Here is a 60,948-nt window from a genome sequence, read left to right as displayed (position 1 = left end):
CCAGCATGGTTTCAACTTTAAATACACCACGTCACTAAAATGCAGGTTGTCGTTTGAACAGTTTGCAGAGAGAGGAGCTTGAGGACGTCTTTTTTTGTGTGCAAGTCCTGGCCCAAAATAATTTTATTGTATTTTATTTAGTGCATATATATACCGCCCCATACAAAAAAAAGTCCCCGGACGGGTCCAAAATCCCAATACATTTCCCCACCAAAGCCAGCCCGCCCGCCTGCATGCAACTGTCCCCGGCTCCACCTACCTGAATCGCGGCCGAGTGCGCCTGCGCAGAACAACACCGGCTTGGGCCTCGCCCCTTCTCGTCCCTGGGGCGCGCTTGACGCTGAGTGCGCGTGCGCGGCTCCCGTGGGCCGCGCCCCCGCACCTCCCCGAGCGGGGATTGGCTGCCGCGGCATGGACGTACGGCAGCTGGCGCGCCGATGTCGTAAAGCGCAGGCGGGAAACCGAGGGACGGAAGAAGGAAGAAGGTCGCGGCCGGCGCGGGGTCCGCGCAGGTGAGGTGGCTGCCCCCGCGCGGCCCCATCTCCCTCCACGCCCCGCCCCGCCCCGCCCCCGTGCCTGGGAAGGGGGGGCGTTGCCTCGGCATGCAAATGAGTCCCCAGGGGCGGGGCCACGGCGTGCCCCTGCGACTATAGGGCAGTGTCAGGCGCTGAGCCAATGGGAGGGAGCCTTGCCTACCTATTGGCAGTGAAGGTGGCCTACCTTGCAGGGTGGTTGTGCAAAGATGGTCCAAAGCACTTCTGCAAATTATGGCAGAATGGTGATTATTCCAGGTTTAGTATTCTGGGTCATTTTTAGCATCTCTGTTGCTTGGCTCTGAATATTTTTTTCTTCCTCTTTACCCCCAGCTCGTCAGGATCTGCTGTGAGCTTTGGGGTCCACTGACTGCTCTCCATGCAGTCGTGTCTGTCTTGAGTAGTGCAGTAGGTTTGCCTCTGGGACCAAAATTCTCTGGGTAATAATTCCTTATTTAAAATATGTTTATATACGAACACCAGCAATATTTATATACCACTTTTTAATGAAAGTTACAAAAGCAGTTTACTTCAGTATAAATAAAGAAATAATATGGTTCTCTGTTCTCAAAGAGCTCACAATCTAGAAAAGAAGCATAAGATAGACCCCAGCAACAGCCACTGGAGGGATGCTGTGCTGAGGATGGATAGGGCCAGTTGCTCTCCTGCTCAATAATGGATTCACTTTAAAGGGTTCTCTTTTAAAAGTACCTCTTTGTGCAATTAGTATGGGATTTATATTAATATATTATTTTATAATATAATATAATATTATGAATTAATAAATATTAACTAGCTTGGTCCTAAAGGGGCTTATAGTATAAGAAGAAACATCAATAATAGTTATTGCCTGGAAGGGATGCTGTTCTGGGGTTGGATAGGGGCAATTGCTTTCCCTCTGGGGAATATAAGGGATCCCCCCGCTTTGAAGGGTGCTGCTTTGCCCAGTTAGCAGAGATAACAGGGAGCCCCTTTTTAGAACAAGGAATCAATCTAAAAAAAAAGCAGAAGGGAGACCCAGCAACAGCTGCTGGAAGGGGTGTTGTGCTGGGCTGGATGGGGGTAGTTGTTCTCCCCTGCTAAATATAAGGGGAGCACCAGTTGAAAAGGTGCCTCTTGGCCCAGTTAGCAGGAGTGATTCCCAGACTGTGTTCTAGAAGAGGGTCTGAAGATGGCTCCTTGTCCTTGTGGAACTTGCAGTGTGAAATGGAAGTTGCACAAGGCGATATGTAAGAGAGCCACCACTTGAAAAGGTGGTCTGATCTAAAGTTCAAATTATTCTAAAGCTCAGTGTTCAAGGGTGGCTGAAGAAAGTTCCATCCACCAATTTGGTGCAATATTATATGTGGTAAAAGGTTTTTGACAAAATTTATTTGGATCAGGAGAATTTAGAAGCCAGGCAATGGACTTAGTGGCCAGGCAAAAGACTTACTGGACTTGGTGACCGACATTTCAGGTGCAGGGGTGGGGAGGGGGTAAATGGGGTTTCTCTTTATTCTCTTTACAGGTAACATCCTTAGAACAGAAATAGGGCTGTCTGGGACACAGAATGATTGATCAAATAGCTCTGAATGTCTTAGTGTAGGCACCATGGTTAAATTCCTTGGCGCCATGGCTCCCTTGCACCTGGGCATTGTTAGGTCTACTGTTCTCTGTAACAGGGATTTCCAGATGTTGACTTCAACTCCCAGCATCCCCAGCTACAGTGCCCTTTGGAAGGTGGTTATGGGAGTTATAGTCAACAACATCTTGGAATCCCTGTTAGAGGGAACACTGGTCAGGTCCTGGTAAAAAGGAGAAAGCAAGAGTTAGCTAGCCACCTAATGGTGCAGTGGGGAAATGACTTGATTAGGAAGCCAAAGGCTGCTGGTTTGAATCCCTGCTGGTATGAAACAGCTACATTGGGCATCAGCAGTGATATAGGAAGGTGCTGAAAGGCATCATCTCATACTGCGTGGGAGGGGGCAATGGTAAACTCTTCCTGTATTCTACCAAAGACAACCACAGGGCTCTGTGGGTGCCAGGAGTCGACACAGACTCGACGGCACACTTTACCTTTACCTAAGAGTCAGCTGGTTTGGAAGCTGCTACGTTTTGCTTGTTAAAGGGTCTGCTGTAACCTAGCATCACCCATATTTGTTTTCTAGTGCTGGAGTTACCATTCAGCCCTGACTCGTTCTTCTCTATTGCCCTCTTTTAAAAATGTATTTATGTATGGCACGGAACCAAAGGCCGAGAGCTGGTCTTGCAGTAGCAAGCATGAATGCCCCCTTTGCCTTGGTTTGCATTTGGCTGGTCGACTACATGTGAGCACGGTCTGCTGTAAGGTATTCCCCTTAAGGGATGGGGCTACGGCCTCAGTGGTAGAGCGTCTGCTTGCATGCAGAAGGTCCCAGGTTCAATCCTTGGCAGGATCTCCAGAAAGGGCTGGGAAAGACTCCTGCCTGAAACTTTGGAGAAGCTGCTGCCAGTCAGTGTAGACAGTCCTGCGCTAGATGGATCAATGATCTGACTCCGTATAAGGCAGCTTCCTGTGTTCCAGTGCAGTGTCTTCTGCCATGAAAACCTTACAGAAACTGTTGCTGACTTTTAACATTCAGATATTCCATTTAAGCAAAAGTCATTTTTCATCTGCTTTCTCAGTGAAGAAATAAATATTTTAAATACAATGTTATTGTTCATAATTTATTGCTCTGCATTTTATTAGCATTTAAGAGGCATATGATGTGCCCAGAGGTGCACCTAGGTATTTTTGGAGCCTGGACCTAAAGGCCTTTGGAGCCCCCGCTGCAAGTCAAGCATCATTTTTTAACATGTAGGTTCTTGAGGGCACAAACCACAACACCCATGACAGCCTAAAGAGGATTTGGGGCCCCCCAGGGGGTGTGGAGGCCCTGGACTTTGATCCTAAAGTAAAAGCACCTCTGGATGTGCCAGTTTTGCTTTTCAGTGTTATTAAGTTCTAGTTACTTCCTTGGCAAAGAGGCACCTTTTAACGTGGTGATTCTTTTTATTTAGCAGGGGGAGAGTAGCTGGCCCTATCCACCTCCAGCCCAACATCCCTTCAGTGACTGTTGCTGGGGTCTGTCTTGTGTTTCTTTTTAGATAGTGAGCCCTTTGGGGACAGGGAGCCATCTTTATTTATTTATTATTTCTCTGTGTAAACCGCCCTGAGCCATTTTTTGGAAGGGCGGTACAGAAATCGAATAAATAAATAAATAAATAAAATAGCAGTACGCAATGGTATGATCAGATAATCTGTCTACCGTGTTTGAAGATTCCTGCAAAGATCTTGCATGATGAAGGGGATGCATGTATTTTTCAGCAGCAGCCCTGGGGCTCTGGAGAGACTTGAAGGGCCCTTGTCAAGATGTTCCTCCGGCTGTTGTCGGATGTCCAGTGGCAAAGAGCCAGCCCAGGATGGAGGAGCCTCTCCGGCGCCCGCCACAGCAGTACCAGCGGAGCAGAGCCTCACCTGACCCCCCTGCCAGCACAAGCCCAGGTGGTCATCTGCGGGGGTGGAATAATGGGCACGTCAGTGGCCTATCACCTCTCCAAGCTAGGATGGAATGACATCGTCTTACTGGAGCAGGGCAGGTAAAGGTGATACTGTCTCTCCCCTGCCCACCCTGCTCAAGCGAAATCTCTGGTTTTTGGCAGTGCAGTGCTCTCTTGGCACTGTGGAACTGTACAAAAATGCCTTGGAAGACGGCTTGAAGCAAAGGCAGAATGTCCACACAGCTGCTCACTACCTAACAGTAGGATCCAAGCTAAGAATAGATCTCCATGTTCAGAAAAGGCCTTTGTGGTAGATCTCTTCAGGAATCGTACCACTTCTTACTACTCGGGGTGTTGCTCTCTAGCCTAGTATTTTAGTTTCTCTGATCACCACCACCATGTTGCCTCTGGGTTCCCCATTCCATGGCTTACCTCTTCCCAGTCTTCAGCTTCTGCCAGAAAGTGGCCAGTGGGGATTGTGGGAGTTGTAGTCCCACATCTGCAGGAATTGTGCAGCCTGCCTCTCATCCCTGCCGATTTGGCACCCAGAGCTCTGCCTAGGACAGCTGTTCTTTTCAGATTAATTTACTCGGAGCCACGGGGGCGCCCAACGAGACACAACTGCCGCTGGTTGCTGCTCTCTTTCCCATTTTGCCCTTTCCCCTTGTTAACAAGAATGGCGCTGCCTGTAGGTTGCCCGTTCATCAGGTAGAGCTCTGCAGGCTGAGTCCACAAATGGCCGGTCTTCCGGCAGCACAGCTCTCTTAAACCCTGGGGCGGGATGGGTGAAAGAGGAGCAACCAGAGCTGCTGGGAAACAGAATGGAAAAGGAAATTGTTTTCTTATGGGTTTGCTTCACAGTCATTGTTGGCTATGAGTCTTGATCAAGCTAGCCTGGCGCTCTCCCAAAGAATTTGTGACGTAGCGTGGCAATCCGATAGAAGTTTTATATCCAGGAGGTTAATGTCAGGGAGCCAACTATTGAATATGAAACCTGCTGGTGCAGTGGGGAAATAACTTGCCTAGGGAGCAAGGGGTTGCTGGTTCAAATCCCCGCTGGTATGTTTCCCGGACTATGCGAAACATCTGTATTGGCCAGCAGCGATATAGGAAGATGCTAAAAGGCATCATCTCATATTGACGACAATGGCCAACCCCTCCTGTATTCTACCAAAGAAAACCACATGGCTCTGTGGTCGCCAGGGGTCACACCGACTCGAGGGCACAACTTTACTTACTTTAATTACTTTGATAATCTTACAGTAGCAAAACACTGCAGAGCCTTCACACTTGCACACTGTGATGTTTTACCTTCTGCTATGTTTGAAGGCAAGATCAAAAAAGTCCCTTATTCGTAGCGGTTGTGTCCTTGCAAGGCAGGTACTATTGAGTCACTACCGCATGTGCTACTGTACTGTCGTTTCTACAGGGACACTCGCTATGAACTCATAGTGAGCTCATTTGCTAGGGTAAACCTAGCAAATTACCTTGGCTGCCTGGATGAATCCTGTGTTAGCTCTCTTTTATCTGATCGTGATGAGAAAATTACTTATGCAGTTGCTAAGTTCTGTCTTATTGCCGTTAGAATTCGAAGTAAGAGTGTATCTATATAGCGGGACTTCCTAAGGTCTACAGATTAGCAGGGTTAGCTATTGTTACTGTTTGAGCTGTATGTATATATTTCTCTGGTCAGCGAACATAAATAAACTAAACTGAACTGAGCTGTTGGGAGCCAGAGACAGCTGTGCCTCACCCCCCCCACCCCGGTCTTGTTAGGATGACCCGCTTTTGCTTGGAACATGCTGGAGTGATTTTGCCTCTGTAGGTGACAGAGGAGGAAGGGGGTGGGGTCCAGATTCTTGTTCCAAGCAAGCAATTGTATATCTTGAAAGTATCCCCAGTGATTGCCTGCCCATTGTTACTTTTCAAGCCCCTAAGGAAGGACACGGAGCAACCGTAACTCTTTGTGTCTGGAGCGATCACATGCTCAAAAGGTTCTTGATTCTAAAGAGAAGTGGTGACTCCTGCACAAAAGCATTTCTGGTTCCTCGCAGAACAGCTTGGTTGTCAGCGGAGGACACGGATAATCCGTGGGTTTCCCAAGTTAGTCTTTAGGACTCCCGAGAATGCCTTTACGTTTCTCTCACCGAAGGTGTGGAATTCAAGGACAAGTGCTTGCCCTTGGTGTTGCCCTTGCTGCTTTGATATTCCTCGATGGCCGGCCAGGCGCCGTCCACCTTGTGCCTCTCTGCTTCCCCTTGCAGTGTCTGGCAAGTTGGGCAGAGCTGGCCTCTTGTCAGCACACGGCTAAAAATATTCCTTGCAGCAGAACAGCTTAGTAGTGCTCTGAGCTGTGGGGAGCCGGTCAGGGTGGAGAGCTGGCCTTGCAGGAGCGAGCATGAATGGCCCCTGTTGCTAAGCAGGGGTTGTCTTGGTTTGCATTTGGATGGGTGGCTGCATGTGAGTGCTGTAAGATATTCCCCTTGGGGGGGATGAAGCTGTGGCTCAGCAGAAGAGCATGCAGAAGGCCCAAGGTTCATTCCCTGGCAACAACTCCAGGTAGGGCTGGGAGAGACTCCTGCCTGAAACCATGAAAGGCCACTGCCAGTCAGTGCAGACAATACTGAGCTAGACAGACTAATGGTCTGACTCCGTATAAGGCAGCCCCCTGTGTTCCTAAGTCATCTTGCTTTCATAGTCATTGAAAGTGGATGTCACTATGTGATCAATCTGGTCCATCTAGCTCAGTATTGTCTGCCAGTCAGTGTAGGCAGTACTGAGCTAGATGGACCAAGGGTCTGACTACAAGGGGCCATAGCTCAGTGGTGGAGCATCTGCTTACATGCAGAAGGCCCCAGGTTTGCTGCAGGCAGAAGTTTCACAAACCAGATGCAGCAGAGGCCACGCCAGTAAAAGGCAGCTTCATGTCTATGTTCAAGGATCACTCCACACAGGCTTCCTTTGTCTTGAACTCACCAAACTCCAGAGGAGAATTCAAGCTTCCTGCCCTCCTGGCTTTCCAGGACCTACAGAGTCATGTTCCTGCAGCCATCCTTCCTGGCCACATGTCCTTCTCTCACAAAGAACTGCCTTCTTCCTCCCAACAGCTCTCTAGGTCCCACTCACCTGGTGTGCTGATTGGTTGAGCCCTGGAGTACACCAGCCTGTCAGTCAGGACAGGGTTCGCTTCTGATTAACTCTTTAGCGGGAGGGATGGCTGATCACTACAGGCATCTTATACATTTCATGTTTTTCTCAGCCATATGAACTGTGATAAAAGCAGATGTTCTTCCACTGGGCCGTGACCCATCCTCACACTGAGGTGGTTCCCAAGGGCCTTTCTGGGTTTTCCTCTTCCAGGCTGGCTGCTGGCTCCACCAGGTTTTGTGCAGGGATGGTAAGCACGGCGCGGCACCTCTCCATTGAGCTGAAGATGGCAGACTACTCAAACAAGCTGTATCAGCAACTTGAGCAAGAGACGGGGATCAAAACTGGTAAGGGGGGGGCGGGCAGTGCTTCAGTGTTCCCTCTAACAGGGATTCCCAGATGTTGTTGACTACAACTCCCAGAATTCCCAAGCAACAGTCATTGCAGCTGGGGGTTCTGGGAGTTGTAGTCAACAACATCTGGGAATCCCTGTTAGAGGGAATACTGCAGTGCTTGCAGATCGGGTGCTTGCAGGGATCTTTGTTGCTTGAAGCAGTTTGCAGGCCTGAATTGTGCAGATTTGCTTCTCAGTTCAGTACCACCCGGTCAGCAGCAGGCAGCCTCAGCCAACTGCAGAATAATCATCCATGGCATTTAGCTGCGTACGAAGTTAGTGGCAGCAGCCCGACCGAGTGAACAGTGTTGATTGGCTCACTCAAACCGGATCCATCCCTTAGAGCCAGGGTTCCCAGCATCCCGAGTCACAGAGGGAGAATTGCTGGTCTTGCAGTAGCCAGCATGGACTGTCCCCTTTGCTAAGCAGGGTCTGCTCTGGATTGCTTTTGGATGGGAGACTGCATGTGAGCACTGCAAGATACTCCCCTCAGGATGGGGCTGTAGCTCAGTGGAAGAGCCTTTGCCTGCTTGAATGCAGAAGGTCCCTGGTTCAATCCCTGGAAGCATCTCCAAGACAGAGCTGGGAGCAGGGTGGATTTGATTTAAATCAAATTGATTTAAATCACTGGGCAGTAAGACTAGATTCAAGTCATGGTTTTTTACATAAAGGCTCATTCTTGTTGGTATAATCTTAATATTTACAACCAGATGAAGGTTTCATTTGTGGTGTTCTTCTAGATAGAAAAATTGCCCAAAATAATCTTACAGAAATCTTTGGAAGAGCATGACATTGTGAATGGATTAATGGAATTCGTTTACCAAAAAATTTAAACATTGCATATATACAGCTTCATGCTACATAATTAAAAACTAATCCTTATTTCATGATGAATAACCTTTGGACTATAATGTATCTTCAATAGAAAACTATATGTGGATAGATTTTTCCCTCAAACAGCATTTTATTTAAAAATCCGATTTAAATTTAAAAAATCCTATTTAAATTTAAAAAAGATTTTTTTCTTTTAAAAAAAACACCATTGATTTTTATCCACCCTGGCTGGGAGTGACTCCTGGGTAGGTCCCAGCTTGCAGAATGGGTTCTCTCTAGAAGGTTCAGAAGGTTTGTCTTGGTTTGCATTTGGATGGATGGCTTCATAAGAGTGCTGCCTGCTCTAAGATATGCCCCTTAGCGATGGGGCGATAGCTCAATAGAAGAGTATCAGATCTGCAGGCAGACGCTCCCAGGTCCAATCCCTGGGAAAATCTCCAGATAATCTTCAGGCCAGGAGCAACTCCTGCCTGCAACCTTGGAGAAGCCGCTGCCAGTCAATGTAGGCAATACTGAGCTAGATGGACCAAGGGCCTGACCCGGTAGAAGGCAGCTTCCTATGTTCCTAATGGCTGGAGGCTCAGGTATCATGCAGTAGCTCTTTGCACTTCCCCATAAGTAGCAAAACCCGAATAAATTCTGCAGAATGAGTGCAATCTTGCGGAACTGCCCAGAAGGTTCAGAAACACATAATATTGATGGTTTCTAGCCCTTGGAAATGCAGCCCTTTTGGAACTCTCTCCAGCCCTAACGGATGCCGGATCTCATTCCAGGTTATGCGAGGACCGGCTCTATCTCGCTCGCTCAGACGCAAGACCGGCTGATCTCCCTCAAGCGCATCGCCTCGCGGCTCAAGTATGTGGAGGGTGAGGCGCGTAATGCATGTGCCGGCTTTTCCGGAGCAGCTGCTGACTAGCCTCCGCTGTGTGTGTTCGGTGACAGGGTCATGGGGATCCCCTGCGAGCTCATCCCTCCAAAGAGGGTGGAGCAGCTTCACCCGATGATCAACATTCACGACCTGGTGGGGGCCATGTACGTGCCGGAAGACGCTGTGGTTTCCTCTGCTGACGTGACCCTCGCTCTGGCCACAGCTGCCTCCCGGAACGGTACGTCCCTGGAACGGTCTCCTGGCGCGTCTTTGTCAGCTGCGCTGCTGGAGGGTTGGCCAAACGGAGGGGCCTGGACTGCCTTTTCCCTGCTAAGCACTCAGTGCAGGAGCTCCTAGTTGCTCCCATTTTACGGCTTAGTATATTTATTTATCAATTAGTCCCCTGCTAACTGATCAAAGAGGCACCTTTTTTTAGTGCTGAGCAAGGAGGCACCTTTTCAAAGTGGTGATTCTCTTGACTGAGCAGGGGAAGAGCACCTGGCCCTCTCCATCCCCAGCACAGCATCCCTCCAGTGGCTGTGGCTGGGGTCTGCCTTGAGTTTCTTTTTTAGATTGTGAGCCCTTTGGGGACAGGGGACCTTCTTATTTATGTATCGTTTATTTTTCTATGTAAACATCTTTGAGAACTTTTTGAAAAGCAGTATATAAATATTCGTCACATTGGTATCTGTCATATTTGAAAATTCTCAGTTCTGCCTGTGGGCATTGTCACTGACGCTCTGCTAATCTGTCCTCTTCTGCATGGCGTCACTTAGGCCAGGGAAGGCAGGGCCCAAGAGAGGTACGACATGCAGTGGACGGACCTTGCCAGCAGCTTCTCTTTGGGGAGGGTGCCAGGAGGCCCAGGGTTCTCCACTGACCTCCGCTGCCCCTTCTACTCTGCCCAGGTGTCCAGATCCACGAGCGAACAAGCGTTATCCATGTCGTGGGCCAGAAGGGCTGCGTGGCCGGCGTGGAGACCGACAGAGGACCCATCGAGTGCCAGTATTTCGTTAACTGTGCTGGGCAGGTCAGGTGCTGATCACCTGGTGTCTCTGCTGTTGTGAAGGGGTGTGTTGGCTCTCGCTGAGCATGGTTCTGGGAGTGCCTTGGAAAAATCTGCAGCTGGCAGCAGCCGCTCACGCTGCTAGTTATTTTTTTATTTATGGCCAATGACCAAACAAAACCCCCTCACGCTGTCCTGTTCAAACACAAGGCGGCCCATCTAGTCCAGCATCAGTAGGTACGGGCATGCCCTCGCTCCTGATGTTGCTCCCCTGCAACCAGTATTGCAGGGGAGCAACAGCAGGAGCGAGGGCATGCGCGTACCTACTGGGGGAAACAAGATGCTGGACTAGATGGGCCGCCTTGTGTTTGAACAGGACAGCGTGAGGATCTGCTCCATCTTGCCTCTGGGGCTGGAGGTGGCCTGTCGCCATCAGACTCGTAGCCATGGATAGACTTGCCCTCCATGAATTGTCTAAGCCCCTTTCGAAGCTACCCAAGCTCGTGGCCATCCACTAATCCTGTCCTCCCCTTCTGCAGCATCTCTGGCTTATTGTCCTTTTATTCTGAGCAACGTTCAGGGCCCCTTACATAGCTTGTTCAGATCGCCTGAGAGCAGCGCTGCGTCTGAGCTTTGTAGTGTGTGCCGCGGGGGTGCAGCTGGCCTGCCCACAGGCTGCTGAGGTAGGTGCTAAATTGCGCCCCCCCCCCCGGTGTTTTTCAGTGGGCTTACGAGCTGGGCCTTTCCAACGAGGAGCCGGTCAGCATCCCGCTGCACGCCTGTGAACACTTCTACCTCCTGACACGGCCCTTGAAGACGCCGCTGGACAGCAGCACACCAAGTGAGGGCCCTTCCTCCGCTTGCCTCTCCGCTTCAGTATGAGGCAGCTTCCTATGTCTCTGTCTGCAGAGGATTCTGGGTGGTTGTGGGAGCAGCAGAGGCAGCGGGAGAATCCCGGCTGGCTTGTGCCTGTTGGGATGCCCAGTCCTCTGAGCGGAAGGCCTCATTTGGCCTCTCCCCGGCCAGCAGCCCTCTTCCTCCCTGTCCCCTGCCCCCTTGGAAGAGAGGCCAGCTGCACCTCCCCAAAGGGACTTGGGGCGGTGCTTCTCAGCGCTGGGCCTGCAGGGAGCCTCTGCCCAGGTTCAAGCGATGGTTCTTCCCTGCCACTCTCCAGTTATCGTGGACCCTGATGGACGGATCTACATCCGCAGCTGGCAGGGGGGCATCCTGTCAGGGGGCTTTGAGAAGAACCCCAAGCCTATCTTCACCGAGGGCCGGAACCAGCTGGAGATACAGAACCTGCAGGAGGATTGGGACCACTTTGGTATGCTGGGGGGCTGAGGGGGCGGGGCTGCAAAGGTGGATGCCCTGGGTTCTCGGTGCTCCCTTCTTGGGGGAAACATCTGCCCGTTGACTTCAGCAGCCCATTTGAGGGAGGCCTTGGAGTGGCTCAGGGTGGGTGACTGCAGGGCTTCTTTTCTCCTTTCTGCCCGTGCTTAAGTTGGTTCATAGAAAAATCCCTTTTCGCTGACACCCTCCACCCACTGTGGGCAGTGCTGTGGCATTGCACGTGGCCCCGATGTTCTTGCTGGGCCTTGCAGTGTGAGGGGAAGTGCTGAGCCAAAAAGCTGTACAGGCTGCAGAGTGAAAGGCAAGCTGGCTGCAGCCACTGTGAGGCCGGGCAAGAAGGGACTGAGAGCCCTGCACTCGGGAAGGCAGTCCATACCACCATATACTGGGCAGGAGATGAGTCCTAGCCAGTTTCAGGAGCTGGGCGTGCTCCAGTGTTGCAACTGTGTGTTAGACATAAACAAGAGGAGAGCTGGTCTTGAGGTTGCAAGCATGACTTGTCCCCTTAGCTTAGCAGGGTCTGTCCTGGTTGCATTTGAATGGGAGACTAGAAGTGTGAGCACTGTGAGATATTCCCCTCAGGGGATGGAGCCGCTCTGGGAGGAGCAGAAGATCCCAAGTTCCCTCCCTGGCATCATCTCCAAGATAGGGCTGAGAGAGACTCATGCCTGCTACCTTGGAGAAGCCGCTGCCAGTCTGTGAAGACAATACTGAGTGAGATGGACCAAGGGTCTGACTCAGTATATGGCCGCTTCCTCTGTTCCTAACTGGTTAGGACTCTTCTCCTACGTGGCTTATGGTCATGGCAGCCGCCCTAGTATGTTGCCCCTCCACACAAAAAGATGAAAGGCCTCCTCTCAAGGGCTGCTTGAAATTAAATTGCTCTGTCTCGTCTTGTGGGGCCGGCGGGGAACAGAGCCGCTTCTGAGTGCCCTGCTGCGGAGGATGCCGGGAATGGAGGCCCTGGAGATCGTGCAGCTGGTGAATTGCCCAGAATCCTTCACTCCAGACATGCGATGCATCATGGGAGAGTCGCCTGCTGTGCAGGGCTACTTCGTCCTGGCTGGAATGAACTCGGCCGGCACATCCTTTGGCGGGGGAGCAGGCAAGTAAGTGGCCCGCCTCCCTCTGTCTGCCTGGGGAGAGGGGGAGCGCCATGGGGCACTGGACATCCTCTGTAGCGGAGGCTGGCGCTACACGTACCACCACCAGCACCACACAAGGGCCAGAGCGCTTTCTGTCTGTTTCAGCTGATATGCCAGCTGCGCCCGTTGCTTGAGATAAACAACCTCAGAACAGTAGTGCTTATGCTGGTACCCTCCAGACTCTACTGCAATGGGCTCCATGCAGGGATGAAATACAAGCAACAGAAAACAAAACCCTGTTTGGATCTGACAATATCAAGACATCAAGAAAGAATCCAAATACTATGTGCTAATGTTTAATAATAATAATAATAATAATAATAATAATAAATAAAATAAGCAGCTTTACTGGGAACAGCCTATATTCTGCAACGATATCTATAACAATTGACAATAAAATTCTGGCATCCCAGGTCCTTGGGAAGTACTCGATGTCTGGATAAAACAAACCAGTCAATAACACCTGTCTGACTGTGTAAACAAGAAATAATAATAATAATAATTGTTATAGATTCGTCACAGAATATAGGCTGTTCCCAGTAAAGCTGCTTTTTGTAATTGGCTGATGGTGATTTCTGTGGCCCCTATGGTGTTGAGCTGCTCTTCAAGGTCTTTTGGGACTGCACCCAGGGCACCAGTTACCACTGGGATTGACAATAACAATTATAATTACTATAACAATTGACAATAAAATTCAGCCATCCCATGTCCTTGGGAAGGACTCGATGTCTGGATAAAACAAACCAGCCAATAACACCTGTCTGACTGTGTAAACATGAAATAATAATAATAATTAATTAATAATAATGCACTGGAACATCTGAAAAAAATACAAGCTACCTCCAGCCAAACATTGGTGGGACCATAAAATTGAAAAAGTGGTAGAAAATGAAGATGCAAAAATATTATGGGACTTCTGACTACAAACAGACAAACATCTGACACAATACACCAGATATCACTGTAGTCGAGAAGAAAGAAAAACAAGTTAAAATAATTGACATAGCAATACCAGGGGATAGCAGAATAGAAGAAAAAGAAATAGAAAAAATCACAAAATACAAAGATCTACAAATTGAAATTGAAAAGCTGTGGCAGAAAAAGACCAAAATAATCCCAGTAGTAATTGGCGCCTTGGGTGCAATTCCAAAAGACCTTGAAGAGCACCTCAACACCATCGGGGCCACAGAAATCACCATCAGCCAGTTACAAAAAGCAACTTTACTGGGGAACAGCCTATATTTTGTGATGATATCTATAATAATAACAACAATATTGATAATAAAATTCCTTGGGAAGGACGTGATTTCTGGATAAAACAAACCAGTCAATAGCACCTGTCTTACTGTGTAAACAAATAATAATAATAAATAAATAAACTGTATGGTTAAGAACTATCTGGACTATATTAAATATAATGAATACAAATCAGTACAATATATCTAGGTACCACACTAAAGTTGATGGGAAATCATACTTTTAATTAAAATAATCTCTGTGTGTCCAATTGAAAGGATAAAAATCCAGTAATTCATTTCCAAAGTCATGTCATCGATGAGTCGGAGAAGCATTCACAAATGCTCCCAGGTAGTTGCAATGTCATGTTTTGAATGAAAGATAAAATGTCAGGTCATCGTTTTGCCTGTATCTGATCAACCTCGTGATGTGGCCAAACGCGTTTCGCCTGGACGAAGCTTTTATCAGTGGCAATTTCTACTGGTAGTCTCCAGTCCCAGCATGGGGATTGGCCTGGCCCTGGTTTCTCCCTTCAGCGAGAAGGGAGTGGCAGTTCCATCCCCACCTTGGGTCAGGATGCAGCTCTCCCGTCGGCTTGCCCCTCTAACCGCCAGGCCCTGCTGGTCCCTCTCCACACAGGTACCTGGCTGAGTGGATGGTGAACGGCTACCCCTCCGACAACGTCTGGCCACTGGACCTGAAGCGCTTTGGCACTTTGCAGAGCAGCCGCACTTTCCTCCGCCATCGCGTCATGGAAGTGATGCGTAAGTCAAACCTACCTGCCGCATCAAGAGGGCCTGTCTCAGCCTCTCCTGCCTTTGTGGACTTGGGCAGGTGGTGATGAAGATGAGATTCCACCGCCGAAAAAACCTGAACGGTGGCACCCCCTCCGCAGGGATGTACCTTGGTGACTTTTAGCAAGGCTTTTAAGAAACAGTGCATCGGCAGGGCTGATCTCTCCCCCGCCCTCTCCCCTTGCTGTCTCACTGATTGTGCACTTTTGGTAAGAATGTACTTGCGTTTATTATTTTCTTCTTTTGGTATTTTGAGCCACGTTTGTTAGCCACCTTGTACATTCCTTAGAACTGAAAGATGAGATGCATTGTGAATAAAAAGACAGCTCTGGCGGGGCTTAGTATAAGGCAGCCTATGTTCCTCCTGCTAAACCGGGACACCTACATTCCAGGGCCGCAATCGTGTGTGGGTCCTCCTGGTTGGGCTAGAGAGGCAATGGCTTTGTGTTCCTTCCAGCACTGTGACTCTGTGGTTTTGTGTGACCCTTCCAGCCCTGATCTATGACTTGAAAGTCCCCCGCTGGGATTTCCAGACTGGCCGGCAGCTGCGCACGTCACCTCTCTATGACCGGCTGGATGCCCAAGGAGCGCGGTGGATGGAGAAACACGGCTTTGAGAGGGCAAAGTTCTTTGTGCCGCCTGGGAAAGGTAGGAGCACTTTTTATTCCTTGGGATGCTGAGGGCCCAGCGCCCAGGCCGTGCTTGCTAAGCCTCGTGCCTCTTCCGCTTTAGATCTGCTGGCCCTAGACCAGAGCAAGACCTTCTACAAACCAGACTGGTTTGACATCGTGGGGGCAGAGGTCAAGTGCTGCAAGGAGGCGGTGTGTGTCATCGACATGTCCTCCTTCACCAAGTTCGAAATCAGCGTAAGTGTGTGGCTCGGGGAAAGCGACCAATGCGCTCTGCTTAGCACCTCTAAGCTTGTGACCTGTCCGACTCCCAGAGTTCGTTGGATAACATATCTGAGTTGCCTTTTCTAAAAAAAAGAATAGCCGTTTACACAAGTAAGCAAAACAAAAGCACTTACCCAAAAGGGATGTTGTAGGAAAGGGAGAAAAGAGGAGCTGGACTGGGGTTAGCAACCTTGGCTCCCCATTTATTGAGGCTGGGGATGATGGGATTTGTAATTCAACATCAGCTGGAGAGCCCAGGTTTGCCCATCCCTGAGCTAGATTATGCAAGGAGTCCCACAGTTTACCTGATTGATTAAGTGTTGTCAAGTCGGTGCTGACTCTTAGCAACCACATAGATTACACAGCTGCCCTGCCCTGCCCACAAAGTTGTTTATAGCAGGACTCTCAAACCTGGTCCTCAGATGTTGATGGACTACAGCTCTCATATTCCACAGCTGCAGGGCCAAAGGTTGGGGATGGTGGTTGCTGCGCTCCAGTGCTGTCTGGGACTCTAGTTTGAGAACCCCTGCTTTAGCCATTGTATGAGCAGATCAGGTGAGGGCCGTTGCTCAGTGATGAAGCACCTGCTTTTTGCATGCCGAAGATCCTGTGCCCACTACCCTGTCTTGTAGCCGTGAGACTCATAAGCAGACCACCCAAGGTATGAATACGATGATGACTTATATTTATATGCAACAAACATTCCCAAAGTGGTTTACATAGCTATAAATAAATAAGATGGCTCCCTGTCCCCAAAGGCCTTACAGTCTAAAAAAGAGACAGAAAATAGACACCAGCAACAGCTGCTGGGGGGATGCTGTGCTGGGGATGGAGAGGGCCGGTTGCTCCCCCCCTGCTCAATAGAGAGAATCACCACTTCAAAAAAGGCACCTCTTTGCTCAGTTAGAAGGGGATGAATGAGTAACCGCCTTGGGCTTGTTTTTAATAAAAGGTGGTATATAAATTTAACAATTTTTTTTAAAAAGGCAGGTCACATGATGGTTTATTGGGTAGGACAAGTGTCCTACTCAGCTCCGAGAGCTGCACACCCTCCCAGTTTTTGATCGTGTGCTAGCAACAACCTTGAGGGGAGGAGTCGGGAGCCGTCGGCTGCTAGAGAGGAACTGGGTGGGGTGGCTTTTCCTCCTGCCTCGTTAAAAAGTTGGGTGTGAAAGCTGGGTAGGACAGCACCATCCTGCTCAGTTCCTCTCTCCCGGACACGATCACCCCTGCTACCTAGGCTTCTTTTCGCACAGCTCCTGAAGCTGGTAATTGTCCTTCTCAGTTAACTCTGGCTTTGCATTTCTTTCCTCCTGCCTTGAATCTGCTGCCCATTTCATTGGGGGACCCCAACAATCTAGAACTCCAAGAGAGGGAGAAAAGCACTGTTCCCTCTAAGAGGGATTCCCAGATGTTGTTGACAACTCCTCCCAGAATCCCCAGCTGCAGTGGCTTTTGTTTGGGGATTATGGGAGATGTCGTCAACAACATCTAGAAATCCCTCTTAGCAGGAACGCTGGAGAAAAGATTTCCTGCATATTTTTTTCAAGACTCCATCTGTCTCTTGGGCGACACTTCTCCTCCTCCCACACCCATGACTTGAGTTACCTGTCCCATTGAGAGCTGGAATCTCTTCTAGGGGATGTTGGAGCCTGCTGTGCCTCTCTCCCTCTCCCTCCCGCCTCCCCCTTTCCCCACCTCTGCAGTCCACGGGGGACCAGGCCCTGCAGGTCCTGCAGTATCTCTTCTCCAATGACCTGGATGTACCAGTTGGACACATCGTGCACACGGGGATGCTCAATCACAGCGGGGGCTACGAGAACGACTGCAGCGTGGTCCGCATCAACAAACGCAGGTAGGATCATGCAGCTTGGGCCCCTTGCTTGCTTGCACGCACGCTGGCTTACTTGGCGCTGCCTCCTTGCTCTGGGTCCTTTCACACTGCACTCCCCACACTGTGCAGGGCCTGGTCCGGCCATGTGCCTGGAAGCAGAGATGGCACGGATCGCTCTGCAAAGATGGGCGAGGGTGTGATGTCTGGTGGGGGGGAGTTCCTTTGCTCATTACATAAGAGAGGGCCTCCCAGTCTGGGGTCCCCAGATGTTGGACTACAACTCCCATCATCCGCAGCCACAATTGCCAATGCTGGGCAGGGAGGAGTTTCTTTGCTCGATGGGAGTTTTAGTTTGGCAACATCTGGGGAACCAAGATTGTGAATCCTTGCCATGCCTTGCATTGTGTGAAGAAGTTGTTTCCTTTGTCCACCCTGAATCTACTCCTGTTCCTTTTCACGAGATTCAGCAGGTGGCAAGCTGTTCTCCAGGGACCTGACCTCCCTGCTTCCCTCCTTGTGTTGCTGCCCTTTGTCCCAGAGGACAGTTTTTCCTTTCCACACCAACAGGAGTATTCTTCCCTTGTCAGAGATCAGCTGCAGTCCAGATTGGGACCCTGGGGAGGGGAGGGGGCGGGGGCAAGAGTTCAAGTCCCTCACCTCTCATGTTGCGGTCCCAGACCAGACTGTACTGCCCACCCCACATCTCCCTGCCTGCTATTTGCATTTGCAAAGCCAAGTATACAGGCCCAGTCTTGGACCAGGCGTGCTGCCTAGTTTGGTCATGTGCCCCTTCTGGAAACTCATCTGGAAATTGATCTGTGGGATTCTCTGCCGCGGGATGTGGTGATGGCCACTAGCTTGAATGGCTTGAAAAGGGGCTTAGACAAATTCATGGAGGAGGACAGGTTTATCAGTGGCTGCTAGTCTGGTGGCTATAGTCCATCTCCAATCTCAGAGGCAAGATGCCTCTCAATACCAGTTGCAGGGGAGTCACAGCAGGAGAGAGGGCAGGCACACACCTCTTGCCTGTGGGCTCCCCAGCAGCATCTGGCGGGCCACTGTGGGAAACAGGGTGCGGGACTAGCTGGGCCTCCGTGGGCCTGATCCGGCAGGGCTGTTCTTGTGCAAACAGCTGTGGCCGGCTCTGCTGCCCCTTCCCTGTGCTTAACAGCTTTGGTGTCGTTTGTCTTGCAGCTTCTTCATGATTTCTCCCACAGACCAGCAGATCCATTGCTGGGCCTGGCTGAAGAAGCACATGCCTGAAGATAGCAACCTGCTCTTGGAGGACGTCACCTGGAAGTATACAGGTATGCCGGGGTGGGGTGGGGCGGCAGCCGGACTGGCACAGCCGGAGCAACTTGGAGTCGCACCGAGGAACCCGCTAAACATGACTAGTGGTTGCTGGTTCGAATCCCTGCTGATCTCTTTCCCAGACTATGGGAAGCACTTATATTGGGCAGCAGCGATATAGGAAGATGCTGAAAGGCATCCTCTCAAACTACACGGGAGGAGGCAATGAGAAACTCCTCCTGTATTCTACCCAAGACAACCACAGGGCTCTGTGGGCGCCAGCCGTCGACACCGACTCAGTGGCACATCTTTACTTTGTTTCCCGTACTGCCGCACCTGAAAGCTCTTCCCAGAAGCGCTGCCCAGCACCCGCTGCGGCAGAGGATCGGCTCCACAGCCGGCCTCCGCACATGCATGGAGGCCATTGGTGGCCACACCAGTGGCCTCTGCCAGCCGAGTGGCGTTGCTGATCCTCCACCAGCTGCTGCTGCTGGGGAAAGCTTTCAGGTGTGGCGCTTTGGGAGGTAAGCACCTACTAATTTATACCTAAAGGTGCCTCCCAGTGCCCGCACCAGCCACCACTGGGTCCAGGGTTAGGGCAACAATGGACACCTGGTTGTCCTCTCTCCGTGGAGTGATCTTTGGAGAACGTTCCTGCCAATCTTCATTTCCATTCCTCTGATAACACTGACAACACTTTATAGTGGTCCTTGTGTTTCGAAACCCTTTAAAAGCATTGAAGGCATCCTTGCAAATGTGGCCATTGCAGGCCCAATGGTCAGGACAATCAAGGCACAAGAGAGCCCTGGATGATATAGGTCTTTCAGTGCTCTCTCCTCTTTCCCATCTCCAGGGGTGCAGACCTTATCAAACATCACAGGGTGCATGCATTCATCCCCACCCAGGTGGTATCCGCTACCCCAGCTGGCTTATGCACTTTTTTTTTACAGCCCTGAGGTGGAGCTGTGAGAGAGGTCAAAAGAAATCTGGGTGGGGGGAGCAGCTGATGGTGTGGGCCCTCCCTTTGACTGCTGCCGGCCACTTAGAGGTCACAAATGTTCTGCTTTTCTCTGCTCAGCTCTCAATCTGATTGGCCCACGTGCCGTGGATGTCCTCTCAGAGCTGTCCTATGCACCAATGACCCCAGAGCATTTCCCCTCTCTCTTTTGCAAGGTACGTTGCTTTTTGGATTCTTTATTTATTTTTTAACAATGGCAGGGAGGAGAGAGAGAGAGGCCATGCGTAGGACAGAGGGGCATGCACTGGGATACCTGTGGTCGTGTGCATGCGTCGCCTTGGAGTGGGATTTGTTCAGTGGTCTTCAAAATGTGTTCTGCGGAAACCTGGGGGCTCCTCCCTGGGAAGTTCAGTAATAGCAGACCAACTCTCCTGAAAGACTGCTGAGCTTAGGCTGCAGGATACAGGTTTCTGCAGCAAGAAGTTTCTGGAGCAAACATGTCAGGGCCCCTTAATGCACAAAGTGATGTGGAAAAGGTTGCCTGAGGCTAGGAGGTGTTGAAGACTGTTGTGCTCTCAGGCAGGGCTTCCTACCTGTGGGTCCAGGGGTGAAGCAATCATTGAGCAAGGAGGCACAAATGTCCCTGGGCCCCTGAAGGAGGAGGGCCCACCAGCTGGGTGACAGCTCACTCTTGGCTCTCTCCGCTCCCATCTCCCTGACTCACTGGCAAGCTGGTGGCTCACGATCGCAGGACTCCTCTTGGCTTCGTAAAAGACAAGTCTTCTCCAGGAGATTTCTCAAAAAAAACCCCTCTGAGCCAGGGGAATGCACATGTGCAAGTGCGTCTGTTCCGAATGTGTGCATGGGGAGTGTGTGATATTATTTGCATAGTTGTGAGAGGAAGGACATGCCAACAATGCTTTGGTTTTTACCAGGTCCTTACACTTCTTCTACACGGTGTAGGCGGAGGGGGGGAGGTGGAAGAGTGGGGAGACAGGGGCCCATCTTCACCTTTGTCCCAGGGCCCACTCCAACCTTGCTACTCCCCTGCTTGGGCCACCAGATGTTGGACTACAACTCCCATCATCCCCAGCTGGTGATGATGGGAGTTGTAGTCCAACAGTATCTGGGTATTCAAGGATGGGAAGCTATGTTTTTGAATGTTCGGAGTGCTTCATATACATTATTAAGGATGTGCACAAAATGTAATCCGGACTGCCGGATCGCAGCACGTCCCTTTAACGGAGGGACTACACATCCCCTGTCACATGGTGGAGAGCAGGGGCCTGCTCCTCAACTGCTCGCCTCCACGCTATCATCATCTGCTGCTGGCACTTAATGATAGCTGAGCGGGGCACTGCGATTAAGGAAGTGGTGGCGAGTGGTGGAGGAACAGGTAGGGACTTGCTCTCCTCCATCTGAAAGGGGATGTGTAATCCCTTCATTAAAGGGATGTGCTGCGATTTGGTGTCCAGATTGTGTTTTGTGCACATCCCAATGCATTATTTCAGCAAGACCAGAAAGATCATCGTTATTATTCCCATGTATTGCAGGTCGGAAGGCCAAAGGGCAATTCTAAAGGTAACGGAATCAGACATGTTACCGCTTTTTCAATGAGTGTTGAAAATTTTTCAAGCAGATTTTAAAATTGATACTATAGATACCCACTGGCAAGAGGACATCTCCTAAGGCCATCTTTTTACAAAACCCCTAAATATTATAGATGGTGCCTGAAATGTTCAAAATACATTGGTAACAAAATCCGAATCTTTGGGCATAGTTGCTGGTTCTGTTTCTGATGTGTTTTGGACATTTCAGACAATATCTATAGTATTTAAGGGTTTTGTAAAAAGATGGCCTTATAGTGGGAGATGTTCCCTTGCTAGTACAGTGGGTGTACGTACTGTCAACTTGAAGATTTGCTCACGGCTGCAGTCATGGAAAAAGTGGTAACATGCCTGATTCCGTTGCCCTTGGAATTGCCCCAAGGCCAAGAGATGGTGGCTTGCCTGAGGCCACTTTGTGTGTCGAGGCTCTGTCTCTTGGCCTCCACACCACACTGCCTCGCTTGTCTTCCCCAGTTGCTGCCTTCCTCCTCCTTTGAAATGTGAAGCTTTCCCAAGCCCGCGCGAGAAGGTACATTTCTGTAAGGTCGAAAACCTACACTGGGGTCTCAGTGCCCACGAGCCAGTGAGGCTTTGCCTCCAATCGCACCCCTCCCTCCCCAATTATAGCAGGGTGGCGGAGTTGGTCGTAAATTGGCTGGCCGCAAGGCAATTGAAAGGGGGGGCTTGTGTGCCCTGCAGAAATATGAGCACTCTGGAATGTCTTGAGCGATTCTGGCGTGTGCAGAATACTTGTGAGCTTGTTTATTTTTATTCTTACGGATGTACCGTCTGCATTTCTGACCGCTCTCCAAACTACACAGCCCTTTTGTCCACAGACAGAGGATCTTGTGTCCATCCTCTGGTGCCTGTGAAGGGCGGGGGGGGGGCGCACTTGGTCAAAGGAGCCTTTCCAGATGGGGCAGCCCTCTGCTGAGCACCCCCCGCCCACCCAAAGCAGCTTTTCACCCAGCAAGCCAGGGAGCCTTCCGAGAGAAACCTCCATCTCGCCTCTTGGCCAGTAGATGTTAATGGTCTGCTGATGGGACCTCTCTCCAGTCACCTGAGTGTGAGGAGGAGGAGGAGGAGGGGAATTTCCTCTGCTTAGACATTCCAGAGGAGTAGTGGTGTTACTGCATTCCAGCAACAATGGCTACAACCCAGTTCGGACATTGTGCTGTACGAGTGTGTTTGTGTGAATGACTCGACCTGTGTTCATTTGAAAGGTGAACCTGGATTTGGGCCCTTCAAATGCATGGTTCAGACAGGAAGCGTGCTTCTGTACCTGTGTTCAACATAACATGCGAATGATTGAGCACTGGAGGGCTCCTTGAAGGGAATCTTAATTCTTTTGAGCCCCTGCACCATCTTGGGAGGTGGGCACGGAGTGCTGGGAAGCGTAGCCCTTCCCGGGGCTTTCCTCCTAGAGCACTCCGTCTCTCTTAAAGGGCCCAGCACTGAGAAACACGCAGTACTCTCAGCACAGTGGGAAATGGCTCTCGTATTTAAGGGTGTCTTTATTTTTTTTCCCCCCCAAATTGGCCTCCACTTGAAAAATAGTGAAGATCATTGGCCTAGTCCCAGCGAAGTTGAGACATCCTGTACCTACAGCTGGCTCTTTCTCCCCTCTTCCACTGAAATGCTGCCTATTCCATGGCAGAACTGCTTTTAGGAGTGAGTCCAGCTCTTTCTGCTGGGCAGCTGCTCACCTTTGCCGCGTTGGGCAGAGTGCGTGATTGCTCTCTCTCTCTCTCTCTCTCTCTCGTCTCTGGGTTTTGTTCATGGGAGGAGAGCTGGTCTTGTGGTAGCAAGCATGACTTGTCCCCATAGCTAAGCAGGGTCTGCCCTGGTTGCATTTGAATGGGAGACCAGAGGTGTGAGCACTGGAAGATATTCCCCCCTTAGGGGATGAAGCCGCTCTGGGAAGAGCAGAAGATTCCAAGTTCCCTCCCTGGCAGCATCTCCAAGATACGGCTGAGAGAGACTCCTGCCTGCAACCTTGGAGAAGCCGCTGCCAGTCTGTGAAGAGAATACTGAGCTAGATGGACCAATGGTCTGACAAAGTATATGGCAGTTTCCTATGTTCCTATGTTCTGGGTCAACCTGAACCCTCTCCGTTTGGTCCCTGTTTCTGCAGGAAATGAGCGTGGGCTATGCCAACGGCATCCGTGTCATGAGCATGACACACACCGGAGAGCCAGGATTCATGCTCTACATCCCAATTGAGGTGAGAGGCTCCTCTGGCCTTGGGCGAGCTCCCTAGTTTGTGGGACCTTTGGGCCCATTGCCACTGGGGAGACCCAGGCCCTGTTTTTCCAGAGGGTGGTCTAACCAGCCTGAACCAGTCTTGGGAACTTCTGCCCTAAACTGTGAAACTGTGCCACCCTTTCCAGTATATTGTATTTACCCACATCCAAGATAAGGTCCCCCCGCCCCTGCATTCCTTCCTGTTAAATATAGGGGGATTGTCTTGAATTCAGAGTCCTCTTCCTTTGGGGTAAATACAGGTATAAGCTGTATTTAATCTCTGCCCGTTAAGGCATCGCCTTAGATTCAGCGTCTCCTTCTATTCGGGTAAATATGGTAGCCGATTTAGAGTCGCATTGGCAGCTACTTTAATGGGTCTGGATAATTCTGCTGCCTGCAGGGTTGTGCCATTGGCTGTATCGGCTGCCAGGTCTCAGTGCCAGGGAGTTGCGGAGAAATTGCCGCCTTGGGCCACCTGGTGGCGCCCATGATGTCTTTTGTCTCTCCCTCCGCAGTACGCCCTGCACGTGTACAACGAGGTGATGAGCGTGGGGCAGAAGTACGGCATCCGGAACTCGGGCTACTACGCTCTCCGCAGCCTGCGCATTGAGAAGTTTTTTGCCTTCTGGGGCCAGGACTTGGATGCGTTCACCACCCCTCTGGAATGTGGGCGCGAGTTCCGGGTTAAGCTGGAGAAGGTGCACGCAAGCAGGGGCGACGGGTTGCTGGAGCCGGGCTTGGGCGCGGGTGGGAGCCGCCGAAACAGAAGCTCTCTGTGCTCCGGAGCGGGGCTTTCTGAGCTTGGGGGCGGGCCTTACACCAGTGAGCGGGAGTGGCCCCCTTTGCTAAGCAGGGCCTGCCTTGGCTTGCATTTGGATGGGAGACGACATGTGGCCGCTGTAAGAGATTCCCCCGAGGGGATGGAGCATCTGCTTTGCTTGCAGGCAGAAGGTCCCGGGTTCCCTCCCTGGCAGCATCCTCCAGGAAGGGCTGGGTGAGGCTCCTGCCTGCAACCTTGGAGAAGCCGCTGCCAGTCTGGGTAGACTATACTGAGCTGGATGGACCCAGGGTCCGACTCAGTACTAGGCAGCTTCCGGTGTCCCTATGTCGAGGAGAGCTGGTCTTGGGGTAGCAAGCGTGAATTGTCCCCTTTGCTAAGCAGGGTCTGCCTTGGTTTGCAGTCGGTTGGGAGGCTACATGATGTGAGCGCTGTAAGATCTTCCCCTGAGGGCAGGGTTGGGCAAGCTTGGCCCTTCAGCTGTGGTTGAACTACAACCCCCATCATCCCCAGCCACGGGGGATGATCCCCAGCCACGGGGGATGATGGGAGTTGTTGTTCGACAACAGCTGGGGGACGCAAGTTTGCCCGCCTCTGCCTTATGGGACGGCACCGTAGCTCAGTAGTGGAGCAGCTGCTTACGTACAGGAGGTCCCAGGTCAGTCCCTGGCAGCTGGGAAATGCAGGGCTGGGCATGTCTGTCTGGAATCTCAGCGAGGTGCTGCCAGTCAGCGCAGACGGCCCTGCACGAGACGGACCATGGCCTGACTCGGTAAAAGGCAGCAGCTCCCTGTGTCCCTATGTCAGCCCTTCCAAAGCAGCGCCTCCTCTGGTTCTCTCTCTCAAAAGCCCCCTGTTGACTGCCCCTGCTGAGCGCCCCCCTCTCTCTCCCCCCCGCCCCCTCCCCAGGGCACCGACTTCATTGGGCGGGAGGCCCTGATGCGCCAGAAGCAGGAGGGGGTGTCCAAGCGCTTCACCATGTTCATCCTGGAAGACCACGACACGGACCTGGACCTCTGGCCCTGGTGGGGGGAGCCCATCTATCGCAACGGCCACTACGTGGGCAAGACCACCAGCAGCGCCTACAGCTACACCCTGGAGCGGCACGTCTGCCTGGGCTTCGTCCAGAACCCGCACCCGGACACGGGCGAGGAGCAGCTGGTGACGCCCGACTTTGTCAACCAGGGCGAGTACGAGATCGACATCGCCGGGCAGCTCTTCCAGGCCAAGGCCAAGCTCTACCCCTTCAGCTCCCTCCTCATGCCCCCCCGCCGGCGCAAAGACGCCATGGAGTTCAGCGGCTTCCAGGGGAAGTAACGCCACCCGGCCGGCAGGAGCGATGCCCAACCTCTGCTGCTGCTGCTGCTACAGAAGGACTCTGTGTAGCCTTTGGGGTCTGTTACATTTTGTACATCCTAGACCAGGAGTGGGTGGCCTTGGCTTTGCAGCTGGTGCCGGACTGCGTTGTCGGTCAGCAACAGCGGGAGAGCCAAGGTTGCCTCTCCCGTTCTAGATCTCCTCTCTCTCTCTCTCTCTTTCTTTTTCTTCCCCCTGATATACACACTCCTGTCGCTGCGGTCCCAGCCACTCAGCTCCAGGCCAAAGGGCTCTGTGGGGTGGAGAAGTGAGCGCTTGCTCTCCTGAACACGAGCGCTCTCTGTAACAAGGATCCCCAGAGGTGGCTGGCTACAACCCAGCCAAAGGCTGTTGCAGCTGGGGATGATGGGAGTTGTAGTCAGCCGCGCCTGCGAATCCCGGTTGCAGAGAATACTGCTGAACCCGCCCTAAGAGCGCAGGATGCAGCCTTGCAGGACCTCCTGGGTCTGCTTTCCCTCTCCTTTTCGATAGCACTTCGCACCCCCTGCTCTTGCCAGCGGTGCAGGAGCAGGGACACCTCCCCTCCTCTCCGCCTGCAGCGCTCCTCTCTCGGTGCGCTCTGTTGCTGGAGGGGGCCCCGGAGGCCGGCTGCTCCAGAGCTGTCCCTCCACAAGGCAGACTTGAGCCGGTCTGAACATGCGGAGTCGCTCAGGGGGTTCTCGATGGGGTTGGACAGCAGCTCCCATCATGCTCAGCCACAGTGGGTTGCAGCTGGCGATGATGCTCCTTGCAGTCCAACAGTGGCTGGGTCCTCAAGAGCGAGGATCCCTGGTGGAAGGGTGCTGAAAGAGAACTGTCTGGTGGTGGTGTGGGGGCCTCTTTCTTCTGCCGTGTCTCCTCCTCCGTGTCTGTGAATTGCACTGCCCAGACAACGGCCTCTGGACTTGCTGCACGCAGGATTCCCCCTCCACCACTTACTCTTTCCGCTCTCTGGGTTTGTTGGTTTCTTTCTTTGTTTTGCTCTGTGTGTGTTCCATCTTGGGCTGCCCGTGCAATGTGTGAGATTCTCACCGAAGCACTGCAGGAGCCAAACAGCCTCGCCCTGTGTGTGTCCAGCGGCTTGGTGTCTGGGACCGAGCCCCTGCTCCTTTTAGCAAAGACCTATCCCTGGCTCCTCTTCCTCCGTCGTCCCCCTCCACGTCGTGTGCGTGAGGTGGCTCTGTAACTCATCTCTTCTGCCCATCTGGGAAGCTTGTAGACCCAGAGTGGCTGAGCATCATCCCCAGGAGGGGTTCTCAGATCTGGGTCCTTAGCTGATGTTGGACTACAACTCCCATCACCCTCAGGCCATTGTGGCTGAGGATGATGGGAGTTGTAGTCTAACAAGCACTGGGGGCCCAGGTTTCAGAAGTCCTGCCATGCAATGTTTTTGTTGCAGCTGCTTTTTCTGGTAGAGAGTGTCAGTAACTCCAGCCTGCTTCCACTCCTCGGTTGGCAAGAAGGCCGGAGAGGTCTGACTGTAAACTCCCCCTTGACTGGACTTATGTGCAGGGGGAAGAGGCTTTGTCCCCACCAGAAAGGGTCTGCCTTGCCCTGGCAAAATAGAGGCAGAATCCAGCCTTGCTTGTGCTAGTTGCTGGAAGGCTGTGGCTTGACACCTGCCAGGCATAACCTCCCCACAAAGGCAGCGGCACTGTCTGTGAAACCCCCGGGGCTCGTTCACATTACCCTAAAGAGGGTCGGAGGAGCCCCCAGCCAGGGCAGGAGAGCTGTGCCCGCTCTTGACCGCCAGTCGTCCATTTGCAAAGATCTGGGGAGGAGGGGAGCATGACCGCGAGGAGCTGGCCTCCCACAGCCTGTCCCTTGCGTTTTACCGAGGTGGACAAAAGGTGGTCCTGCCCAGCTCCCACGTGATCACTCCTTCCCCTCCTCCAGCCTTGAGCACACGACTGCCACTCGCAAACACACAGCCGCCACTTGGGAGCATGCACGCAGCTCTCCAGCCCTGTCTGGGCACTCCTCTGACCCTCTGCAGGGCTGTGTGGACAAGCCTACGGACCTCTGCCCTAGCAAGGACGTTGGCCCCGCTGGAGCAAAGACCGGGCCTCTCCTCCGTTTCCCCCCTTCTCTGCCTTCTGAAACCTTCCATTTAGGCCCTGGCAGAGGCTGGGCAGATGGCACGTTCATTTCCTTCGCCATCCCCAGGAGTTTCAAAGAGACGCTGCTTCTCACGCTTTTGCCTCCAGTCAGACAGGCGGTCTGGGTTTTTCTCTTTCAAAAACCTGCAAAAGCCTGTTGGACCAGAGGCAGCGGTGCAATAGAAGAAATGTGTGTTTGCCCCACGGAAAGGGAATCTTCTGCCAAATCACTCCCAGCTCTCCGGGGCCATGTATGATTCCATCTGTTAGCAAACTAGAAATGGCCTAATTCGGAGTCCACCTAGAAATGCACTTTTGCAGGCCAGAGTTGAGGTCGGTCACAAAGCTCAGACCCTTGCTTTTACGTGGAGCCCGTCTTGTGGGATCTGGGGTCTGCTGGCTGCCTTCCTTTCCCCCAGCCCCCTTCCAGTACAGCTCTCCTGTTCTGGCGGATTCTCTTTCTCCCTCCTGCTTTTCCAAACAAGCTTGGGGGCGGGGGGATGCCACAACGCGCCAGGCTTCCCTCCTCGCCCCCCCGGAGGCACTCCTTGAGGATTCTCGGATGCACTTTAGTCATGTTTTGTTCATTCTGACCTTTAACGCCGCCCTCCTTGATCAGCCGTTCCTTCCAGGAACAAACTCCTAAGCTGGTGGAGGGTGTTTGTATTACTATTATGATTCATATCCTTATCATTATTGTTTTTAAACGGAAAGCTCTTGCCCGCGTCGCTTCTGTGGAACAGGCTCTAGAGATGCAGCGCTGGGCAAACGTCTCCTCCCCTTTGGAGTGCCTTACGCTCATGAATGTGACCCGACAGACCTGGCTCCTTCCCACCCCACCCCACCCCACCTTCTTGACTCCCTGCTCGCCTGCCGTAGCAGTGCGCCGTGGCCAGGGATCGGGATACTTCTCACCCTCCCTGACTCATTTGGGATGTGGACGCCGTTCGCAGCTCTCGCCTGCCTCTCTGCAGAGGGCGCTTCTCTTTGGCCGACAGAAAGAGGACCTTGTCACAGCCACTGGCCACTTTTCTGGCAGAAGCCAATCCTGAGAACTCTCAGTCCAAAGCGCACACGGCGGCCACCTGTGTCTCATCCTGTTTGCCAACCAGGGAGCTGCATCTTCACCATGCAGCATTTCAGCCGATATTTCCTGTTCCGGGTTGAATTTTCAACGCTGCCTGGTTTGTATCTCAATAAAGAGTTGTTTTACCTACTCCTGCCATGGAGTCTGTGGGCTGTTTCCTAGGAATGTCTGGGACCTTGAGCTTGACTCCCTGGCTTCTTGCTCAGGCAGCTGCATCCACTCTCCAGAGAGAGAGAGAGAGAGAAGACCTATTTGCGTGTTAAGTTCAACACTCAACACAAGTATACAGTGTACACAGGTCCAGTTATTCACACATGCTGAACACACATACAGCAGTCCCATGTCCTCTCAGTACCTGCATATGCCAGGGGCCTGTCCCTGGGTTTACTTTCAAAATGAATGCCCAGTCATCTACTCAGAAAAGCATGCCTGAGTGTACAGACTCCAGAGACAGACTGCTGTCACTGTGAAGAGCATCGGCGGGGTGTGAATGAGAGTGAGGGGGCAGAAGTTCCACCGTGCTTTGGGATAACTGCACTCGCGTACAGCTTAAAAAATAATCTTTTTTTACCTGGATCCAAATCTAGGTTTTTTCCTAAGTTCTTTGATGTTAGAAATGGGGGGCGAGGTGTCCTCTTAAATTCAGAGTGCTGGTAATCTCCGAATGGGGCTAATGTCTGAATCGGGCTTCTGTGTCCAGTGTTCATAGGTATAGATCTGTGTACAGGTACAGTTAGATAGCACATTGCATGCAGATCTGGAAGTAGCATTCCTGCCGGTATCCTGCATTTCAGGGGAACCTCTACACAGTGTGCCCTGCACATGCCCGTGGGAGCCGGATTGCAGGCTCGCTTTTAACATGAATGCGGTTACATTCACCACACCCAAAAATGTACATGTGTACAGACACAACGCAATGTCTGAATAGGGCGATAGAGTTCTGAAGTGAGCCTGTACTTTTGCTCCTTCCACGGAACAACCTCTGACCCCCAACTCTGGCTTTTTGGAGGGGGAGGGCAGTGTTAGCTAGCATGGAGAGCCTGGAAAGTTTAGTGATCTAGTAGTCCGGTAGGCTACTAGCGTAGTCTACTTGCGTAGGGGCAGCACTTTGCATGCCGTGAAGCGCTTGTGCCCGCTGGCCAGGCAATTGTGTGTGACACTTTTCGAGTCTGGAAAAGAAACCCATCGTATGGGCTGTGACGTCTCCAGGGAGCAAAAGGGAAATGGGCAGTGACTGTGGGGGCCGCTGCTGAAGGACATAAGAGCAGCCCTGCTGGATGAGGCCCCCATCCAGCCCAGCATCCTGGATCCATTTCCCACAGTGGCCCACCACCAGATGCCTCTGAGAAGCTCACAGCCAAGCGGGGAGGGCAGGCCCCCCCATCCTGTTGTGGCTGCTGCTCCCCGGCAACTGGGATTCAGAGGCATCAGGCGAGAAGCCATTGACACAGACCTGTCCTCCAGGTCTACCCTTTGGACTGTTTGCAGGTTAGAAACACCACCAACACCACCACACCTCTGCCATGCCTAGTTGAAAGTCACGTTTTAATGACTGGCATCAGCTTAGCAAAGTGGCTCTTTTTAACAATACGTTGCCCTTTCAGTTTTCCTTGTATCAAGCCAGAACACGCAAACCTCTTTGTAAAGCAGTCGGGGCAAGTGTCTTTGGCAAACCCAGCAATTGTGCAACTAGGAGCCTGAGGGGGGTCCCTCCCTGCTGGTGGTGGTGCCTGGAACAAGGGGACAGAATAACCTGATCCCATGTCTCTGCCTGCTTAGTGAGGATTCCAGCTCCTGAAGGCTTGGAACATCACCTAGGAAGCTGCTTCCTACCGAGTCAGACCCTGGGTCCATCTAGCTCAGGATTGTCTGCCCAGACTGGCAGTGGCTACTCCAAGGTTGCAGGCGGGAGTCCCTCCCAGCCCTTCCTGGAGCTGCCACCAGGGAGGGAACCCGGGACCTTCTGCATGCAAAGCAGATGCTCTGCCACTGTTTTTAAAAATGTATTTAGGGAAGGACTAAACCCCTTTTTAGTAGTTGGAAGGAACTAGCTTTGTCATGTTTGAAAGCTCAGGACGAGACCTGCATCTTATACAGCAGGGATGGATCGCCTGAGGCTCACCAGTTGTGTTGGACTACAACTCCCATCATCCCTGATGCATGCAGCAGGGGGTGATGGGAGTTATAGTCCAACAACCGCTGGGGAGCCTCATGTTGGCCATCCCTGTTACAAAGCACCCAGGCCCCTCTCTGGAATTCAAGGGGTTCCTGCTCATGTCTCTCTTTTCTGGCATCACAAAGATTAATGTGCTTTCCCCCCCTTTCAGCTCGTCGACTCTGGCATTCATCTTTTGCTTGGGGGCAGTGCAACGAAAGAGGGGAGTTTTCTGGCGCTGCCATGCTCTCAGCTTCCTTAGTATCTGAGGCACAGGATTTAATACTGGAGGGGTACTTCACTCAGCTCTTAAAAATGAAAGAGACACATTTTCTCTTGGGCTAAGGACTGGTCTTGCAATGGCATCAACGCCCAGTTAATACTGCCTCCTGGAACCCCACCTCTGTGAACAGCACTAATATATATGGATCGGCTTTCTGCTGAGTCAGACCCTTGGTCAATCTAGCTCAGTATTTCCTACTCTGGCGGGCAGCAGCCCTGCTGGATTTCCCTGAGGGTCCTTCCCCATCCTTACCTGGAGATGCTGCCAGAGTCTGAACCCGAGATTTCTCTACATGCAAAGTGTGTGCTCTATCATGAGCTACAGCCCCAGCCTCAAATACTACAAACATATGAAGCTGCTTCTGCTGGCCTTGGTCCATTGAGCTCAGTGTTGTCTGCACTGACTGGCAGCAGCTCTCCAGAAATTTAGGCAGGGGTCTCTCCCAGCCCTGCCTAAAGATGCTGCCAGGGAGAAAACTTGGGACCTTCTGCATGCAAAGCAGAATCTCGGCGGCTGACTACTGGCCCAGTCTCGATCCTCTCCATTCATGGTTCAAAGACGGGCCATCCATTCCCTTTGGGGTAGCAGTGATGCTTCTAGGCTTCCCCCACTTCTGTCAGCCGCGGGCTGGGCTGCCACAGGGTCCCCTAGTGTGCCCTCCTTCCAAGACGATGGCGATTGGAAGCGGGGGGGGGGTCCGTACTACGTGGGTTCTTCTGGCATAGGGTGAATGCAGCCGATGGGGTGGCTTCAATGCTCCAAGGCACGCTTTGGGGGTCCCTTTTGGTCGGTGTGCCTCGGAGCACCATCTGGGGGGCACCTGCCCAGACCCACAGCCAGGAGGAGTGGGGGCCGTCAGGTCCGCGGGCGACCGTTCCTCCAGGTGCTCTGCTGGGCCTCAGAATTCATACTGGGACACAAAGAGGGTGACCTTGAAGATGTGCTTCCCCAGCAGGACCTTCTGCGCAAATTCGCTCATCTCCAGCTCCGCCTCGAGCGTGGCGGGCCCCATGGCCGGCCGGGTGAGCACCAGCTCCCCGGTGTGCCGGTCCGAGCGCTGCACCACCAGCTTCCCCTGGGCGTTGCCCCCCAAGATGGCAAAGCGCAAGCTGTCACCCACAAAGCGGCTGGTGGACATCTGGAAGAGGACGCGAGGCACCGAGCGGTTGGACGGCAGCGGCAGGAAGTGGAAGGAGACGGAGTTGGCGGCTCGCTGGCAGGCCCGGCTGTCCATGGGGCACGGGCTGCGCTCACACTGGCTGCAAGGGGGCGAGAAGGAAGCGCCGGTCAGGGCTGGCCCAGAACAGCGCCTGGATTCGTGTCAGGACAAGCTGCATGCGGAGTCAAGCAATCGAGCTTCTTACAGAGTCCAGCGATGCTTTCTGCAACCAGCCGCGGCAAAGTTGCGGCTTGAACCTGGGGCCTTCAGAATGCATCGGGACACAGGGAAGATGCCTCCATCAGAGCCAGACGCTTGGGCCATCGAGCTCAGTACTGTCTACGCTGGTTGGCACTGGCTCAAATCTGGCGGTGGATGCTGCCAGGGAGCAAACTCGGGGCCGTCGGCATGCAAGTCCCACAGTGAGCGAATGCCAGGACATCCTAGAATGAATGGCAAGGAATGCCCAGTGAAATGCACGGGTCCCTTCCTAATGGCCATGGCATGCATTGGATTGCTGAATGGCCAGTGGGCATTTGGAAATTCTATGCCTTCCTAAGGCTGTTGGGAAAGCATCAGGGCATTTCCGTGGGCATTCCCTGTCATTCATTTCAGGGGGCATTCCCTCAAGTCAGATGCACGGTGTCAGTCAGGAACATAGGAAGCTGCCCTATCCGGAGTCATACCAGAATGGCTTACACGACAGTCACACCAACAAAGGCTGGAGGCAGAATATCTGCCCCCCCCTCCGCCCTCGAAAGACACCAAACATGCACAGACAGGGATAGAAACATAAGAACACAGGAAGCTGCCTTCTACCGAGTCAGTCCACTGATCCATCTAGCTCAGTATTGCCTACCCAGACTGGCAGCAGCTTCTTCAAGGCTGCAGGCAGGAGTCTCGCTCTCAGCCCTGTCTTGGAGATGCTGCCAGGGAGGGAACCTGGGACCTTCATGGGAACTTGGAACATGCAGGTGCTCTTCCCAGAGCGGCCCCATCCCCTCAGGGGAATCTCTTGCAGTGCTCATGCACACATCATCTCCCATGCAACTGCAAACCAGGCTGGGCCCTGCTTAGCAAGGGGGACAATGGGTGCTTGCTTGCTGCCGCCACAAGACCAGCTCCGCCCTGCCGGGTGTGGAGGGGCAGCTGGCCAGAGCCGCCTTTATAGGGCACCTCCTAAAGCCAAAGAAGATGCAGCAGCTGCTGGCACTTACAAGGGGGACGTCTTGACGTAGCTGGTGTTCAGCTGGGCTTCGGGGCACTCGGGCCGCACGCAGCGGAAGCCGCCAAAGACGTTGATGCAGGTCTGTCCGCGGCTGCAGTTGTGTTGGTTCTCGGCACACTCATTCACATCTTGCCAAGAGAAGGAGGAGCTCCTTGCATTCTGAGCTGATCTCCAACCAGGCCCCACCAAATCCAGCAAATCCAGCAAATCCCCAACAGGCACTACAGTCCCTGCCCTGCCCTGGAAATTTGGCAGACTGCAACTTATAGCTGGGCTATTGTCTCCGATTCTGTATTTTGGACAGTTGGGAGGCAATTATTATTTTTTAATGTCCACATTAATGAGAAACAGTGCCTGGAAATGAGTGCCCCGACCGTTGGGTGGTATGGAAGTATACAGACTGCACTGAGATTTAGCACCCCGGACAGTTGCAGCTTGTATTATATGTGTGATCTGTCTTTAGTTCTCTCCTGAGTGCCCCCCCCTGCTGCTTTTCCCCTGACTTAATTTGTTTAAAGGAGGGGTTTTAACAAGCGTGCCCCTTCTGTTGCAAACCTTCAGCTCAGGAATCCCATAGAGATTTTTAACCTGTGTATGGATCTGCACACACACATTTGAAATTTTAACAGGTAAGAGACAGGCTATTCCAGTTACATGGTGCAGCAGGGAAGTAACTTGCCTAGGGAGCAAGAGATTGCTGGTTCCAATCCCCGCTGGGCAGCAGCGATATAGGAAGATGCTGAAAGGCATCATCTCATACTGCGTGGGAGAAGGCAATGGCCAACCCCTCCTGTATTCTACCAAGGACAACCACAGGGCTCTGTGGGCGCCAGGAGTTGACACCGACCTGATGGCACACTTGACCTTTAAGCTACTCATGAATACGCCAGTTGAAATTTATGCAACCAGTTTACTTCCAATGGGAGTACATAGGGCTAATTTTCTGAAGGCTGTCAATCAAGCTGAGGGGAGGGTTACACTGAGCTTCAGCACACAACCAGCCAATCAGGAACAGAGGAGGAGGGTCTTCACCTCCCTCCCTCCCCTTCTGCAGTGGACACACCGCTGAGGATGCATTGGCTTCAAGCTGGTGATCCTCAGTTGGGGAACAACTAATGTGGCTGCAGCGTGGAGGGGCGGGAGGGCTCTGAGTACCCCCGGGAGATCCCCAGGTACCCCTAGGGCTACTAGTAGGTGCTGTTGGGAACCCCCAGCTTAATGCAGCTGGTGGAGTTGGGTCACTGCCTGCAAAAGCTCTGCTCTGTAATTTGTGGCTTGGGAGCAGCTGCAGGAGGACGCTTGATCTTGGTGAAGGCCCAAGAGCCCATGGGAGGAGCCCCAGCCACAGGCCCTTCTCACTCCAGAAACACCCCCCCGCCCCCCGCCACTGCATGCATGAGCTGAAGCAACACTAGTGTGGGAAGATGACCAATTGCACTGACGAGACCGGTGGTAGGCGGGTCCTCAGTTCACAGTCCCCTCTCTCTGTTGCTGGGTTTTTGTTTCTGTTTTGGGGTTTGTGTGTTTCGCCCCATTGTCCTGAATGCTATTTGCCCAAAGGCTTAAAAAAAATAAAAATCTGTTATTTGCCTCCAAAGCATAAACCAAATCTTTAGTTGTTGGTCTCTGCTGCGTCCTGAGCCTCTAGGAGGCCTAGTTCAGCCAGCCCCGTGAGCGAGCCTGGAGTTGCCCCAGCCGGTCTGCTGTCCGACTCGCGTCCCTTCCACCCCCATCCACAGGCACTCACCGCTGCAGGTGTTCTTGTCTGCCTCCAGCAGGTAGCCCCCCGGGCAGGTGCATCGATAGGACCCCGGCAGGTTCACACACTCGTGGGTGCAGATGCGAGAGTGGCGGCTGGCCGGGAAGAGCTGGCACTCGTCCACATCTGGAGCAAGGCGAGAGGTGAGCAGGCAACAGCTTGCAAAGCCGAGAAAGACCGCCAGCCCCTGCTCAGCTCTTGGGGGGACTGGGGCTCAGGCTGAGGGGGATGCACAGGTCCCTCCTCCAAAAAATGGGTGACATCCCCGAGTGACTTGGGGAGGGGGCCGTAGCTCAGTGGAAGAGCGTCTGCTTGGCATGCAGGAGGCCCCAGGTTCAATCCCTGGCAGCGTCTCTAGGTAGGGCTGGGAGTGACTCCTGTCTGAAACTTTGGAGAAGCCGCTGCCAGTCAGGGTTGACAATACTGAGCTAGCTGGACCAAGGGTCTGACTCAGGATAAGGCAGCTTCCTGGGTTCCCAGGCAATCCTGGACAGACAGACAGAACGAATGTCTCATTTGGGGACAGGGTTGTAGCTCAGTGGTAGAATATCTGCTTTGCATGTCTTTCCCAGCCCAGCCTGGAGATTCTGCCAGGGAGTGAACCTGGGACCTTCTGCGTCCAGGCAAGCAGATCCTCCACCACTGAGTTGGGCAGGGCACTGGAAAAAGAGGGCCTCGAGGGATGGGAGATGGCGAGGGAGGCGCAAGCAAGACCACCACCTCTCAGGAAGGAGGGCCATGCTGCTCCTGCTCCTCCCCCCTCCTACCTTGGCAGACGCCTCCTGCTCGCATCTGGAAGCCGGCGTCACAGCTGCACCGGCGTGTTCCCAGGGGGTCTTCGGCACAGCGGGCCTGGCGGCTGAAGGACGAGTTGCTGCTGAGCGTCACCCAATCTGTGGCCAAGAGGCAGCAGTCAGTTCCCCGGAGAGTCAATCACAGAGAGGAATCATGGGTGGGGGCTTTTGGATTTGGCCTCCTAACAGAGGCCTCTTGCAAACCTACACATTCACAGAACCCAGGTACGTCGTGTGTGTGATGTCACGTGCAAAAGGGCCATGCCCAGGCTCCAGAAATCCCCAAGAGAGCTCTCCCAATCTCAATTCCAGGCAGTGTTTGCTGCCTGGCAGCGTTTATTTTCCTTCCTCTCCCTCCAGAGATACATGTATCCAGGCAGCAAACACTGCCTGGAAATGAGATTGGGAGGACTGAGGCTGGTGATCGGCCATGCCCGATTTTGCATGTGATGTCATGTGCAACAGGGGTTCCGGCGGCCCTTTTCCTTGGCGGCCCAGGTTCTTTGAACCCCGTCGCTCAATGTTGGCTCCACCCCTGATGCAGGAGCTCTTCCCCTGAGCTGTGGCCCCATCCCTTAAGGGCACTCACGGCACTCACATGTAGTCTCCCATGCAAATGCAAGCCACACTTAGTGGTTGGGACCCTGCTTAGCAAAGGGGGTGATATATGCTTCCTGCCCCAAGACCAGCCATGCAAAAGCAGCCCAGTTCTGCCCGTGAGGAGCTCTGCAGGCAGCCCAGCTGACGGGCAGAGGGAGGGGACGGAAGTCACACATACAGGCGGGGCAGCCAGCCACAAGCCCCTCTCTTACGCCAGCCTCCCCCTTTGCCGCCCCCGCCTGGTACTTACAGGAATACAGGGGAACCTGGCAGGTGCTGCCTGTCCAGCCAGTCGGGCACAAGCAGCTGTAGCGGTGGGTGCCGTCCACACAGGTCCCGCCATTGGCACAGGGGTTACTGGCACAATCATTGATGTCTACATGGAGGGGAGGAGAAGGGGTGGAATCTCACAAAGCCAGTTTCTATGGCATGGGGCAAAGGCGGCGGTGGCGGGGGGGGGGGGGGCTCCCTCAAAACCGGGCTCCTGGCTTAGGAGAGGGTAGAAAGATGCCCCGTTTCTGTTGTCTGTTGCTACTTATAACTATATATAAATATAAACAGCCCAAAGTATACAATCCACTTACAACAACCAATATCAGCTTCATGGCACAGCGGGGAAATGACTTGCTTAGCAAGCCAGAGGTCGCCGGTTCGAATCCCCACTGGTCTGTTTCCCAGACTATGGGAAATGCCTGTATCGGGCAGCAGCAATCTAGGAAGATGCTGAAAGGCATCGTCTCATACTGCGTGGGAGGAGGCAATGGTAAACCCCTCCTGTATTCTACCAAAGACATCCACAGGGCTCTGTGGGCGCCAGGAGTCGACACAGACTTGATGGCACACTTTGCCACCCCCCGCCCCCCAGTTCTTTGATGATAGAAATCAGGGGGTCATCTTAAATTCAGAGTAGGCTTCTATTTGGGTAAATATGGTATAACCTTGCTAACATGTCCTGAAGGGGCGTGTTTCCTTTGATTCTGACATTGTAGAAACAGAGGCTCCCAGAAGCCTCTGTTGTGGCTGTGGATGATGGGAGTTGTAATCCAACAACACCCAGGGACCCACAGTTGAGAAACCCTGGAATATGGGATTGGCGGCATTTGGCCCCATCCCTGGCTCTGCCTCCCTGGCTGTGGCTGCACAAGGCCAGGTGGAAGCCGATATTTATTTCTTTTATTTAGTATAGTGCGTTTATATACCGCCCCATACAAAAAAGACCCTGGGCGGTTCACAATATAAAACCATCAAAACATTAACACAATTTAAACAATTTAAAATACAACAAAAACTCAAAAACCGAAAGCTTTAAAACTAGAAAGAAAACAGGCCTGACTAAACAGGTATGTTTTTAGGTCCTTCTTAAAAACATCCAGAGAAGGGGAAACTCTGACAGGGGTTAGAGTGAAGGGGGGTGGGGGAACGGTGCCTATTCTTAGCACACCGTGACCCTCCCCACATCCACCCCCCTCCCGCCCCACAACCCCCAGAGCTGGGGCTAAGACTCACGCACTTTTGCAGGAAGGCTGCTGTCCGCTCCAGGTGTGGTTGTCCAGGCAGGTCCGCGTCTCGGAGCCCACCAGCAGGAAGCCGAGAGAGCAGACGAAGTGCACCTCGTGGCCCACGGCCGTCTTCTTGCCCAGCCTCCTGCCATTCAGGGGCGCTGGCGGGAGAGTACAGCTCTCTGGGGAATGGGGGGCACCAGCCAAAGAGATGGGTGAGCAACATGGAAACCGCCTGCTCACTGTGCCCCACAAGCACCTCCTGGGCCACTCCTGGTTCATGTAATGAAGATGCTTGCCTGGGTAGCTGCCACCACCACCAGTGTCGGAAGACGCCCCATTGGCTTGCCACAGAAACAGAGGAAGCAGCCTTGTAGTGAGTCAGAGGGTTGGTCCATCGTCTACCCTGACTGGCAGTGGCTCTCCCAGGTTTCAGGCAGGAGTCTTTCCCAGCCCTACCGGGAGATGCTGCCAGGGATGGGACCTGGGACCTTCTGCGTGCAGACACGCAGGTACTCTTCCACTGAGCTCTGGCCTTAAGAGGATATTTCCTTAAGGATATTCCCTTAAGGGGAACATCTTATTACGCTCACATGCATTTATTTGTTTTTAATATTTTTCTCCCTTCCGCCCTGCCTCCCGCCCTCCATCCATCCATCCAGGCAGTTAACACATTTAGACAACCAACACTAACAAAACATTAAAATGATTAAAACTGTTGGAAATCTCAATATGAACTTTTAAACTCGACAACCAAAGGGCCTGATTAAAAAGGCACATCTCCAGCTGTCTCTTAAGAACCAGCGGAGAACCAGCAGTCTTAATCGGAGACGCACACAGTCTCTCCTCCAACTCCAAACCAAGGCAGACCTTGCCTAGCAAAAGGGTCCGTTCATGCTCACAACCACAAGACCAGCTCTCCTCCCCGAAAGGCACATTGCCTGTGCATGCCAAGGAGAGGGCCCAGGTCTCCAGGGCGCACATGAGGCCATTGGCGTGGAGACAGAAATCAAAGCAGAGACAGAGGTCTCCTGCTCCTCCGCTTAAGCTACTTCTCAGGGCTGTTGTTAGGTTAAAAAGGATGGCGGGGCATGGCTGCCATAGAGGGAGCATCTCCCCACCAACCCATCTCCCCACCCCAGCCCAAGTTGCTCTGCTCCAGACTGCTTTGGCTGCCTCCCCACCCCCTGCCCCGCCTCGCCAAGGGCTGCCTTGCCCTTTTACCATTGCGTTTGGCGGCCTGCTTCTGGAGGCTCCCGTGCAGCACGGTCAGGTGCTTCTTGAGGTTGCGCAGGCTCTGCAGCTGGGCCGCCTCGTGCGAGGACAGAAGTTTCTGCAGCTGCCGGATCGTGTTGGCCGCCTGCAGTTTGCTCATGCAGCCCTGCAAGGGAGAGGACAAGTATCGGGCAAGGCTAAGGAACAGCCCACAGTCACACCGACTAAGGCTGGAGACAGAATATCTGCCCCCCGCTGCCCCCCAGAAAGACAGCAAGCATGCACAGACAGGGATAGGATCATAAGAACATAAGAGAGCTGCCTTCTACTGAGTCAGACCCTGGGTCCATCTAGCTCAGTATTGTCTACCCAGACTGGCAGTGGCTTCTCCAAGGTTGCCGTCAAGACTCTCTCCCATGACACCAAAAAAGGATCCAAATGCTCCACACTAGTGTTTTAATATCCTAGAAATAAAACGGGGTGGTTGAAAATTATCCAGGCTAGGTTGTATATGATACATCCAAATCAGAATATGCTCTAATAGATGAAAAATAATCAATAAAGATTTGCTAAAATAGTCTCTTTGTATCCAGCTGGAAAGATGGAACCCAACAGCTCATGTAAAATATGTCCTCAGAAAATGGGAGAAGTGTTGGCAGATGTTCCCAAATAGTCTCAATGTTGTGTTGTGGTTGAGAGATAAAGAGTTGAATTCCTTGCCAAATGCGTTTCGCCTAGAATGTCTTCATCAGTGGCAATTTTTTGCTTCTACAGTTTCATCTGGAGATGCCATGGAGGGAACTTGGTACCCTCTGCATGCGAGTGTGCAGATGCTATCGCCAGAGCAGGCCCCTCCTCATACCCAGAGATCTGTCAGTGATCACACCTCTAGTCTCCCATTCAAATGCAAACCAGGGCAGACCCTGCTTAACAAAGGGGACCATTCATGCTTGTCACCACAAGGCCAGCTCTCCTCCCATAGATCGGCTCTGGTAATATTTCTTGTTGGGAGGGTAGCAGAGTGAGCGTCAGGGGGGCTACAGCCATGCTGTGTCAGGGTCTGTGGGGAGAGAGCCCTCTTCCTCCTCCCTGATGGCTCAGATTTCATTTCTTATAAAGCAGAGAGAAGAAGCAGGTTTCTCGTGGCCAATGTGAGGCTCTCCAGCTTTGTGGGTGTTGGAGATGGAGTTCCAGTGCATCACTTTTGCACCAACTATCCTAATGATCACTAGGGGCATTGGGAGTAGAGGTAGTGAGTAAGGGTCTGCCTAACTCGTCTACCTGTCTCTACTCTATGACCCTTGATATGTACTCAACAGGTATTTCCTGTTGAGTCACCAGCGGGGAAATGTTTGACTAACAATAGATTGTGAGCCCCTTGGGGACAGGGAGCCATCTTATTTATTTGTTGTTTCTCTGTGTAAACAGCCCTGAGCCATTTTTTTTGGAAGGGCGGTATAGAAATCATATCAAATCAAATCAAATCAAATAAATAAATAAATAACAAGCAGAAGGTTGCCGGTTCGAATCCCCATGGCGCTGGTACTATATCGGGCAGCAGCGATATAGGAAGATGCTAGAAGGCATCATCTCACACTGCGTGGGAGGAGGCAATGGTCAACCCCTCCTGTATTCTTAGAGAGTAAATGGAAACATCTCTCTCCCTCCTTACCTATTCATTATGTTGTCCTTTAGATTAGGGTGCCGTCGAGTCGGTGTCTTCGACTCCTTAAGCTGGTCTAAGGACCGTAATAAATTTACTTTCTTACCACTTACTTATTTACTTTGACTCCAGGTGGCCACAGAGCCCTATGGTTGTCTTTGGTAGAATGCAGGAGGGGTTGACCATTGCCTCCTCCCGCGCAGTATGAGATGATGCCTTTCAGCACCTTCCTAGCTGGCTGCTGCTCGATATAGGAGTTTCCCATAGTCTGGGAAACATATTAGCAGGGATCTGCACTGACAACCTCTGGCTTGCTAGGCAATTCATTTCCTGCTGTAGTTAACCAATAAATACTTACTATTTTGTTCTACAAGAACCTCCATGTGTTTTCTCTAAGTAGCTGCAGCAACTAAACTCTGTGCTACCTACTCTGGAACTGGAGTGTGTGCTCATTCCTTAGTGCTCTTCTGTGTACCTACTGGGGGTAAAAATTAACAACTCCCAACAGTTGGACTACAACTCCCATAATCCCCAGCTGCTATAATTGGGAACAGAGAGACTGACCAGCTTGGGGTATCGATTTCTTCTCTGCCTCTTCTTTGGGGTTGCCAGACCTCAGTGTTTAACCCAAGGCAGGGATGTGTGCACGAACCATCCAACTGATGGTTCAGTGGTGGGGGGTTACCTTCAAGGGTGCTCTTCCCCCCACACATTTCTTCCCCCCACACATTTCCCCCATTGGCGCTGTGCCCAAAATCTCTGCACGGGGCAGCTAGAAGGCATCATCTCACACTGCGCGGGAGGAGGCAATGGTAAACCCCTCCTGTATTCTAATAAAGAAAACCACAGGGCTCTGTGGGTGCCAGGATGCTGACCAGGGCTGCAAGAAGGTATGCTGTCACCCCGTGCAGCGATTTTGGGCACCACGACAATGGGGGAAACACATGTGTGGCGGGGCGGGGGTGGGTGGGTATGACCTCCTGGTCCCATAAATGTAACCTCCCACTGCACCATTCGAATCGCCGGACCTCCGAATCGGTCCGGCGGTCTGGAAAAGGACTGCCGAACCGGTCTGGGCAAATCCCCAACCCAAAGTTCAGCTTGTGGAGATCTTTCTTGGGGCCTCCAGGGTCCCCAGATATTGTTGGGCTACAATTCCCATCATCCCCAGCCACAAGAGCCAAGGGGTTTTCTGCTTGGCTGCGAGGGTCCTCGTGCTGTTCGCGCCACCTCCTGAGCATCAGGCCTCGCTCCTCTGCCGCCAGGCACAGCTGGGCTTTCGTGAGCTGCTCTGCCCGCTGGCCCCGGCTGGCTCTGCAAGCCCCCCAGCCCCCCCCCCCGCCAGTCTCCAGGCTCAAGGCCTGGCCATTCCCTTCTGCCTCCTTACCTGGGTGCTGCTAAGGGGCAGTTGCACAATGCCCAGGGCCACCAGGGCCAGGATTTGGGGCAGCAGCAGCAGCAGCATTGTGTCGTCTCAAGTTCGGGACTGAGCTCAGTAGGTGGGAGAAGGGAAATGGATCTCCTTTGCAGCTTCGTCAGCTAACCTTGGTTCAGAAAGAGAGGAGAGGGAGGAGCCACAGTGAGAAGACAGCTCGGATCCTGCCTGACCAAAGCTCCACAGAGCAGGAAGGTCTTTCCCCTTGGGGCAAACCCCCTCAGACCACTGGTGCTCAACCTGTGGTCCTCCAGATGTTGCTGAACTACAACTCCCATCATCCCCAGCAACAATAAATTGTACCTGGTGGTGATGGGAGTTGTAGTTCAGCAGTATCTGGACCACAGGTTGAGAACCATTGCTTAGAGACGATCGGAAAACTCAAAAATTTCCCTCCCCAAATTCTGGCTTATTCCACCCTGCACAGAAATGAAGATTGGAATTGATCAGGAAATAAACTCGCCTGGGACTTTTACACACAGCAAGCTTTACTGCAAATTTACTGGGAGGCTTTATTGAGAACGTGAAGTTGTCCCAAAAAACTGACAATAGTTGTTTTTTTTTTTTAACCCCAGATATACATCAGGCTACACTCTAATGCAGCACAGTGGGGAAATGCTTGACTAACAAGCCGAAGGTTGCCGGTTCGAATCCCTGCTGGTACTATATTGGGCAGCAGCGAGATAGGAAGATACTGAAAGGCATCATTTCATACTGCGTGGGAGGAGGCAATGGTTAACCCCTCCTGTATTCTACCAAAGACAACCACAGGGCTCTGTGGGTGCCAGGAGTCGAAATCGACTTGACAGCACACTTCACCTTACAGGTACATAAAAACCCTAATTGTGTGTGAACTGCTCCTCAATAACTCACAGGGACTTTGGGGTAAATCTTGCTGACATGTGAATGCACCTCTTCCCACCCCACCCTCATTCTGGAGAAAATGCGAGTTAAAGGGCTTTAAAAGCCCCATGTGAAAAACTTCCTGGCAGCTTGCTCCTGCACCTTTCACAACAGCTCAGTCTGCAGAAATCAGCAGGAGCTTTTTCAGAGGGCAATTTTACTTCGACTTTACTTTAGGATGGTGGGTGTGCGGCCAGATTTACCCCAAGTCTGTGCAATATTTCAGAGAGCACTTCACACACGATTTGGCGTTTTCTCTCCATATTGGGACCCAGCCCGATTTATGTCTGGGATAAAACAATCCTCTTTTCACATCGGAGTATCTGTTATGCCCCGAACTCGCAGTAAAGTCTTGCGGTAAAGCCCGCTGTCTGAAAAGTGCAGAGAGAAGCATCCGCTCCAAAACAGCAGCGGTTAGAACAGCCCAGCTGCAGGTCCCACTGATGATGTTGACACCGCTCTTGTAAACTCATCTCTGTTTTAAACCACTTCAGTGGTTGTGGCATCCGGCAAAGAAATCCTGGGAACTGCACTTGGAGGATGCTTAGAATTCTCCGCTAGGGATTCCGAGCCTTCTGTCCCGGAATCACAGTTCCCAGGGTTCCTTGAAAAGAATGAAGGATAATTAGATTGGTGTTACACATGTAGCACAGAGCAGGGGCTTTTCAGTTTGGGGCCCCCTGATGTCGCTGGACTACAACTCCCATCATCCCCAGTTGCAGTGGGCGATGCTGGCCTTTTTGCCTCCCTTTCCCGCAACCACCCTCTGATCTCCATGCACCCCAATGCAGAAGAAGCTGGTGCCACAGACCTGCTTGGCGAAGGGCTGCCCGGCTGGATCGCCACGAAGGGAGACCTGGAGGGCGGTGGTGGAGCAGTGGTTGGCCTGCCTGGTCCTCTCTCTCTCTGCCAGAGGATCCAGGAGGGCAGCTGAGAGGCAGCAACTGTTCAGCTGGAGATGTAGCCTGCCTGGCCTGCCCGTCCCTCCCCTTCCTCCTCCCTGCCGGCTTGCTGGGATTTTATCCTCGCAGAATGTGAACACTTGTTGTTTTTCCCCCTGGCCGAGGCGGAGCGAGCGCACTGCGGCCAGTGGCAGGAAACGTTTGCCTTGGCACCAGCACGGCGGCGGCGGCGGCGGCGGGCATGCTGGAGGCCGTGTGCTGGCCTGGATCGCTCAGCAGCTGCCTGACACCCCTTCCGTGCCGCCCATGTGCCCAGCAGGCGCCAGGGGGACAAGGCCCGCTCTTTGCTCCATGGCTTCTAGCAAAGCCAAGGGGAGAGGGGGATTCCCTTGGGCCTCATCCGTCTAGTCCTCCTGCCGCCCCAAGCAGGGGACAACATCTAGGTTGGCATGAAAGCAGCCCCAGGGGCGTGGTGGCAGTGAGTGTCCAGGGCCAGGGCTCGCCTTACTCCAAGGCAAACCAGAGAGAGTTGCTGTCTGGTTGTCCTCAACAGGGAGCAGCAGCAGCAGCAGAGAGACTCCTCCTTGGGACTGCCCCTGCACGACTGTTGCTGGTGTTTGTCTTCTTCTTCTTCTTCTTCTTCTTCTTCTTCTTCTTCTTCTTCTTCTTCTTCTTCTTCTTCTTCTTCTTCTTCTTCTTCATTCAATTTCTATACCGCCCTTCCAAAAATGGCTCAGGGCGGTTTACACAGAGAAATAACAAATAAATGAAGATGGCTCCCTGTCCCCAAAGGGCTCACAATCTAAAAAGAAACACAAGATAGACACCAGCAACAGTCACTGGAGGGATGCTGTGCTGGGGGTGGAGAGGGCCAGTTACTCCCCTGCATGCTGCTCAATAAAGAGAATCACCATGTTAAAAGGTGCCTCTTTCGGGTTCCGTCTTATTTATTTGTTATTTCTCCATGTAAACCACTTTGGAAACTTTTGTTGAAAAGCGGTATATAAATATTTGTTGTTATTGTTGGACAATAGACTTGTTTTGCTGGTCAATGACCGAATAAACTTATATCTATCAATAGACTTGCTTGCACTAGTTGAGGTGGACACTTCAGACAGGGATGCGCATTGATCACTTCCCCAGTTTTGCCATTAGTTTATCCTGAGTCTCTCCAGCTCTCCTTGGACTACAGTGCCCATTATCCTTGGCTGAAACCCAGGCAAAGCCAGTGTGCACCCGAGAACACAGGAACACAAGAAGCTGCTTCCTATCAAGTCAGGCCTTCGGTCTGCCTAGCTCAGAGTTGGCTCCCAGGGGTGGGAGAACTTGGGCCTTCTAGCTGTCGTTGGACTACAACTCCCATCATCCCCAGCCACAGTTTTTGGAATGGCAGCAGCTCATTCAAGATTTCGGGCAAGAGTCTTGGGGTACAACCTTTTGATGTCCAGCCCTACCTGGGCGCTTTCCAGACTAGCTGCTCAACAGCAGCAAAATGCCTTTGTTCAGGCAAGTCACATTCAAAACGTAAAGAGCAGGGGGAGCCGTCTCATGGAAACTAACAACCCGGAAAATCAGCAACTTCCTTACACCGGATATACAATGTTCTAGCTCTATATCTCAGCCATTAAATTTGAGACAAGGCATTGGCAAAGTGAACGACACCCTGCTGTCTGCATAGGGACTGTGGTGTCACAACACAGGAAGTGTGGAAGCACACTTCCGGGATCCGACGTGACACCGTTGCAGGGTCTAATCTGGAAAGCGCCCTGGAGATGCTGCCAGGGAGTGAAACTGGCGCCTTCTGCATGCATCACAGATCCTCTACCACTGAGTGACGTATGGCCCCATCAAAATGACGCATGCATAATTACAGGAGCATGGGAAACGGCTTTAGATCAAGTCAGGCCATTGACCTAGCTGGCAGCTGGCTCTCCAGAGTGTGTTCACATGTGGGCCAGATTTACCCTGAAGTCCCTGCCAGCTATCGGAGAGCAGTTCACACACAATTCGGGTTTCTCACTGCACGTTAGAGCCTAGCCCAATTTATATCTGGGGTAAAAAAACATCCACTATTTGCGTCGGTTTTGGGGGACAACTTCGGGTTCGCAGCAGAGCCTCCCAGTAAACTTGCCGTAAAGCTTGCTGTGTGTAGAAGTCCCTGGAGGGAGAAAGCTTGAACGTCACGGTGATATACTGTTAGAGCTACCAATACTGCGGAATACTACAAACTATTGCAGATCAGCGATAAAAGGCTGACAAACATCAGCTGTCAGAGACCAAAACAGAATTAGGTGTCAAATGCAAATGTCACCTTTACGGATAATATTCAAGGGGTCAGAGAATCCCTGGAGAAGGTTTTGAGCTGAATTAGGTTGAGAGTTTAGGGGGCCAAGCCATTTTAGCTCTCAGGGGGTTCTAAACTGGCTCCAAGGCAGGGGGGTACCTCGGGAAGAGGAGGTCTGTGTTCGGCCCTCTCCCTGGTGGCCCCTTAGAGTGAGGGAGATAATGAAGAAAACAGGGAGGGGTGGAGCAAGGGGGCCCCCAGGATCTGGGGGCCCGGGTTCTTTGAACCCGTCCACTCAATTACCCTGCTCCAAGTCACCTTCTTCTGGTGTTCTTATGGCAACTTTTCAAGGGCAGAGGCAGGGCTTTCCTCCTCCCTGTGCCTCTCTGTCTCTTTTTAGAAAAGAAACCACTGGAGATTAGAAGCATGGACTGGGAATCCCACAAGGCCAACTTGGCTGTGGAATGCAATTGGCAGCGCTTGAAGGGAGAACTCCAGCCCTCCTGGAAAGCAGCCGGGCTGCAGAAGATCCATCTGGACTCTGAACAAGCCTGCAAGGAGCCCCTCGGAATGCAGGGTGGGGCAAGGGAAGTGGACTCCGACCCCTCCTCCTTCCCCTCTGGTTTGGGAGAAACCAAACCACAGCGAGAAGGTGGCCCCCTGTGTCCTTGGGAAGCCGGTCCCAGAAATATCCTGAGGAATTACAGGGAGCTGGAAAAGGGCGCTGCATCCAAGGCTGCAGGGGAGACTCTCAGTCGGCTTCACAGACCACCATTCTGCTTAAGGGTTATGCAGGACACTCACATTTGGGCAAGCTGATGCCAAAGGAGCAGCACGTTTGCAATCCTGGGGGGAGATGAAGCGCCCAACGAGAAAGGGTGTGGGGGAACCCTGGTTGGACCCCCCTGGACTATTCTGGGGGGCTTCAGAAGTGCAGGCAACACTCTCCATGACAGCCCCCATGGCCGTGCCCACCCCCACAGCCAGAGAAACCTCCACTAACTGAGCAAAGAGGCACCTTTTTGAAGCGGTGATTCTCTTTATTGAAGAGGATCTTCCTTCCTTATTCGCTATATCAACGCTTTGGGAACTTTTGCTGAAAAGTGGTATATAAATTTTCGTAGTATTAGTATTAGTATTAGTATTAGTATTAGTATTAGTATTAGTATTAGTATTTATTTATTTATTTATTTATTTACATACCAGAAGTCATGTAGCAGAAGTAATTTATGTAGCAGAAGTAATGCCACCATAAGGGGCACAGTGGGGAAATACTTGTCTAACAAGCAGAAGGTTGCCAGTTCAAATCCCAGCTGGTACTTTTCACCCACTTTTTACCATCATTAACTACTGTTCACTACAGCTTTTAGATCTTGTCCATTAAGGGCCATTTAATTTGCAGTCTTGCTTTTTGTACTAGACAGACATAGTTTTACTCCAAATTTTACTTCTACTTCTGGTTTTTATAGTCTTTTATAGTTATTATGATTCCATACCATATGCTTGTATTGTGTCACCGCTAGGCTTCACTTACTATGTTTTATGTTCTTCTTGCTCTTATGTTGGTCTGAGACCGAAATAAAAGTGATTGATGGATTCATTGTGCCTGTGAAAGTGGCACATCCTTGTCCTATTCCCAGATTCTTCTGGCTGTGGAAAAGGAGAGACGTCTGAGTTTGATGTTTCTGAAGTTTGCACATGGCATCCATTGCAAAACAAATGGCTCATTCACAGAGAACGCTCGGCATTCTTGGCAGAATCTCACGGCATAAGAAGGCAAACGGCGCCGTCTGCAGGAAGTGTGTTTTATCTCTATTATCTCAGATGCAGCACATACACACGCACAGACATGCACACACAGAGGCAGAGAGCAGAAGAACTTTAGTAGACTGCAGGTGGCCAAGAAAGTAGTCAGAAAGTTCTTTTGATGCCCTGAAAATGAGTATATGTGCATTTGTGTATCCTGTCTTCAGGATACACAAATGAGCTCTATGGAAAAAACAACCACAGCCCAAACCTAGTTCTACAAAAAAGTGTTGAGGAATATCTGGCCATGGTGGTGGTCTTATTGGCTAGTACTTGTGATGTCACCAATATTTCCCCAATCCCCACAGTTTTGCAACTGTTTTGAAATGTCTATGTGTACACACACACACACACACACACACCTGGTCCTGCGTTCAGCTCACTGGTACATAAGCAATTCTTAAGGTAGGTTCCTGCTGTGGGTGAGGAACCTGCTCTCTGACCATGGCTAAGAATGTTCTGTTTCTCTTAAGCCTGTGTTTGTCTTCAGCTGTTCAGCCTCCAGCAATGTTACATAAATGCAAAGTGCATGCTCTCCAACACAAGCATGACCTGAATTCAGTTTTTCAAGCCCTTGGGAAGGACACAACACGCTTATTTTCAGCAGTGAGGGGATGGTGGGGGTGGGAGTTATAAATGAAAGTTTTAAAAGGAGTTTGCAGTACAGGGCAGCCAGTGTTCATCAAGGGCCTCTAATGAGCTCAGCGCCTTTTTCTCAGCTTTCGTATTTAGCTTCTCAGCAAGTGTAGCCATTTTTCTATGAAAAAGTGAGTCACTCTTCTGCAACATTTGTCAAAGGAAAGGAATATCTGGGTGCTCCAGAACTGGGCCTGTGCTCCAATGGCCAGGAATAGACAAAAGCATTAAACCCGCATAGCTTAAAAGGTCCACAAGGCTTCTGACAGCATGAGGGGCTGAAACATAAAAATAAAAATGTTGATGTTGTGCTCAAGAATCCTGTTGTGAAGAACTGGCGCTCTCTTTTAGCTTTGGATAGCTTGATGCTTGCTTATCAGCCTTGATAGCTGGTGGCTACTGAACATTTCTTGTCTGTTTGGATGGGAACCTAGGACAGTGACCTTCACTATTTTTCCAGGCAGGTCCACATGGCAGAGAACCTTCAAAGTGAGAGCCATTTCTCACTGTGTAGTGGTCCTCACCTTAAGTGGTGCAGCGGGGAAATGCTTGACTAACAAGCAGAAAGTTGTCGGTTCGAATCCCTGCTGGTACTATATCGGGCAGCAGCGATCTAGGAAGGTGCTGAAAGGCATCATCTCATTCTGCGCAGGAAGAGGCCATGGCCAACCCCTCCTGTATTCTACCCAGGACAACCACAAGGCTCTGTGGGTGCCAGGAGTCGAAATTGACTTGATGGCACACTTTCCCTTTCCCTTGAGAGGTCCTCACAGTGGGCCCTTTGAGGGAGATGGAGTCCTTTCAAGAGCTCTATAGGAAAGTGCTGAGAAGGGCGACGTGTCTTCCAAGATGGTCCCGTGCTGCCAGGGCTCAAGGGGGCTCCGTTCCCTTTAAAAGAGACCCCTGGCCCTGGGCAAAGCTCAGCACTGCACGGTGAGAACAGTCATCTCTGCACACTGCCAGGAGGTTCCCCACACAGGGCTTTTAAAGTCCTTTAACTCACCTCTTGTCTGGAATGGAGGGGGGGGGGTGTTCACATATCGGCCACATTTACCCTGAAGTCCCTGCGACTTAGAGAGGAGCACTTCACACACAATTTGGGGTTTTCACTGCACATTAGAGGGTAGCCCAATTTATATCCAGGGTAAAAAAAATCCACTATTTGCATCCAGAGGTGCTCTTACCCCTGGACTTTGGGGCTGAAATCCAGGGCCTCCACAGCCCCTCCCCCCCAATCCTCTTTAGTCTGTCCTGGCTGGTGTGGAGCATGTTGATGCTTAATTTACAGGGGAGGGGGGCCTCCAAAGGCATTAAGGTCTGGGCTCCAAAATTACCTAGGTGCACCTCTGTTTGCATCGGTTGTTTGGGACAACTTCGAGTTCGCAGTAAAGCCTCTCAGTAAACCCACGGTAAAGCCAGCTATGTGTGATGTATGGCAAATTAGATACAGAAGTGCGTAGCCTGACAAAATGCCAGCCTGCTAACTAGTTTCAAGGATTAGCTTTATAGGAAGTCCCTGTCAGCAATTACAAATGCTGTTTGAAAACTTTCCCTTCCCTTAGAGTCAGAGCAACCTGCAAGTGTTGGAGGAGAAAGATAACGCAGAGGCAGATAAGGCAGAGACCTTGGTTAGTCATGATGATGAGTAAATGACGAGATGCTGTGAAGCTGAACAACATGTTTTTCTGAAGAATGTTTTTAGAGTATAAATGTATGCTCTCTGTAATGGGTCCTTTGTCCTGCTCTTTGACATTAGTCAAGCAGTACCTATGCTACTTAAGAGCATAATAAAGCTTTGATCATAAATCCTCTCGACTGGGCTAATTATTGGGCTCCATCTGCCCAGGAACGAACCTCCCCTATTGGGGTCAGGGTACCCCGATACATCAAGTGGTGCCGTGACTCGGATATGGGGTGTAATTAGGGACCCCACTGGGTGGTGCATCCCCTCCGGGGCTCTTGCTGGGTGAAAAGGCATGCCGGCTACCGGGAAGTTTCCCGGGTCCTTTTTCACAGGTGGAGCAGCCCCCGAGTGGCCACCACAAGTGTGAGGAGTCCAGAGAGGCAGATCACTGGGTGCAGTCCGGCCGGTGGGATGGAAAGAAGCGCGCAAGGGTTAGAGTCCCAGGTTGCAAGTATTGGGGTGAGTGTTGTGCACACCTGGACATAGTCAAGGTGCACAGGGTGGGTTAGCCACTTGGTTTCAGTCCCACTCACTGGGTTAAAGTCCCGAGCCCCACGTAGTGATTTGGAAAGCTCAGAGCAAATTGAGAGGGGAGTCATGCACCCCGTTGGAATGTGTTTTAAGGAACTGGCAGGTTCTTATGGGCGGCGACCCATTGAGGCAGACGTAAATGGTTAATGTTTGTCCATGGACTACTGAAATATTTTGCAGCTGCTTTTGTTTTGTACCCAGATGGGTAGATATGAAGAGCATCAGTATGCTCAGGGTTTTGTGGAGTTGTGGTCTCGAGACAAGCTGATGAAGGGTTGTGGGTTCTGGAAGACCACATTGGTCGCTGTTGGCAAGGTACCTGCCAGCCCACTGTAAAGATCTCCACCGTGTGTTTTACTATCAGGAATTTTGAATGGAATGTATTGCTAAGTGGTTTGAAGTTTGAAGGACAAAAGGGAGGTTTTTATTTAAAAGGAATGAAATGCATCAGTGTCTTTAGGAATGCAATCTGAGGGAGGTCGGGAATAGAATGTTGTTATAGATCTTTTTGCTGATGACTGTGTATCTGGGGGGTTCTTTTTGTTCCACTTGACTGGTTAATTTGCTCATGGGTAAACATGCTTAAATGAATTAACATTTTATTAGATGTTAAATGAAACCACAGTTTTATTTTGTTTAAATGCAGTCTAAAATATGTAGCTGTTCATTTTGTTATGTTTCTAAAATGGTATTTGATTGTATCACTAACATGCGAACTTATCTGCCTCCCTTCAAAAACTTTGTCTAAAAGTTAACTGCGTCTGGTGTTAATTCCAGGGGAGCTGTGGGTGTGTATATATGTGTGTGTGTTTCTAATGGGAGCCCAGATTACTGAGAACTTTATTTCTGTTAAGTTCTGTGTGAGATTCCACATTTTGTTAGAATGCAGAGCATGTTCTGCCATTCATCTGATGGCACTGATGGGACTTTTGTTATATATGTGAAAGTGTTTTAGTGACTTGCTGTATATTCTGTAAGTTGTTACAAAGGAAACTTGCCCTGAAATTGAATTCAAAAAGGGGAAATGTTGCTAAATGGCTGGGTTGCAATGTATATGCAGAAGAAAGGGCGAGTTCTGTCTACTCCATCCTCCCAATGTCAGGTGGCATGTGTCCTCCTCGTCACTCAGAATGCAATTGTTTTTGTCGGATGTGGTCTTGCACGGTGGTATTGGCTTTTAGTGGCTTCTTTAAGCCTGTAATACTTTCTTGAGCTAAAGGGAGATTGGGGGAAAGCTTTGTATAAATATATACTTTTGATTTTCTTTATGTCTTCTGTATGGCCTATGGTTATAATGAAATTGCTTGATGGTAATTGCTTGAAATTGCTTGAGTGTATGTAAAAGAAAAACTACACAGGCCGTTATATCTCTTTGAAAGGGAAAGAGGGGGCTCTTAGGTTCCTCTAACTTTGTTTAAGTTTTTCTTTTTGTATGGGCTGTATATGGAAAAGTGTTTCCAATGTGGAGTCGAGCCTGTGGTGGCTTATGACCGGAGTCTGGTCTCCTCACTCCAAATACTGAGTGAGGTCTCTGAACAGCCACTTTTTGTTGTGGGTGAGAAGGAAAAGGATTTTAAGTCAAATAGTCAAATGGAGTTATTGTTTTATATCTTCGCAATATGTATGAAATGTTTCTGCTAACTGTTTTTGATGTAAACTGAGGGTATTGTCAATGGGTCTGAGGCTTCAAATTCATAAATTTGACCCACTGCCAGCCCTGCTTTGCCTTCACAGTAGCTGGATCTTGAAATTCCAGATCCCAGACATGAGATTTGGTGTAAGGAATTTTGTTTTGTCACTCCTGCAAATGGAAGGGAGTTCCAAAGGACTGGTTTGCATATTACCTGGAAAACCTCCCAGTTTGAAAGGGATCAAGTGTTGTCATAAAACCCGTATTCTGTTTTCACAGCTCCTGACTAGAGATTAGATGATAACTTGTGTTTATCACAGGCATCACTCCTCTGCAAGACTATGGGCGTTTTTCTTGATACAGTGGACCCTCGACTTACGAACTACTCGACATCCGATGTTTTCGACTTACGAACGACAAAAATGGCCGCACGCTTACGAATTTTTCGAGCTACGAACGGAAACCGTTGGCGGTTTAGATGCAATTTCCTCGACTTACAAATTTTTAGATGTGGCTTACTCGACTTACTAATTTTTTTAGACCTCCGTGGGTGTGCTTTTCGACTTACGAAATTTTCGACCTACGAACATGCATTCGGAACGGATTAACTTCGTAAGTCGAGGGACCACTGTAATATCTTTTAATAAGGAAGCTTGTTTTGTTTCATGAGACTCTAGACCTCGCAAAAGAGATATTAGTCTTATTTCAACAATAGCATTTTTGCTTGGGGGCAAGGACTGTTTCTTTTCTATAGGTTTTTATGAGGATATTGTAGCCCTACCAAGCTTGCTAGTGATGAGGCTGAAGACGGAGAGCTGGAACACTATCTGCACGTGGCTTAGATGGGGATTTGATGGGGACAGTGGAAATCCCATAAGCCAGATGTCACTGATGAATTACCCTTTTATGGAGGATGGAGTTCGATACACTGGATGGGGATTGTTGTGTATTGCCCTGACAGAAGTCTGTAAGTCTGTAGGCAGCCAGTGTGGAGGTTAGAGTGCTGGGCTAGGACCGGCAAGACCCGAGTTCGGATCCTCATTCCACCATGACACTTGCTGGGTGGCACTGGGCCAGCCACTTGAACTGCCTTGCCTGCCTTGGAGGATTGTTGTGAAAAGAAATAAGGCTTGTGTAGTACACTGTTTTGGACTTTTCAGAAGAACAGCTGGATATAAGAGAGACTATATGAGAGCGCTGGAATTTCTGTTGTGGCCTCTCGAGTGATAAGACTATGACCTGTCAGATTTTAATGTTTTCTCAGTCACAAACCCACAAGGGGGGAAGAATGTGGACTTCATTATTGTTTTCCCTTTTGGTTTTTATTGATTTTGCCTCCTGCTCAGGATCGCGCATTGGGTGAAGCCTTTTCTACCTGTGGCATAGCCACAGCAGTTGTCACAAGCCCCAAATGAGGACACTATCCCCTGTTTTGGACTTCGGGGGGGGGGAAGGAGGGCAAGCAGGAAAACAAAAACATAAGTTGGAAAGAAAATGCCAAAAGATCGAATTGAAAATAGCCTCAGGTTTATTTATTGTATTGGGCTGCTCAGGGACTCAGTCTCAGCATGCTGTCCCTACCCAAGGGGCGGGGGGAGTTGGAAATTCATGTATCTGTCTTTTATTCCTAAAATAAGCAGAATTGTCTTGAACTGTCTTTCCCGAGAGGGATGTCTTTCTGTTGAGGACCAAAGCAACGATCAAGTGAAAGGGAAGGAAGCCTTCAGTCCTGACCCAGAAGGACCGGCAGTGTGACAGGCCAGGCTAACCATCATCAGCAACAGCGGTTGCCTGAAGTGGGGTTCCCCATCTATATTCCCAGTCCTGGCCAATGATGGCGGAACATCCATTGGCTGCCCTGTTTTGGGTTCGAGGAAAAGGCCATGATGCAGGTTGCCTATTCCTGATTCTTATGCGTCCCGGAGTGCTGTAGTTAATGATGCCAAACATCTGATGGAAATGTAATGATGCCACATCTTTGATTTGATGCCAGATGTCTGAGGGAGGCCTGTATATGTCCAGGGGGACGGCCTTGCATATATCCATGCCTTGAGAAGCCTATACCCACTATACTTAGTGCCTCTCGTCCCCCGAAAGAGGCGGTGACTCTACCTGTTCGACAGCCCCAGCCTTTTATCGACCCCAAGTTGATCCTTGACACCCGGTTGCATTCAGAGAAGGGGGGAGGGGATAGGTTGTGGTTGTCAACAAGGGGGAGCGGGCATTCACATTGTGATTTGGAATATCAAGCAGCCTTGCTTGGTGGAGAACACCTGGATGAATAAGTTTTTAAAGAAACACTTGACACCAGAGGCGTAACTAGGGAAAACGGCGCCCGGGGCAAGCACTGAAATGGTGCCCCCCCGCGCCCTCCTGCCCCCCCAACATACTACATTATACTTAGGTTTTTCCTCACAAGCGCCCGCCGCCAAGCCAGGCCACTGACTGGCCGCCAGGCGCCAGCGAAGCAATGGGGGGCGGGCGGGCGGCGCGGAAGGGACTGCTTGTGGGGGAAGGGGCGCCGACGCGCTCCCTTGACTGCTGCAGCACTGCTGCACAGGAAACATTTGTATTAACAAAATTTTTTTAAAAAAATTAAAGGTTTTTTTTGTCATGGCAGCGCCCCCCACGTGACCAGAAAAGATGGCGCCCGGGGCACGTGCCCCCCCTGCCCCCCCTATAGTTACGCCTCTGCTTGACACTTTTGGCTTTGGAGCTTAATTGGAACTGGGTTGGAGCATTGCCATTAGCTCTATTTCGTGCGCGTCCAACCCTTTTGCCCCTTTTGAAGTATTCTATGGGCGGTTCCCATTTCGAGTGTCACGAATGACATTGACTTGACTGTGAGGGGGGATGGTGCACCGCAGGTGTATGTACAGTGTGTATGTACAGTGCTACCGGATTCGCCATCAGAGCCTGTGTCCCCAACTTACTGCTAACCAGCCTCTACGTGTGAAGTTCCAGAGACAATGTGTGACAAACCAGGCCGGGAAGCCTTGATGTTCGTGACTGTGGGTTTGGGAATAGCTATTGCAGCACGCATATACATGTAATTCCATAATATGGGCTCACAGAAATTGGTTTGGGTGCCCCAACTCAGAAGTCAGAATAAGTGTACTCAGGTTTGGCTATGGGTTGCTGTGACCATATTGCTCCCAGCCACCTGGGGTCAAATGGGACCCCACCCCAAGGTACAGAGCCTTCAGGCAGTAGTCCATGCCACCTGGCTTAAGGACTACTGGGTGTGCACACATGCTGTCATATATTCTAATGAGCGAATTGCCAGGTTAGGGGGTCCAGTGTCCCTCACATGGTGGATAAGGCCCCCACGAGTGGGATGGGGTCCTGTATGGGTTAGCAACATTAACCTTGCTTGGAGACCCACATGGAGAGGAGGTGGGGCCCAGGTTACCCACGCATGGGGAAGGAATCGGTTCTCCTTAGGAATCCCTGAATTTCAGGCTGGTTGCAACATCCCATTTGCATCCAAAATGATACCACATGACTATTGTGCCCACACCTGGCTTTTTGACACTGTGAATGGGGAGTTTGTACCTGCAAAGGATGGTTATGGACCCCCTCAGGAGGAGTGTCAAGGGGCACAGCTAAATGTGGGGAAGTATTTTTCTTTGCATGACGAAGAACATACAGATACCTTGGTCACATTGTTTAATTTCGCAGAGGGAGACTAGTAAAATGAGTCCCTGGGAATATGGTACAATACCATATATGTGCATGACCGGGTGGGGATTCTGGTACATAAGACAGCTACTGAAAATGAAACATGCAGGGATGACACGTACACCTGGGGTACTCCCTTTTTGGTATCTATGGCTCAGTATCACCTGTGCCTACCACAGGGATCACTCTTTGGCCAGTGTTTGGTACGGGGGGGATGGCAGGTAACTCAGGGTGCTTCAGCCTGAATGGTCGGTGTAAGACATCTCTCAATCGTGGGGAGAAGAAGCTGTGAGGACAGAAATATGGATCAGGCAACTTCCTGACCCTTATCCTGGATGAAACAGGAATGTATTGGCTTTGTGGCCGAACAGCATACAAAGCATTACCTCCTGGGTGGGAGGACCATTATGCCCCATCCTATTTGGCCCCTTGGGTAGAGGTACACAAGCGTTTGAACGCCTCCAGAGTATTGAATTTGGGGAGCTTTCTGCATTGGGCATCGGACATCAATCCGATAGCAGTGCGAAACACAGGGTTTCACAAGGCCTGGAGGGCAATCTCACCTGGTCAGGGGGTCATTGAATTAGAAAGAGTGATGATCAACATTTCCCAGGAAGTTGAGAAATCGTTTAATGATACTTTGTGCATGTTGTTGGACCTGCGAGCAGAGGTCCAGTCTTTATTTAAGATGGTTTTACAAGACCGAAATGTTTTCAACATGCTTGCTGCCCAACAAGGGGGAGCCTGTGCCCGTTGATGCTATGTGGATAAGTGTTGTTATTATGTGGATAGGAATCAACAATTGAACCAGAAGGCCCAGGAACTTAGGAATGCCCTGCAGGTGTTTCATAACATAGGGAGCCAAACAAATTGGGATTCCTGGGTATGGCTTACCAGTTGGTTGCCAGATCTGGGATGGGTACGCTCCTTAGTCCTGGGTCTCTTAATTATGGGCATTATTCTTTTCGCTTGCTGTTGCTTTGTTAATCGTGTAAACCCCTTTGTCCGGTTGGCTAAACATATTGTTCCAAAGAAGCCAAAAGTATCTAAACATGAGATGCTAGCCATGATGTATATGGATGAAAAGATTGTGGTATATTAGGGCTAGAATGGTACATTGGAACTGGATAATTTGCTATATAAGCTTGGAGACAGGAACCTATAGGGTGACTATGTGGATCCAATACCTGCCAATATCTCAGAGTATGAGGAATGTGTGGTGTTGGTTCACCCTGGAGGAGAAGGAGGTATAGGTTGCTTTCAACAGATCTGAAGTTTCAGATATGAACAACAGAAAGGGGGGACTGATGTATGGCAAATTAGATACAGAAGTGCGTAGCCTGACAAAATGCCAGCCTGCTAACTAGTTTCAAGGATTAGCTTTATAGGAAGTCCCTGTCAGCAATTACAAATGCTATTTGAAAACTTTCCCTCCCCTTAGAGTCAGAGCAACCTGCAAGTGTTGGAGGAGAAAGATAACGCAGAGGCAGATAAGGCAGAGACCTTGGTTAGTCATGATGACGAGTTTGCTGTAAAGCTGAACAACATGTTTTTCTGAAGAACGTTTTTAGAGTATAAATGTATGCTCTCTGTAATGGGTCCTTTGTCCTGCTCTTTGACATTAGTCAAGCAGTACCTATGCTACTTAAGAGCATAATAAAGCTTTGATCATAAATCCTCTTGACTGGGCTAATTATTGGGCACCATCTGCCCAGGAACGAACCTCCCCTATTGGAGTCAGGGTACCCCGATACATCATGTGTAAAGGTCCCAGGGGGGCTGTACAGAGGATTCAGCTTTGGCCAAAGCTTCACACTGGCCCAAGAAACAATTAGTTCAGGAAGCCCCACTGAGGGCTGATGCGAGCCGTCACTGGCCCCCGAGACTTGCCATTGTTGCAAGTGGTCATTGTTTAGCAAAGCACCCAGAGGAACCTGCCCAATCCAGTTACAAAACAGGGCATATTGATTTGTATACCACCCTTCCAAAAATGGCTCAGGGTGGTTTACACAGAGAAATAACAAATAAATATAAGAAGATGGGTCCATGTCCCAAAGGGCTCACAATCTAAAAAGAAACATGAGATAGACACCAGCAACAGTCACTGGAGGGGTGCTGTTCTGGGGGTGGATAGGGCCAGTTACTCTCCCCCTGCTAAATAAAAGAGAATCACCACGTTAAAAGGTGTCTCTTTGCCCAGTTAGCAGGGATTCTTATGGTTGCAGTTAGTCGAGAACAAGCATGGAGATTGTAGTGCTGTATAAAGTAAATAAGATGTATTAGGTTTAGTACATTTGAGATAAGAAAGACCGATCCTAACTATGATATACACAGTGACTAGGAGCGGGGAGAGAGAGATGCTCCCATCTGCTCTCCAAGGAGAAAGGAAGTAGAACTGACTCACTACAGGAAATACCTGAAAAGGAGTCAAGGCAGGGGTCATAGAGCAGAGGCAAAGCAGGGACAGGTGAGGGGACCCTCACCTGCTACCTCTACTCCCAATGCCTCTAGTGGTCATTAGGATAGTTGGTGCAAAAGGCCGATGCACTGGAACTCCATCTCCAACAGCACTGGAGAGGACTGACCTAAAGGAACAGATATTTTGTTGTCTGCATTAAGCCAGCAAAAAAGGAAGGAGGTCTACATTTTACAGCTATGAAGGCCTCCAGTGTGCTTGCTTCTGGGAAATGAGAGGCTTCTTGAGCCCCTCAGGAAGGTGACACAGGAGCAGCTCCATCAAAGAAGCTGCATTTCCAGCAGTGGCCTCGACACACCCCACCTGAAGCAGCAGCTGACTTGGGTGCGGAAGCGAGGAGCATGTTGGGGGCGGGAGGTGGGCATCGACATGGGAGGGTGCCCAACACAAGGTGGGCAACCTCATTCCTTTGCTTGCACTGTGGGCATGCTTTCTGACACAATCAGCACTGCCCAACATGGTTGAAAGCAAAAAAACAAACAACAACAACAACAAAAAACAGTTAATCCCAGCCCAGCATGCCTACACACACACACACACACACACCCTTCAGGCAGTATCATGAAAATGCATCAATAAATCATCACTTACATTCAGGAGAATCAATCCAAATGCTCTCTCATTGCACCTTCTTCTGGTCTCTTTTGTGTAAGAATTCCATTGAGCCCCTTGCCTATCAGGAGCCCTTTCATCTTCATGACCCATTGGTCGTAGCTGGTTCCATTCTGCTTGAGGAAAATGCCTCTGCCTACCTCTTTCATTCTTTTTTGGGAATGGGTCCCGAAAACCGATGCTATCCCTGTCATTCTTTTTTGGATGTCCTGACACTAGTCCACTGTAGCGCTTGCATGCAGACAGCCCCAGGTTCAATCCCTGGAAGCATCTCCAGGGAGGGATGGGAAAGACTGTTGCTTGGAACCTTGAAGAGCTGCTGCCAGCCAGCGTAGACAATACTGAGCTGGATGGACCAATGGCCTGACTCAGTATAAGGCAGCTTCCTGTGTTCCTATAAACTTCCTCTGTGGAAAAGAGGCATTGGTTTTTGAAGTGATAGGCAAGTTCTGTCTGTAGGGTTTGTGCTGTGGAGACTCACTCATACCTTCAAGCCTGCAGAGACTCACTCATACCTTCATACCTGGCACTTCCGTTGAGTGCAAGAGATTTCTGGGATGCAACATACCATCCACACTTCAGAGGAGCTGGCAATGCATGAATGACCCACCATGAAGTTTCACTGTGCTAGCCCTGTTGATATGAAAGGGAACTACTACAGAGGAGCTCTTGCCCTGCTCCTGCTGGTCTCAGCGGGCCTTGAGCAGAAAAAGGTTCTGCTCCTTTGTCTCCAAAGTCCCTCTGTCTAATGTAGGATTATCATGTCATTCTTTGGAGAGTCCTGCAGGTGGTGATCCAACACTGTAGCTTGGTGGCTGACAGGCACCAAGAGGCACATTTGGGCTTGGATGCAAGTGAGGGAGAAAGTCGAGACCACCCAATATTTTGCTTCTGCAGAAAACAACAGCCAAAGAAGCCCACCACCTGTAAAACTGAGAAGGGGCTTTGGCTGTAACAGCACACAGGTGTATTGCATTCACCCCAGAATCCTGGAGTTATTTGAGCAAATCTGAATTCCATGAGTGATCATAGGGGAGTATTAGAATGGTATGGCACAGGCTG

At 51.1% G+C, this 60,948-nt stretch overlaps 2 protein-coding genes and 1 non-coding gene across 8 annotated transcripts; 2 read left to right on the top strand and 1 right to left on the bottom strand.

The window, feature by feature from the left end:
- Positions 1–410: 410 nt before the first annotated feature.
- On the top strand, positions 411–29,080 carry PDPR (pyruvate dehydrogenase phosphatase regulatory subunit). 5 transcript variants are annotated; one of them, XM_053271313.1, is made up of 19 exons: positions 411–512; positions 867–973; positions 3,862–4,130; positions 7,392–7,525; positions 9,180–9,261; positions 9,349–9,512; positions 10,183–10,304; positions 11,004–11,121; positions 11,455–11,604; positions 12,547–12,739; positions 14,651–14,775; positions 15,298–15,453; positions 15,538–15,671; positions 17,405–17,553; positions 18,727–18,839; positions 19,901–19,995; positions 23,522–23,611; positions 24,147–24,329; positions 25,319–29,080. In XM_053271313.1, exons 3-19 carry the CDS (start codon positions 3,904–3,906, stop codon positions 25,724–25,726), a joined length of 2,643 nt encoding a protein of 880 aa, XP_053127288.1. In that variant the 5' UTR covers positions 411–512; positions 867–973; positions 3,862–3,903; the 3' UTR covers positions 25,727–29,080. The 5 variants fall into 5 exon arrangements, with proteins under 5 accessions (XP_053127288.1, XP_053127285.1, XP_053127289.1 ...); XM_053271310.1 differs by having other exon boundaries at positions 3,859–4,130; XM_053271314.1 differs by lacking the exon at positions 867–973 and having other exon boundaries at positions 448–512.
- A 1,397-nt stretch (positions 29,081–30,477) lies between these two features.
- On the bottom strand, positions 30,478–44,652 carry LOC128334158 (fibulin-7-like). Of its 2 annotated transcripts, none has more exons than XM_053270485.1 (9): positions 44,456–44,652; positions 42,694–42,850; positions 39,653–39,809; positions 38,440–38,610; positions 37,180–37,305; positions 36,303–36,428; positions 35,524–35,661; positions 33,766–33,904; positions 30,478–32,648 (listed from the first exon to the last, which is right to left on the bottom strand). In XM_053270485.1, exons 2-9 carry the CDS (start codon positions 42,769–42,771, stop codon positions 32,288–32,290), a joined length of 1,296 nt encoding a protein of 431 aa, XP_053126460.1. In that variant the 5' UTR covers positions 42,772–42,850; positions 44,456–44,652; the 3' UTR covers positions 30,478–32,287. The 2 variants fall into 2 exon arrangements, with proteins under 2 accessions (XP_053126460.1, XP_053126461.1); XM_053270486.1 differs by having other exon boundaries at positions 42,694–42,845.
- TRNAA-GGC (transfer RNA alanine (anticodon GGC)) lies at positions 35,820–35,889 on the top strand. The gene has a single exon. It is a non-coding gene; the product is annotated as a tRNA-Ala (tRNA).
- Positions 44,653–60,948: the final 16,296 nt, after the last annotated feature.

This window comes from Hemicordylus capensis, chromosome 9 (assembly GCF_027244095.1).
Source record: "Hemicordylus capensis ecotype Gifberg chromosome 9, rHemCap1.1.pri, whole genome shotgun sequence".
Lineage (NCBI taxonomy): Eukaryota > Metazoa > Chordata > Lepidosauria > Squamata > Cordylidae > Hemicordylus > Hemicordylus capensis.
The sequence above is the reverse complement of the archived record's forward strand: the minus strand, read 5'-3'. Positions and strand labels throughout refer to the sequence as shown.

Coding starts and splice junctions, on each gene's coding strand:
- PDPR (XM_053271313.1), top strand. CDS start 3,904: ATGTTCCTCCGGCTGTTGTCGGATGTCCAGTGGCAAAGAGCCAGCCCA. Junction 12,740..14,650: donor TTTGGCGGGGGAGCAGGCAA/GTAAGTGGCCCG, acceptor CTCTCCACACAG/GTACCTGGCTGAGTGGATGG. Junction 14,776..15,297: donor TCGCGTCATGGAAGTGATGC/GTAAGTCAAACC, acceptor TGACCCTTCCAG/CCCTGATCTATGACTTGAAA.
- LOC128334158 (XM_053270485.1), bottom strand. CDS start 42,771: ATGCTGCTGCTGCTGCTGCCCCAAATCCTGGCCCTGGTGGCCCTGGGC. Junction 38,611..39,652: donor GCAGGCCGCCAAACGCAATG/GTAAAAGGGCAA, acceptor CCCATTCCCCAG/AGAGCTGTACTCTCCCGCCA. Junction 35,662..36,302: donor AGCAGGAGGCGTCTGCCAAG/GTAGGAGGGGGG, acceptor GCCTTGCTCCAG/ATGTGGACGAGTGCCAGCTC.